General features: G+C 29.2%; 3 protein-coding genes and 1 pseudogene across 3 annotated transcripts; 2 read left to right on the top strand and 2 right to left on the bottom strand.

The window, feature by feature from the left end:
* The first annotated feature begins 36,415 nt into the window (after positions 1 to 36,415).
* LOC130969715 (transcription factor bHLH63-like) lies at positions 36,416 to 39,411 on the top strand. Its single transcript, XM_057895569.1, has 7 exons — positions 36,416 to 36,752; positions 36,957 to 37,184; positions 37,270 to 37,404; positions 37,497 to 37,568; positions 38,101 to 38,346; positions 38,437 to 38,548; positions 39,172 to 39,411. The coding sequence occupies exons 1-7, from the start codon at positions 36,540 to 36,542 to the stop codon at positions 39,213 to 39,215; spliced, it is 1,050 nt and encodes a 349-aa protein (XP_057751552.1). The 5' UTR covers positions 36,416 to 36,539; the 3' UTR covers positions 39,216 to 39,411.
* Positions 39,412 to 42,932: 3,521 nt separating this feature from the next.
* On the bottom strand, positions 42,933 to 45,631 carry LOC130970172 (probable pinoresinol-lariciresinol reductase 3). The gene is made up of 5 exons (XM_057896165.1): positions 45,395 to 45,631; positions 45,178 to 45,312; positions 44,250 to 44,493; positions 43,956 to 44,159; positions 42,933 to 43,381 (listed from the first exon to the last, which is right to left on the bottom strand). The coding sequence occupies exons 1-5, from the start codon at positions 45,572 to 45,574 to the stop codon at positions 43,215 to 43,217; spliced, it is 930 nt and encodes a 309-aa protein (XP_057752148.1). The 5' UTR covers positions 45,575 to 45,631; the 3' UTR covers positions 42,933 to 43,214.
* A 2,635-nt stretch (positions 45,632 to 48,266) lies between these two features.
* On the top strand, positions 48,267 to 52,218 carry LOC130966821 (uncharacterized). Its single transcript, XM_057891646.1, has 6 exons — positions 48,267 to 48,627; positions 49,115 to 49,209; positions 49,461 to 49,722; positions 49,823 to 50,019; positions 50,780 to 50,967; positions 51,368 to 52,218. Exons 2-6 carry the CDS (start codon positions 49,115 to 49,117, stop codon positions 51,652 to 51,654), a joined length of 1,029 nt encoding a protein of 342 aa, XP_057747629.1. The 5' UTR covers positions 48,267 to 48,627; the 3' UTR covers positions 51,655 to 52,218.
* Positions 52,219 to 52,835: 617 nt separating this feature from the next.
* LOC130966822 (glycine-rich RNA-binding protein GRP1A-like) lies at positions 52,836 to 53,863 on the bottom strand (annotated as a pseudogene).
* Between the last annotated feature and the right edge of the window lie 18,226 nt (positions 53,864 to 72,089).

Genomic DNA, 72,089 nt, shown 5'->3' with positions numbered 1-72,089 from the left:
ATTTTTATGTACTCTGAAAATAACGATAATAGTTCTCATTATCTATTATAAAGTTTAAGAATTTAAGTCAGCTAATTATTTATAAAAAATTTAAAGTAAAATTTGTCGGTGTTATGGCCAACTCTATTAATATTATAGTATTTAAAGTTAAAATATTTTTTTCGAAATTTTTTTTAATTTATTATAAAAAAAATCCCAAATTTTCTTTAGAGTTCGAAAAGGATAAATTTATTATTTATTAAATAAATTTGTCTTTTTATCATTTTTTATTGGATAAGCTTAGTTTTTCACCATTTTAAAAAGTGGATATATTAAACTTTTATGTACATGTATAATAAAGAATGTGTGAAATTATTAATGAAAATTTTCTTCAAATAACCAAAAAAACAAATAAAAAATACTATGTATGTGTATATAAAAAATTAGTCAATAAATAATTATAATCATCAATTTTTTATGTATATATATTATTTTTAATTTATTTTTAATATATATTTTATATTTCTGATCAATTTTTGATGTACACATATCATAGTTAAAAACAAATTTATCAATTTAAATAATGACGGATAAATTTATTGAATATGTTCTAGTTAAGAACTAAATTGAAGCATATTCTACCTCGTTTTCACTTGAACATTTAATTTTAGCCTAATTTCAATATAAAAATATTTAGTAATTAAAAGATATTAATAAAAAATTATCAAATTTTGTTGTTTTTTTATTTAATATATTTTATAATAAATAAATATTAAAATAAAATAATTTAAATTGTTGATTTTTTTTCTTGCCTCTTTATCATTCTCAATTCCAAAAAGACTCAGTTTCTTTCAACAAGGACACCTTTGTTATCTTATCTGGCACGTAATTTCTTCACAGGTGAAATAAAACTTATTTTGACCACATGATTTTCAAGTTGTGCATTAATTATTCAAATTTGTTACTCGTCTTATTATCTTCATCCATTTTTAATGCTTCTAGATTGATACAAAGGACTGATATGATATATTCAAAGTTTCTGGATTTTCGATCCTTTATACTAGAAAACCAATAATAATAATAATAATAATAATAATAATAATAATAATAATAATAAATACAAACTTAGAATAGTTTAGTGTGTGACTTCATATCATGATATCATGACCTTATATATAAAAAAAATTTGCTTAGAGTAGGTAAAGTTTATATGTAATATATGAAATGAAGTACTATATAAATAGAATGTTATATATATTTCCAACACGTCTTTGATACAAATTCACAAATTTCCTTAGCTTAGGGCGTGTAAATCAAATGAACGAAATTACTTGGGCAAAAGTAGCATCACTATCAATAAATTGATGGGTGTTAGTTGGTGAGAGAGATTGACAATGTTGGTAAGCGTTAAGACAAAATATAAAAGAGATATATAAAAATTAGTGTGATTGTATTTTGTTTAGTAATAAATTAAAATAAATTATAAAAATTTAATTTATTTTTATTTTTATTTAAAAATTAAAAAAATATATATAATAAAAAATATAATTATAAAAATTAATAAAAAAAATAAAAAATAAATTATATCTCTTATTAATATTTCAATATCTTTTATGTTAGAATGAATATAAAATATATTAATTTAATATTTTTAAATATAATATTTCTTATTTCGTTTTTTAAACATAATTTTATAGAGTAAAGTATTATTTTTGTCTCAGTGTTTAAGGTAAGTTCCAAAGTTATTTGTAATGTTTCTAAATTGACTCAATGTTATCATGTAGTTAATAATCCGTTAACAGAAATGACGACAGGACAAAATTGAGACGATTTTGAAACGTTAAGGACTTAAATAGAACAAAAATGTTATGGACAAAAATGATACATAAAAATAAATTTTACTTTAATTTTATCCTTCAATAATATCAATTTTTTATTATACATAGTATTCAATTATTATTTTTTTTATTACATCTAAGTAAATTACACTTAATCACATGACTTTTATTTTAAATAATTTTTTTATAATTTTAAAGAATTTTAATACATTAGAGACAAAAGGTATAATTTATATTTTATTGTATATATATATATATTATTTCTTTCTTTTTCACAAGTTTATATACTAGTCATTCTACAAATTCATGACAACTAAAAATTTTTAAGAGTAAAATTATAAAAGAAATTAATTTATTTAGAATGAAAGTAATGTCATTAAATGTAATTTACTCAGATGTGATTAAAAATTAATTGAATACTATGTATAGTAAAAAATTGATATTATTAAAGGATAAAATTAAAATTTATTTCTACGTATCGTTTTTGTCCCCAACGTTTTCGTCCTATTTAAATTCCTAACGTTTCAAAATCGTCTCAATTTTATTCCGCCGTCAATTCTGTTAACAGATCCCTAAAGACAGGACAATATTGAATCAATTTTAAAACGTTAAAGATTTAAATAGAAAAATTCAAACGAAATATAACTTTAAAATTTACCCTCAAACTCAAACGGTAAATATAAAAACGATAATTTACTCTAATTTTATATTTCTATGTCTTTATTTCATGCCATATTCTTATAAACAAACACAATTATAGTGACGTGTGTTATACTGTTTAATTATTAATTCAGCCAGCACCTATGTAGCTAGGTAGTTATACATGTACCATATTGTATTGACTGCTTCTTGCACGAAATTTAGAAGCAACCATTTCCACGAAATTTCCTCAACCTACTTGAGGGAGGGTTGATCTTCAATTCATGAGTTGAACGAGTGTGGTACCTACAAGGGATTTTATAATAAAATTAGTAATTGTTTAAAAGTATAAGAATTGGAAAAAAATAATATATCTTAGAGTGAATATTCTACCTTATATCAGTTTAGATATGAGAAAAATTTATACTAAATTCCTATTAAATTTGACCGGATATAATTTGTATTAAGTAATTTATGATCTAATATTATGCTCTTAGAGTGGTATGTTTGGGTCGAGAGAATATTTCTGGTGCAGTTAAGATACTGTATCGTAACATAAACAAATAAAAATTAATTAATTAATAAATAATTTATGTTGGAATTACATAATTATTTACTTTGAAAGATATAGTTTTAAAAATTAACACTTCTAAGTTCTAATTTGAATAGTGATACATTAAAATATCAAATAGAAACAAAATACTTGTTTTGTGGTGGAATAATCCATGTTTATCATCATCTATATATTGTTGAGTAGGGTAGTGGCGGATTTTGAAAAATAATTTTAGGGGGTCTAAATATATAATTAAATATATAAATTATGTAAAAATATATATATATTTCAATTAAATGTGTTAATTTTTTATTTTTCAATCATTATAAATTTATAATTATAGGATTGTAATAGCATCTAAAATTATAATAAATAGATACTTTTGTTTGTTCAAATCGATTTTTTTTAATATTGAAGATCAATAAAGAAAATATAAAATAATAAACTTAAAGTTTAACAAGATTCTTTTTAAAAGATTAGATTTATTTCAATACATACTTATTTATATATATATAATTTCTTATTTAATAAATCATGTGAAATTAGTTTATTTATTTTATAGTTTAGTTGAATAATTTTGTATTATAAAATCTTAAAATTACTAAAACAGTATGAACTAATTTGTTTATATTATTTATTATTTCATAGTTGGATTTTATTTAATAAAATCATTATAATTTAATATAATTAGCTTATCCTTCTAATTATAAATTTAAGAAATATTGCTTATAATTAAAATATGAAATCAAGATATAAATAAATAAAAATAGAAAAATGATGATTTGATGATATTGAAAGAAAAAGAAAGAGATATATATCCAATGGACAATAAAAGAAGAAAATATGGTTAGTTGGTTATAGACTTATAGCAAGAGTTGAACTTAGGATTATAGCATTGTGAAAGACATAGAAGAATAATGGAAGCCAATTCAACAACTTATTACACATATGATCGAAATAGTAATTTTTTTTTAAATATTTTTTTGTGTGGAGTGGGGTGGGGATGAGGGACCAGAACTATATTATTAGCTTTGAGGGTTAACACAACTATGAAAAGTACTATTATTATTGTATTAAAGACAAAACTTATACAACTCATTGTTCTACCTTACATCATTACATGACTTGTTATTGTCATTGATTTGTTCTTGTTGGTTTTTTATTTTTATTTTTTTACACCTATCCTAAAGAATAATCTTCCTACCAATATATGCGCATGCCAAATTCAAAAGTTATTGCTCTTCATTTTGCAGTTTACATTTTTTTAGGATTTTTTAATTAAATTAAATAAATATAATATTTACTGATTTAAATAAATGTAGAAGAATTTATCAAAATACGTCAGTTAGTTACATCTAAGATACAGTGGAATGTTTTTAAAAATGGCCACATCTCGGGTACACTGATCTCATTACGTGAAACGGGGTGTTTGAGTCATACCTCGAGTGCACTCGTGATATGAACAGAGGTGTATCTCGGATACACTGCATCCGAAATACGGTTATTTTCTGTTTAGGCCCACTGCATCTGAGATGCATACGAAGATTGAGGACGGTGGCACAGTATTCGAAATACGTCCGGGGGCGTATATATACCACAGTATCCGAAAAGAACGTGGACTAGAGAAAAATTTCCAAACTTTTGAATTTCTGCACGTGTGAAAGCGAGCTTCTTCGTAAGATATGGCTCCCCAAGAATATGTCCGCGAAAGAGATGTTAATAGATTGAATAACACTTGACACGTAGTTGGAGCGTTGGAATTTGAGGTTAGTAATTTAACCTTTTTTGTTGCTAGTTAATAATAGGTTTAGTTTTGTAGATTTTTTTAGTGATCGTCTAATAAGTTTAGGTGTTAGTGTTTAGTGACTTAGAATATATATATATATATATATATATATATATATATATATATATATATATATATATATATATATATTACATTTAATGTAAATGCATATGTAGGTGTTTTACAAGTTTTAGTACTGTTTAGGGACAATTAATGGTTTAGATGTAACTAATATATACTAGTTATCTATTTTGGGAATCGCAATGACCACGGTTACTTTTGTCACGTTGTGTGACACTTGGTCTCCCGCCACCACCCATCCTACTTCCCTATATAAGGGAGGTTAGATTTGGGCATGTAGTAGAGTTGAGGGATTTTATGTTTAATGGTTGCTTGATCTCTGCATTTGTCCAGCGGTGGAGGCTGGAGACTCATACGTTCCACCTTCCATGGGGTAAGGTTAGCATTACGCTCCAGGATATTTCCTACCACACTGGACTGCGCACTACTGGTGAGCCCGTTAGGGTTATACCAGAGACTTTCAGCGGTGGCACCAGCACCCGACATGGGAGTGGGTTGAGGATTTATTGGGCGTCAGACCGCCACCACAGTAGGAGGGAGGGAAGTAGGTATTTGTGGTCAGGATGACATGGCTTAGAGACCGAGTGGCACATATATTTCCGTCAATATGTCTGATGCTACCTGATGATGCTAATTGGGGGCTTTCTGTTCACGGACAAGTCGGTTACACTTGTTCCATTGAAATGGCTGTCACTGTTGGAAGATTTCAGTCGATGCAGCTAGAGGTATGCACTGCTATGCACCTACCACTCGTTGTGCACGTTGGCATCGCACATTGTGACGGACATTGTGGGTGTATGTTGCTTCTTCTATTGTGGATCTACTATAGGTTCCCGTGTTTTGTCCGGCAGGTTACGACGTCGTCAGATTCCCACTTGGATCCAGGTATATGTATGTTGTAATTAACTTGTTTTTACCATATAGTAGACACGTAATACATGTTGGAATATAATTGATGGAAATCTGTAAAACTATATATGTGCAGGTTGGCAGGGCTAGGACAGCAGAGCAGAGATCATTATGATGGTAAGATACTGAGTTTGCATCGTCGTATTGATGCACTGAAATTTGAGCAGGTATGATAGAGTCTGATTTATGTATCTTTTTCAATCTACCAATGGTATATCGTTTAATTAATAAAGGTCCCTACATGTTATGTCCACAGTTTCAATATACACCATACGACGATGCAGAGCTACGTCAGATTGAGCTGAACTGGCTCATGAGAGATGTGGAGCTTATACATGGAGGGTGTCGTCCTTATCGTTTGCTTTCACTTTGTCGAGTTCCATCACATTGACAGGGTGAAGAGGCAGCTAGGGGGGCAGCAGCATAGGCGAACAGACCCAGTGAATGTCGATGAATACCTTTTCAAGACGTCCAGGGGAGATAACACCTGGTGGCCAGACCAGCACCGTTACTGGTATAACCTATTCAGGGGCCGTTACCAGGCGCAACACTTGGTTACCATCGACGGTCATCCGGATCTTTGTCCAACACAAGAGTACTTCACCTGGTGGCAGCAGGCCTGCAGAGTGAGACATCTCTCCGGTGATGACATCCTGGCTGATCCCAGAGCAGCAGCCCCACCGGCTGATATCTTCCCTGCTGCCCCTGGTCACAGATATGCGATATAGTTACCACGGGATACCCCAGATCGGAGGCAACGGGAGAGGAGGCAACCTCGCGATGATGTTAGGAGAGCAGCACGACAGGCACATGGTCAGCGCACCCGTAGGGACGGCGCGAATCCTCAGGACGGTGACGGAGACCAGCAGTTATCAGACGAGGAGGCTGAGTACGCACGACAGGAGGACATACTTGAGGTTGACATTGTTGATGCTCATGCAGGGCAGCCGTCTAATGCATTTTTCGCTGACCATGAGTCTGACGTGGCTACGAGACTTATGCCGGATACCTCTATCCCCAGTTGCCACCCGACTAACGACACCGCTTGGGAGCAACCCCAGTTTGACATTGGATCCGATATTGAGATAAACATCGATGATATGTTAGATCATCGGGGCGACTGGTGATGCGATGGATGACTTGGCCATCCGTTATCGCTACCGGAGGACGATACCGACATACCTGGGACATCGAGCGGTGTATCCACCCAGCATGGGACAACTCTTCCAGGGTGCTACTAGACTCCTCCACCACCACCATACCAGTCTGGTTATGGTCCGTCACCCTACTATCAGACTTCATCCTAGCCACCACCGCCACCTTTGTCCGGTTCTATCTGGCCACCACTTCATATGCCTCCTCCTATGTTTGTAGCAGCTCCTCTTCCGCCACCATACTAGCGGCCACCACCCACTTCCAGCCAGCCAGTTATTCATCTTCGTTCGTACCATCCTCCCAGGGTGTCTTGTCTTCGAGGATGTGGGTTGGACACCACTTGGATCCTACCACCGGACGGCGTTAGTTACCATTATTATTATCTATTTTGCTTATTACTTATGTTTTTAGACTTCCATCACATGTATGACTCTTTTTAGTGCATTACTCCTGTATGACTCTACTTATTTATCCATTTCGTTATATGTTTTTTTTTTTTACAAAAATATGTAATGTTATATTTAAAAAATTGGCCAAAATCTTTGTGCGTATCTCGGATGCAGTGGGTCTAAACAGAAAATAGCCGTATCTTGGATGCAGTATATCCGAGATACGCCCCTGTTCATATCACTGGTGCACCCGAAATATGACTCGAACACCTCGTTTCACAGAACGTAGTCAGTGCATCCGAGATGTGCCCCTTTTAGGGACACCCCACTGTATCCGATATGTGATTAACGACATATTTTAATAAATTCTTCCACGTTTATTTACATCAGTAAATATTATATTTATTTAATTTAAATAAAAAAATCCTACTTTTCATCGATGAATACTATAATGGAACAAGAAGTCAAATTTAAAAATAAGAAAAGAAAACGGTCTGCCGGATAGGTGGAAGAAACTAGGTTTTTTTTTTAATGTGGTAAAATTTCTTATAATATTTGAGAACATGACGGGCATATTTCCTGTTTTTTAACAAAGAAGAAAAAAAAAAGCCTATAGTTGTTTGGAGAAAACATTATTAAAAAAAATATCATCTAAATCCTGTTAACCATTTTTGGGCTCTCAAATCTCCACAATCACCATCTCTTTGAAATAGGATATGTTTGGGCTCATAGAAAATGGATGTTTGAGCTCAAACTAACCCAAGAGGTTACGTATGAGGCCCAATTTTTCTTGTTTCCAAAGTTGATAAGAATTTCGATACTATATGGGCCTTCGTACCTCAGATCCATTATGAACCAAACGTTTGATATAATATAAATCTATAACAAAAAAATAGTATAGCAAATTCATGCGTGTATGAACCAGTCAAAATACGTATTTTGTTAGATAGTTTTGTAAAATATTTGAGTACTGTTATTAAAATAATTCAATATTTCATAAATATTAAATTAGTTTATGTCTTTTATAGTTAAAATTATTAGTAATAAAATATTATATAATGAAATTATAGTTTATCAAACACATATTATACATTATTCTTGTGATTTCCAACAAAACTATCACTGGTTTTGGACATTTATTTCACTTTCAGATGCCTTTTTAGTGGATTTTTTTATTTTTTTTATTTGTGATTTCAGATATTATTTGAATGTTAGTGTAAGTTAAAAATATAATTAAAAAAAATTCATGATAGTGACGAATAAATAGTGATTAGCTTGCTTTGTAGTTTCTAGTTAGTTACTATTCCAAACTATCAACACTTAAAAATTAATAATAAAAATTAAGGGAAGTTTTAGAGAATATCATAATTCATTAAACTAATCTACGTTACAATAAGCTAAGGGAAGAGAAGATGAAGAGACACAAATTAAATAGGAAGAAAATTCTGAAGCTTCATGCCACACCACACCGGCCACATAACATAACCTTCTTCTGCGAGTAGCTAATGATGATTATAGAGACATAATTGTTTCAAATCAACTCAGTTTAAGATACTTCAAAAGCCTGCAAACTCCAAATCATAAATGAAACTAATTAAAATCATCACTATATACAAAGAGTAAGTCGATTTAATATACAAAAAAAAAAAAACACTCAAATTGACCACTTGGATGTGATTCCTTCAACTGAGTGAGACTCATGCCTTTGATTAGGATGTATATAAAAATGTAGAAACTCGAGTGTATTTAACTTCATATAAAGTTAATAATTAAGAATTGTTAAATAATTTGATATATTTAATTAAATTAATAAATTCTTATCTAATAATTTTTAATTATTAATTTTAAATAAAGTTAACTACATATAAATTTTTATCTTTCACTATATAAAAAATATAATACAAACTATTTATATTTGGTTTTTTATTATGCTCCATGCTACAACAAAAAATAACTTCTTTCTTCTTTTTATATTATTAAATTTTTCTTCTTCACAATCATAGACAGGATAAGTAGTACTAGTTTAGGTCCGAGTCACGCACGATCCAATGGTTTGTCATATTCCTCTTTATTTGGAGATGCTATTTCAATGTGGCATAGTAATGTTCATTGGTTATAGAATCTAATTTTCAATAAATAAATAAATAACAAACAATATTAGGGGATGAATATTTTTTTTGTTTTTGTTTTATATTTGAATTAATATACTATTCATTTTTTACTTTTTTTAATTAAAAATATTAATTTTTTAAATTCTAAAGAGTCAACTACAATATCAGTCAACTAAGCTAATTTATTTTTATTTCTAATGTTGAAATTCAAAAAATTAGAATAGTGAGTTTTTTTTTGTAACAGAGCCATTTAATAAATAAAAAATATCATATATAATATTTATATATATCTTTCACTTTTCGTATTGAAAGTGATTGACAAAAAATAAAAAATATATTTTTTATATAAATATATAAAAAAATGTTCAAAAAAATAATACAAATATCACTTTTGTTAACAGATAATAATAGTACCAGGATGCTAAAGCCCACAAGAACTTTATCTTAATATCAGTATCTCTATATACATGTGGCTTGTAGTCTTGTGATTGTGCAAGAATGTTGAACATGAACTATTTATTTGTTGCACCATCGCATCCTATCACTTTTTGCTACAAATTTCACCAAAAATTTGACATTTTCCAAAGAAAAAAAAATGGAAGCAGTTTACTTAACTATTGTATCCACTATCCACTAAACTATCAAATTGAATGTACCAAATATCTTGAGGGTACATTTTTGTATTTTCTTGATAATTCAAAATCGCTTTTATCTGTCATTATCATTTCTTTTAACACATTCTTACATCATAATATATCTAAATATACATCATCAATGCATCAATGACTGAGTATATATTATTATCTTATATATTCTCTCTGTAGTAGTGAACAATGATGTTAATCTCCTAACCTTTATATTCTAAACTACATTAAGTCAACCCCTTTTGACCAACATCAATCTATAGTCTATACAATAATACAGAGTAGGCTTTAGCCTTTAGGTCTACAAAAGAATTGAAGGACATAAAGAATAGAATAATCAATAATGCATGCATGACAAATAAAAACTAGTAAGACTACTTGAAGGGACATGACAAAAACTAGTATAAAAAACGTTTTAATCTTAGTTCTAAAATATTTTTTAATACTTGAAATTTTTTCTATAATATACTCAGCATTATGCATGGTTTTAAATTGCTATTAACACAAATGTGTGACGAGTAATATTGCATGTAATCGTTAGATAATTTAAAATATTCGACTAAATTGTGATCTAACAGTTTCGTACGAAAACAAAATGTTTACCTAATAATAATACCTCTGTTCTTCATCAAGATTGGTGGTGGTTGAAGGTGTGGACTTGTAGTTAGGAATTGGAACATGGCCAGACTCAATGTGTCTGAGATCTTCTAAGAGAATTTCATAATGTCTCTTAACTTCATCAACAGATTTTCCACCAACTGCTTTTGCCACATTCTGCCACCTATCTGCAGTGTCTTTATCATATTCTGCAAGTGCCTTCTCAAAGAGCTTATTTTCTTTTGCTGTCCATCTTGATGAGGATTCAGAAGAAGGCTTCTTTTGTTTGCTAAGAGTGGTTGAAGCCATAGCTTTGTGTTTTGTTTATTATTATTCTTTAAAAAGGTGAAGACTTTAGAGCCTAACAAGGACAATGATCTTGTGGGGTGGTAGAGAAAAATAAAGGGTTATAAGGATAAGGTGAAAAAGAAAGAACAAATGGAAGAAGAAGGGTGTAGTTGTTTGTGTAAGAAAAATGCAAAGGGTTCAATGCTTTATATATATGGATATAGGATAGTGGGGTGTAGCTAATAATAATGGAATCTGTATAGAGAAAAAAAAAAGAAAAAAAAGTTGGAAAGTCTTGTGACTCTATCTTTTGCTTTGGAACCACGAAACATTGTGAAGCAAGGACAAGAAGATTTGATTAGCTGCTAAGCATGCAGACAGAGAGGGGAATCTGGTTCCAACTTGAAGAAGATCATTCCACCCTTGTTATATATTTTATTTTTCTCTTATTATTTCAAATAATGTAATAATCTTACTTGATTTTGATTAGTAAGTAGTTTTTGTTAGCTTGTTAGATTATTATATTTGAAAGTATAATATATTTTTATTTTATTGGTGGTTCTTCATGTTGTCTAAGAAAGTCGTTGATTACTAGTATAACCTATGCTAAAATTCACTCTTTATAGAAATGTTATCAAATATATAGGTAATAACAATAATTAAGTATTTTAAGAACGATAGCTTTTTCAAAAAATAAGTTTTTTTGTCGTTAATTAAGACATATTTTCATAATAGGAAGCTATAATTATAGAGATCATAACTCTTTTATTATGTAAAAAGTATGAAAAAGCATACCGTGCCAACTTAATGCATAATAGATAAGTGGAATAATGGTGTTAGAATAAGAGTCTGAATTATATGAAAATAGGAATGTTGACTATAATTAATATTAACACAGTAATTAAAAGTGAGATATAAATTGATGTATCACTGTTGGGATAAAGTATAGGAATACTGTAAATTTTAAGACAAAAAAGAATGGAAGAGTATGACAATGACAAATAATAATTATTGGTAAAGTATATCACATAAATATAACTGCATGACAATAAAAGTGAAATGAATAAAGTGAGTAGGTAAAATTAAAATGTTATAAGTGGTTAACATGGTGAAATTATTTAGGAAAAAATTAAAATAAGGCAAACACAATATTTAAATTTTGGAATCTTTAACAATAGATATGAAGATATTTATTCATGTTTTGTCATATAATATTACTCACTATTTATTTGTTTAAAGGTCTATTATGTTTTAATTGTTAGTATCTAAACCTTTTTAATGTTATGTGTATTTTATTTAATCTGGATTTATCCTTGATTATATTACCAAGGAGATAATTCATAAATTAAATTTTTTCTCCAATTTGGGTCGAATTCTGTAGCAACGATCTAAAAAAATTGATGTATCATTGTATCACTATAATGTAATATGTATATGTAAAATTAATGTCCTACTTAAATTGTTTTTTTATAATCTTTTTCACTTGATGAGTCAAGAAATGAAATCAAACTTTAAGTATTCTATATTCTTTTGTAGTACTACGTACTATTCGATGTTTAATTAGTTGTTTACCATCAAAACCAAACGTTGTCACATTTATGTGAGATTCCTCAATAAAGATATGCTATTGTGGTTGGATTAGATGTGTTCATTGTATTTGACCAATGCATTCTTAGTCAAAAAATTCAACCGTTGTATGATATATATGTGTTGACCAATGTTAGGAAGGTAGTAAACTTTTAATTTATTATACTAAATGCCGATTTTAAAAAATGAAAATTATATTTTTATATTTATAGTTTTTGTTATAATAACAAACACTTTAATTCTTTGAGTGGTTTTTTTTATTTAAATAAACAAAGAAATTAAATATTTTCAAACATATATAATTTTAGAAGGTGTTACGAAAACAAAGAATAAATTGCGTTTCATGTGTTGTACTTATATTTATGACTTTGATTTGTTTTTAGCGACAATATCAAAGGAGTAGGTTGTTAAACGCTATTGACAAACATGACTCTCCCATATACTAGATTAGATTGAATTGTAACAAACGATAAAAATTAAAAAAAAAAAAAGGTTGCATTTCATGTGAGGCATACGGCCAGGAACGGATTTAGAGCCTTAGAGGAGACGTGTAATAGTTTTGGCCTCCCAAAATTTTAACTAACTATAATTATATATATGAGATATATGTTAAAAAAATAAAAAATATTATATAATTTAATAATTTTATATATATTATTTTTATTATATGATAAATTTATATTTTAATTATTTAATTTATTAATAATTTTTACTTAATTAATTTGATATTATACTTTTAAATTTTTATATTTTTAAATTAGTTTTTATATAATTATTTATATATTTATTTTTTATTAATATTAACATATTTAAAATTTATATTATTATATATAATATTAAAAAATATTTATCTTTTTTAAAATTTACGTTGTTAAAAAATTTATAAAAAATTTTGTGTCTTGTATTCTAAAAGGATATTGTGTTTTCACATAATTAGTAATTTATAATTTGCTTTTAAAATTTTTCAAAATTTTTAAAAGAATTAATTTTAATTAATAAGATGTGATAATTATTTAACTATACATATTATAAATTATTAATATTTTATAATTTTATAATGTACTATTATTAATATTGTTATGTTTTTTTTATGTAGCTGTTATGCTAAAAAGTTGTGAAAAAGAATTTATAAATTTTTTAAATACATATTGATAAACTTTTTAAAAAAATTAACTCAATAATTATATGTTATGTTTAAATTATTTTTATAGAGTGAAAAAATATAATAAAAATAATTAAAAATTGTCTAAAATTTGGCTTCTGTATATTAAAATTTATGGATCTACGTCCATATCTATTCTAAATTAATTTCCCATTAGAATAATGTGAAATGAAAATACAGTTGTTATTCTCTTCTTTTTTTCAAACAGTGTGTCGCAAAGTGAAACTCCATCAAATGAAAAAAATCATACAAGGATAGTATACTTATAATGAGCACAAACAACTAAGTACTTTTTCATTTGGCTAGCTGACTAGGATTCATAAATAATTTGAATTTAGCTCGCTTATTTGTTTAAATAAAAATTATAATTTGATTTTGCTTCATTTTTGTGTAAAATTATTTTTATGAATATAGTTGATATTCATTTTGTAATATTCTTGTACGAAATAAATTAAAGAAAACACAAATATCGTAATAATACGCTAATATAAAATACAATTTGTTGCATACATACATAATATCTCCCAAAAGTTTAGAAATATTGAATTTTTTATTTATTTAAATAAAAAATCTCTTTAAATAGGTTAAAAAATAAAAAATATTATTTATACATTAAAATTAACTATTAAAATTAGTCATGACGTATTTTTATATATATTTGATATATATTTTATATTTTAATAAATATTCTATAACGATGATTGATTTTAGTATAATATAATTGATAAAAAATAAAATTATTTATTAAGAGAAATTATTGATATTATATGACCAAATTTGTCTGTGCTATAATAGTTTTTAGCATGCAATAATAATAATGAAATTTTATCTCACTAAATGAAATTAATTTCATAGATTAAATGATGTAATTAAATTCTATTAACATAATAATAAGTATTTTTATTATATATATTTCAAGATGAAGCAATATCACTTGTTCAGCACCACATTCTTCTAATGACTCAAATTCTAGGTAATTAAGGAATATATTTAAGGCTAATTTTCAAATGTCGATAATTTTAGTGTTGTTGTGCCTAATTTTTTTTAAGATAAATTTTTTAATATATTAAAAATTAGTTATTTTCATATTATTTAAATTAAATATTGACTTTTATTTTTTTTGATAAATTAAGTAACAAAATTTAAGCATCATAACCATCACTTATATTCAAAGTGATGAGAGATAATATAATTAATTATATGAATAAATTGTCAAATTCGTTCTTGAAATATTATTTATTTTTTAAATTAGTTTTTAAAATTTTTTTTAATTAAATTCTTTTTTAAAAGATTTTAAGTTAATTATGTTAGTTTTTTTGTAGTTTCCGTTATTGATAGTGTCAACATTTCTTGACGTGATATGTTAACTTGTTAAGTGACACCATCCTGATCATATGACATAGTTAACAGTTTAAATTAGTTGTTAGTATGATAAGTTTATGCAATTACATTAAATTAATCTCAAATTAAAAAAAATATGAGACATTAAAATTTTTTAATTTAAAATTAATTTGATCTAATTTTATAAACATATTATATTAGTACCGAATTAAAATTGTCATGTGTGTTATAATATTATTTAACGTGTTATATCATTAAATTCTAACATTATGAACTATAAAAATAATGAAAAAACTAATAAAATTAATTTAAAATTTTTAAAAGTAATTTAATTAATTAAAAAAATTAAAGATCAATTTAAAAAATAATAATTTTTTAAGAATAAATTTGACGGTAATTACTTAATGACCCACAACCACAAGAAAGGCTAGACAGTAGACACTTTATGGTATAAAGCAAAGAGGTCCCTTACATCATCCTTTTATTCCCGTAGGCAATAGCACCTATGAGTTACTTGAAATCAATAATTCAATATGGACAAAATGTGAGTTATATTTTTCTAAATATTTAGTGTATGTTATAAAATTAAATAAATATAAATAATAAGACATTTTTAGGTTTAGAAAGGAGAAAGCGATATAGTATATTCTGATTGGTCAATTCACCTAGCTGGGGGAAACTCATGCAAAATTTTAATCTTCAGTTATACTTTAATGGGGTGCATCTGAAGGTGATGTTGACACAGAACATTTCTATATTTATGAAAAAACAAAAAGGACTCAAGTAAGCCTTGCTGGGTGAACACTTGGGGAATCGTTGCTGTCATTTTGTGTTTGTTTTCATTGCATCACATTTTATTCTTCTACTCACAAGTGGTTTTGTATTTTTAGTGACATAAATTAATGTAAGAATGGATAAATAAATAGTGATATGTTGAAAAATGGATGCACGGCGTGTTATGCACAAATATAAAGTTGTCATTATCAGACATCTTTAAAACGTAACTTGCGTTTTGGATGGGGCGAAAATAAAAAAACTAAAACCTGCTGCAAAACAGCCTGTAATTGATAGAGGAAGACAACCACGTCTCGAAACGAATCTTTTGTTCCCTGCATGCAAACATGTCCAAACGTTGACCAGCTTGGGATTCGCCAAAATGCAGGTTGCGTTTAATTTGTCAAGCGAGACAGACAAGTCGCAGGTTGCGATTGGCAGTCTTCCTTCTTGCATATGTGACATGTGTTGTCGAGGGTGATAAATCCGATTTATAAAAGCCAAAACGCAGGTAGGGTTGTGTTGAAAGAAGAAACAAGAGTGAAAAACAACATTGTGAGAGTTGTGTTGAGTTCTGAATGGGAGGGTAAGTGTGTGGGAGGAAGAAGACAGTGAAGGGTTAGGGTTTAAGGAAGGAAGAAAAAATGGTTCGTGATTTTACTAAACCTGAAGAATACATTATTGAATATCTGGATCATTATTAATGGATAAATAATTATTTTTTTAATTTTATGATCAATAAATAAATATTTTTTATATTTTATGTATTTATATTTTAACTAGTAATTTTATTGTTATTTTTATTATTATTGTTATTATTATTATTATTATTATTATTATTATTGTTACTACTACTACTACTACTGCTACTATTATTATTATTATTATTATTATTATTATTATTGACATTGTTATTGTTATTATTATTAAGATTAAGTATCGGAAAAAAAATTATTATGATGATTAGTATATTATTAATTTTTAAAATACTATAGAGGATAATAATAATAAATTATTATTATTTTTTAATAATAAATAATACTGTTTAATAATTTTTTTAATAATTTATTATTAATTTTTATGATAATAACAATACTGTGTAATAAATTAGAATAAATAATACTATTTAATATTTTTTTATTAATTTTTATGATAATAACAATACGGTGTAATAAATTAAAATAAATAATACTGTTTAATAATTTATTATTAATTTTTATAATAATAATAATACTGTGATATAAATTAAAATAAAAAATATTGTTTAATAATTTTTTATTATTTTTTAATAATTTATTATTAATTTTTATGATAATAATAATACTGTGTATTAAATTAAAATAAAAAATACTGTTTAATAATTTATTATTATTATCATCAGAAGTAACGTTGTTATTATTATTATTATTATTATTATTATTATTATTATTATTATTATTATTATTATTATTATTATTATTATTATTATTATTATTGAACAAGTTATTAACTATTATTATTTAAAATTTATTGTTATGATTATTATGGTGATAGTTATTGTTGTTGTTAGTTATTAAGAAAAGTATTAATACTTTTATTAATGTTATTGTTAACACTGATTATAATTATAAAGCAATATTAATAATTATCATTTTTTTAAGTGTAATTAGAAATTTGTTGTCCAAAAAATTAGATTTGTCAAAGACCTTTAATAAGGTAGCTGTAGTGTCATTAGCATTTATTGGCTTCAATACATTTTGTGAGTAGGTAAAATGAGAGGTCATTCTGCACTCCTGAGTATTTTGGTAGAATGATAGAGGTCGAAAACTCACACGTTTCATCTTTCAGTTGACAAAGTAACGGCGAAGTTAGAAGACGTGACACATATTCTTGACTTTCCGGTTAATGACAGCAGTCACCAGTTTTTGGTAGAGAACTGCATCGCTTGTTTTGGTCGGGAGCCCAATCCGTAGGATCACGTCTTGAATAAGGTGAATCTTGCATGGATCCAGTGGTGCAAAGACACTGAGTCATGTGATACGCAAGAGTCCATTGAGTGGTACGTCTGGACTCACATTTTTTGCGTGCTCGAAACAGTTGTGTTATCGGGTAAGTCTACTACTTCATTGAACTCGAAGTTTTTGCCTCTACTTCAGAATTTCCACCGAATTTCATTATGCAATTGGGAGGCAGCCAGTCTAACACATTTATATAGATCGTTGTGTTGTGCATCACGATATAACTGTAGAGAGATGGATGAGCCACTCATACTACTTTTTGTTTTTAATATGTTAGTCTGTTTATGTTTTTATTTTATTTTTTAAAAAATATTTTGACTAAAAATTATTATTTTTAAGTCAAAAACTTTAAACAATTAGTGTTTTTTTAGTGAATGAATTAAATTTTTGAATTAAATAAAAAATATTGGCCAATTATTTTTAAAATATTAAAAAAATAAATGAACCGTCCATATTTTAATCTATCATTTTTCTAAGTTAATTAAACTCAATCTGTTTAAACGAGTTAATGGGCTTATTGGATAGATTCAGCCCATTTTGTTCCTTTTGCCTAAACTCTCAGTTTATTATGACTCACCCAAAGGCATGATATGATGTGAAGTTAGGCCAATATGAAAACAACAGAAACCTAGGTAATTTAACTTAGCAATTCATTCATGGCAGTGGGCATCAGATATTTGGGTATTGACTCCAAGTTAGACTCAAATATTTGGCTTCAAAGAAAAATATAATGTATGTTCAACAAGTATCTAGAAAAGTAGTGGTCACAATAAGTCCTCATTGATGTTGAATATGTTGGACTACTGGCAACAACATGCCAAAGTAATTTAAGAGGGTAAGTTTTCAATTTTATATTATTAATTGTTTTATTTATTATTATATTATAATATAATATTCCATTCTCGTGTTATTTTTGGGAATTTGATTTTTCCAATCTAGGTAATGAGCAACAATCCAAAAAGTTATAGCTGGCTATCTGAAACCCAGTACCATGGTATCACCACCACAGCACATTGTTTGTTTCTGCTGTGCATGTTTCTGTAGGATTCCAAAGTGTCCTACTACTACATCAAAATAGAAAAAAAAAAAAAAAAAAAACATATTTGTGTAATTTATTAATTTATTAGCAAAGGATAGAGCGTAAATTAAAAGACTAAAAAGTGATGCTCATATCTTCTTCTATAGTAATAAAATAATGAGTATATAAAAAATAGTTATTTTTATACTATATTTATGTATATTTTTTTATATCTTCCACATTTAATAAAAATAATTAATAAGACGTAAAATAAAAAGATCAAAAAATATTTAAAGCTTAAGATTCAGAAAATAAAAAAATATTATTTATATATAAATATATATGTTATTTAGTTTATTTTAAATATATATTTTATATAAATAACTTTTTTAGTAAACATGATTAAAAAAGTATACACAAAAAGTTATAAAAAAAAAAACCTTGATTTCTCTTCAATTATTTACCTAGTTGTGTACCTGAGAGATTTTGTGTCAGGCCATTGGCTAAAGTGTCCTGAAGTACCATTTTCATTAGTCAATGACAAAGAGATAAGCTGATAGAGTGATAGGCTTTCCCCAGCACCTTGTTTTACTCTTCACCAAAATAAATATCTCACACACTACTATCAATGGATTATATATATTTAATTTAATAGACTAATGATATATATAGGGGTGTCAAAAATCCCCAGCAGGTGGGGATCCCCGCGGAGACCGCCCCAAATGGGGCCCCGATGGTGGGGAATTTTTTCCGTGGGGATGGGGATGGGGAGCAAAATTCCCCCGAGACAGGCGCGAGGACCCGAGCGGGGATCCCCGCCCCATCCCCGATAATTCCCCGAATTGTTAAACTTACTTAAATAGTCTTACTTTATTTCTAACATAGGGAGTATTTTAGTAATTTCACCCATTAAAAAACCTTAACCCTATATTCCCTTCTCACCTTTGTTGCTGCGCCCTCTCTAACTCTCTATTCCCATCCAAACCCCAACTCTCTAGACTCCAGTCACTCACTCACTCTCCACTTTGTTCAAACTTCAAAACCCTCACAGCTAGTCACCGGCCACTCTTGCGCCGTCACCCTAGCAGCTTCACCGCGTCGTTCTCTCTCCTCAGGCACGGCGTCCTTCTCCTCTCCACTTCTGCGTCTGCGTGTTTGCTTCCATTCTCGTCACTGTATGTTAACATATTTGTCTCTATTGTTTTAACAGAGAACATGGAGATGTTTGTTGGAAGTTTTATGCCGACAATGAAAGAATATTTGATGTTAAAGACTTTGTTTTATTGCTTTCTTTATAATGGAAGTTGCATTTTAAGATTTTATTTTATGGACTATGATTTGCTATGTTGTATTTTTGGACTTATAATCTTAGATAAGATATGTTTGTGTGTTTGTAATAATATTTTTTAGTTTGTTTTTTTGTTTTTTTGATATTTTTTATTATAATTTTCATATGAATGTTAAACATAGGAAGATGGGGAATGGGGCCCCGCGGGGAACGCGGGAAATGCGGGGAACGGGGATGGGGACAATTATCCCCCCATGACGGGGAATGGGGCGGGGACGGGAATTAATTCTGGAGGCGGGGACGGGGAGTAGGGAAGCATCCCCCGCCCCCGCCCCACCCCATTGACATCCCTAGATATATAGTCGGTAAATATTATTGTTTTTCACTAATATTATTGTTTTTTACTATATATATTTATATTTATATTTACTAAAATTTACATATATAAATTAATATAGTTTATAATTTATACCTATATTTTAGAATTTATACACATAAATTAATAAATTTTATTTTTTAAAAATAATTTAATATTTATGTTGATTAAATAATAGTTAAAATACTAAAAATTGCTGACTCTATTATTTCTCATATTTGATATATTTAAAAGTAAGTACTCTTTATTCTAAAATCTAAACACTTATTCGAATTTTAATGTTGTCTCAAATTTAATTTTAGTTAAAAAAATTTCAAATGTACTTAATATTAGATGTTTATTTACCCTTTATTTAACAAGTCTGAGGCAAGTGCATTAGTGTAACATTTAGTTAAATTACTCATCATAAGATTAAAAAAAGTGAAATACTTAATTCCTGTGTGTGTGTGAGTGCTAATGTGATATATCTCTAGACCCACCAAAACATCCTTTTCTTGAAAAGTTTTATCGATGAATTATTACGTTGGTTGTTATTCCCTTTAATGGGATTATCAAGTATCAACTATGATAAGGTGGTCCTAATAAAAGGCCAAAAGATATATGATTAAATTGCGATGTGAATATGTGTAAGTAATACATTATTTCTCTCCAAGAGCCAAGGTCCCAAATCCTTGGGAGCATTAAAGACGAACTTTGATTCTTCAATACCATTAATTAATTTGTAGTTCATCACTCAAAACATGGTCCATTGCAATCTCTTCTCTTGCCATACAGAATCTTAAGAATTGACATAGAACAAGGGTGTTCTTTATGCTACCGCGTAAATCGCACTAATTTGTTTACTCATTTTCAAATAAATTTTATCTTTAAAATTAAGTTCGTTAAATTTTGGATTAAACAGACTAAACTCAATTAACTAAAAAAAGTATTAGATGGGTCAATTCACAAATTAAATAGGGGATTTTTTTTGTATTTTTAAATAAAATTAATATTTTTAGCTAACATTTTTTATGATTTGATTCGAAAATTTAATTTATCAACTAAAAAGTACAATAAACAAATTTTATTTAATCCGTTGAAGTGACCATAAATGATTTGAGCTAAAAATTTATCATTCATAAATAAAATAAATTTTAATGAACTAAAATTTTTTTTTTTATGGCATCTCCCGATCTGGCAGGTTAAGAATTAATCCGTTGCAGTACTGAGTTCTATTTAAGGGTTTGTCATTGACCAATGGATTGCTGCATGCAGCAAGCCGGATTCGAACTCCCAACACTTACTTAAACCAACTAGTAAGCTAACCACTAGACCAACCCAACTTAATTATAGGATAACTCATTTAACCTATAAACTTAAGCAGGCTAAATCTAAACAGACCAGGCCCATTTGACCGTTCTACTTTATGTCATAAGGAGATTTGGTGATAAGTAGATAAAAGGTTCCAATTTGGGAACCAATCAAATTAGAATCATATAATATGATAACTCTTTTATTTCTTACATAAAAAAAGGGTAAAAGGTAGAATGCTAAAAGGTAGTAGGAAAAAAGAACTAAAGGAGTGTCAAATATATAATTAAAATGAAAAGAAAAAACAAAGAAAGGAATGTTGGCATTGATAATGTATTTGAGGTTTACATTGATTCCTAAAGATGAGATATGCTGCTTTTGCACAAGATGGGAATATGGCTTAGGAGTCATGCCACTTGATTTGGGTCCAGCCACTTGCTATTGATAAGAGCCCAATTTAGATTCTAATTTTTTAAAAAACATTAATCCCCAAAAAAAAGGAGAATAAGAGTCAAAATTTCAACCAAACTTGAATTGGCCAGTCATTAACGCATTCGTCTACTTAAATAAGTGTGAGTGTTTAAATTCTTTCTTGTATATGTAAGGAATAAGTACAACTGTACAAGATTTATTATGTTGTCAATTTTTTTTTTCAAGAGTATTCATTGCTTTGATAAGTAACAAGGTACTAGACTATACATATGTGATTGTAATTTATTTATTTATTTGGTAAATTTATTTATTTATTTTTATTTATTTGCTTTGATGTATATTTTTGGACCTCTGCGTTGATTCTTTGATCTGTTTATAACAATAAAAATTGGGCTTTACTTTAAGGTGTGAAGTCCATTAACATTTGCAGCAATAATAAAATAGGATTGGTTTGGTGAAAAAAAAAAAAGGATTGAGTTCCTTGGATTAGTCTAATAATTAATCATTTTAAATGAACAAATTTTTACTCCAAAAACAGACTCAATCTAACGTATTTGGGCTGATCCATTTAACCCGTTTGATTTATTTATTCTTTTTCCATTCTTTTTAAAATTTTTAAGAATATTTTTAACAATCAAATATAAATATTTCAAATTCTAACTTAAAAACTTATTAAAAATTTAAAAAAGTCCAAAATTTATAATTTAATCCAGAATTTGATTTTTTTATTTTTTATTTTTAATAAAAATTAATTATTTAGACAAAAATAAAAAATAAACCGGTTCATTTAGAATGACGAACTTTTATTTTCAAAATTTGTATATACTTATTACATAATTAATTCATCTTTTATATTTGTAGACTTAAACAGATAGAGTTTTTTTCTATGGCACTAATCATTTCATGGTCTTAAAGTTTCAAAAAGCTTTGTGGCCAATCTTTTCTAACTATTATTTCAAACTGAAAATGAGCATCTACAAGAATAATATCAAATGTACTCCCACTAATAGGAGTGGTGTACATAACCTATCTCTTCCCCATACTTATACATACATATATTAATTAATTAATTAATTAATTAATATTAATTATAAAAAAAAAACACAAAAAGTACAGCTGGCCCTCTGAAAAATCATATTGACTTTGCTTATACCTAACCAGGCATAATCATATTATTGAAAGACTTATGCATTCCCTACCATCTTTCTTTCAAGTACACATACTTCAATACTTTTTCTCTTCCCCCATCCACAATAATTTGCCTTAGAGGGACATGCTCATCACAATTCTACATAATCTTTAGAATAATTTTGGAATATATTATGTACCAATATACAATAATAATATTATGATTTACTTTTTAATTTACATGTTTATACAATAATTATAATATTCAACTATTGATCATTTTAAAATTAAAGATGTAAAAATAATTAAAATAACAAAAAAATGCTAAAAGTCATCAGAATTTATTATTTTTTACCATCATTTAGTCTAGTAATAACCCAATAAATATACTTTATCCCATATTTTTAAATATTGATGATTAATTAATGACAAAAAATAATAAATTCTGACCGTTCTCTAACATTTAGGGCTGTCAAACAGGCTAGCCTGGCCCATTTAGACTCGGCCCGTTAAATCGCGGGTTAAATGGGTTGGCCCGTTTAAACTCGCTTTATTCACGAGCCATAATTTTCTAACCCGAACCGTTTATGATCAGTCCGATGGATTAAACGGGCCAGCTGTTTATCATTTAATTTTATTTTTTGAAAAATATTTTGACAAAAAATACCAATTTTAAGGTCAAAAACCTTTAAAAATAATACATTTTTTTTAGTTGATGGATCTAATTTTCGGGTTGGATCGGAAGAAATATCGGCTAGCAGTATTGCTTCTTTTGAAAAAAATTAAAAAAAAAAATAAATAGGCCACCCATTTAGTCTGTAGACTAACCCATTTAACCCGTCATTTTTTTTCAGGTTAATCGGATTCAGTCTGTTTAACCTGAAATTTAAACTAACTTAATTTTAAAGGCAAAATCCATCTATTTAAATAAGTAAACGAAGTGACCGATGAATTTAGCCCATTTTAACGACCTACTAACATTTCTCTAAAATATCTAATAAGATATATACAAATACGTATTGTTATTCTTAATATTAACCTAAGGAGGGGGTGGGGTAATAATGTCATTTGACTGAGATGGTAACAGGTAGAATATGGACCACATATGTGACATTATGGATTAGGTTTTATCCTTGGTTGGTTCTGAGGACTATATCAACTTCTTACTGTCCAATTACTTAAGAAGGTACACTTAGTTGAGACAATGTTTGTTGCAAGGCAAATGAATAAAACATTACATGTGTGTTTGTTGGGAATGGGGTCCAAGTTAAAGAAGAAAAAACTAACTACTATTTGAGAGAAGAGAGAAGAAGAGAAGGTGATTTATTATTTTTGATTGTTCTTAGAATGATGACGACTTGTAATAGTGACACCCATTCTTAAGAATCCTTAGTCAATTGACAATTTGGAATTTGATTATGATGGCTGGGCAGTGAACATGTGCAGTGCATCTATATTTCAAGTTTAATTTCGAGTTGGAGATCGAGTGAAGAATAATGATTTTGCCTCAAACTAACATACATAATTTCTTATTGCAATATAGAATAACATATGGTACAAATCTCATGCTGCTCTCTATTACCTTCTTGTTTTATTTATTCAATAATCCAACTGAAAATATATTTATTTGTGTTAATATTATAAGTATGAGAAGTTTATAAAGTAGTTCCACATCAAAAAAAATAAAGAAGAGTGAAGAATTTATAAGATAAGAGACTCATTAATTTATTATCTTAAAGTTTTAAATTGAATGTGTTATTTTTTCATCTTATGTTATTTCAGAGAAACTCAAACATGGTGTAGAAAATAAAATAGGAAAAAAAATTAATTATTTTTCACCTAATATTATCAACTAACTTTTTTATAATTATCTCTTTATTTTTATATGGAAAAGTATATAGAACCAAGAGTTTACCAGCCAAAAACTAAACAACACCACATTAATTTATATTTCATTCTTAATTAATTTAATTTTTTTAATTTACAATATTTATTATTAATTGTTGTTTAATTAAAATCAACTTTTGAGTAATATCTTTTCAAAACTGCTCATAGGATCACGGTGCAGAATCAAGCCCGTTTCTTCACACCTCACACTCGAAGTTCTTTGGGTGTTACGCTAATACAAAAAAATTTAAAAAATATATAAAAGAACATCCATTTAGTATGAAAAAGAAACATTCTGATTTTTAGTAGAAGAAACATCCTAATGCCTAACATAAACACCATCCACGTAAAGGTTTTAGATTCACCCAAAGACATTTGGCTGATTTTTTGCTGATACCCTTTTAGTTCCTAGCATTGTTCCTTTTATATTCATCATCTTTAATCTTTTCTCACCCATTTCTCATTCTTCGTTCTTTTCAACATCACAATTTCATTCTTCATCGTTAATGATTACAATAAAAAATTATAATATGATTAATTAAAAGTTGATTCTCTACTCATTCATAAAATAATAGTAGGAACACAATGACATGAATTAGTTTTATTTGTTACCTCATATGAATTTTTTAAGTGTATCAAAGATAGTGTAAAATGGACCTTGAGATCACATGGCCCCTCTAGCTAGTTCCATAACCTTTCTCAAGGAGTCCCTTACTTTGTTGATCCAATATCTTCAAACATATAAATATATCCTAGTCCTTTCATGTCCTTGTTCCTAGTAGTTGGTTCCAAAACCTTCATGTGTTATTGTCTCTATTTAATTTGATTTCTCTCATCAATTCATTTATTACATCTTTAATTACTTCTCTCATGTTATTACCATGTCAAGCTATATGAGCTTTTTCCTTATTTGTGTATCTTGTTTTGGGAGCATTCATTAAAGTTGTACTTGTATGATAACAGTGTATATGTATAATTATATATCCCTCCCATTATTACATTGTTAATTAGGGAAACAGTTCTCAACCTATATCAATTATTCTAAAGACAATTTTAGGTTAAGGTGATTTATGTTAGGAGGATTATGATTATGCTGGAATAATCGGAGTATAAAGTATATATGAATCTGTTCTATGGTATAAAGTCCTAAAATAAATATCTTCTTATTTCTTGGGACCATAGTACAATAGATATGTTATGCATCTCATTCCTATTCTTAAGTGTATTGCTTGTTAAGATTGATCGGTTCAGACTTGGAATCATAGACATACACAAAGGCATCCAATTTATTATTATGTGCATGATTAATTAATTAATTTTAGCTAGTATTACACATTTTAAAAGGATCATTTTGGTTTTTTAACATAATACAATAATTATAATAATCATTTAAAAAATTATACGTTGGAGATAGACAATCTTTTACGTATCTCTTAATATCAACTTAAATTTTTTAAAAAATAATTTTATAACATATTATCCAAACTTTTACTATAGAATAGTCTAAAATCCAATTTTTATGAATCTTAAAATAAAAATTCAGTATTAAATAAATAAAAAAAGTGACTGTCGCCGTAAAAATGAGAACTGAAAATTGGTTACTAAATCTATCTAATTTAAGTAAAAAATCGATTGGCAATGCATTAGTTAAATAATTGAAAAAACTAGTAAAAAAATGATTAACCGATTGAATTAATAATTTTTTAGTTGTTCATTAGTTTAAAATAATAAAATATAAAAATTATTTTAAAAAATATATATTATACATTAATATATTAGTTTATTATATTAATTTAATTTCATTTAAATTTTAGTTGAATTTTAAAACAAATATTGATAATAATAATAATAAGCAAAACAAATATTGTGAGCATTGATTGCGAAACAAAGGTGAGTACTATACTCTGCCATATCCAATGACCCTTTTCAGTTCAATTCAACCTCTCTCCAGACATTGTGCCAGGTTTTTCACGTTGCATAGCTGCCACACCAATTCAATTCAATTACTCTTCTTATTGGACTTAGGAATATATGCACCTTATACTATAAAATATTATGCCATTGCTATCAACGACAACAAAGGTATCATGTCAGAATTTCGATTCACCATCACCATTATATATATTCACCACAAATTAAACCATGCTATGCTTTCAAATTTATAAATTTTTTATTTTTTATATTTTTAAAATAAATTAATTTTTAAAAAGCACTGCACAATGAAAAGGGAAAGCAAAAGGAATTGAATGAAATGAAATATTGCAATGCATATAAATGGAAGCTATGTATAGTTACCTAAGTTGGTGATTTTAGTAGCTAGAGAGGTGGCATATATAGAGAGACATATATATAGAGGGAATTGTCTCTATTCACTGAAACCTTTGAAGTTTGAATTAACAATAATTGTTATTGGTGAAGAGCTGCCACATAATATTTGTCAATTTCTCATTGACCATTTCTCTGCCTTTTTGACTATAATATAAATGCATGCATGCAGATTCCCTTCAACAAAACCTTATTAGCTAGAGCCGCATTAATGTCTCTTCTTATCCTTATACTGTTCACTATCATTATTCTTTCTTTCTTGTCCTTTTATTACCTCGCTCTTTTTACACAACTAATTAAATCACAATAATTTCTAATTTATTTGTGAATTTAAATAAACTTTTACATATTAGATATATAAGTATTTAGTATTATGTTACTAAAATTAATTATCTTTCACATTCTTTAATTAAATAATTCTTAAAAATGAATCTTATTATTAAATATATCATATATTCACACATAAAAGTTATATTTTTTATTAGAGTAGTTATCCATATTTGTTCTGATGATAAATTTAAAATTATCTTTTATAGTTATAAATAAGACTAGAAATGAGTCAAGTTGAGTCGAGTTAAACCAAGTTCAAGTTTGACTTATGAAAATTGAGCTTGACTCACGGCTCAACTCATTAACAATTGAGTCTATTTCTTAAGCTCAACTTTGACTCATCGAAAGCTCATGAGCCGACTCGAGCTCACGAGCTGACTTAAATAACAAAAACATAATTTCTAATTTTATATCAATAAATTATAACGTATATGTATATTAAAAAATATATTAATTTTATATATTATATATGTATTAATTATGAATTTTTTATTTATGTCCTACATCAAACTCATATAAAAAATAATTATAAAATTTTAAATATAAACATTAATATATATAAAATTATAAATATTACTATTTTATATGTATATATATAATATTAAAAGTATAAACTAAATGTATATAGGATATGTGTATTACTAATTTAATATATATATATATATATAATCGAGTCAGTTCACGAGTTAATAAGCCGAGCTTATATCCAAACTTAAACTCGTCTCATTTAATTTATGAGTTCAATTCCAAACTCAACTCATCAGCTTATGAGTTCAGCTCATGAATTGAGTTGACTCAGCTCACTTCCAATCCTAGGAATAGAATCTTATGAATTTGTATAATTGAAATATAATTGTAATAGATTTTGAGTTTCTTAATTTAAGTTGGTATTTTTACAAGAGTGAAAGTATATATATAAAAAAGAGGAGTACTAGAGGACCAGCACTTTTGTTAAATTCTGGCCAACACTTAATCATAAACTAATTGAATGATTCTACACCATTAGATGCAATATCACACCATTAAAAATATCATTAATAGCTAATTGATGGCTAAAAACCACAAAATTTACTGACTCCTTAGACTTTCTCTATAAAAAAATTCGATGCTCAGGTCATTAATACTTTAAGAAGTATTTAAAAATGAAGAGTAGAAATAAATAAGGGTGGAACTAGCATAAAATTAAAAAAGAAATAAAATTTAAGTTTTGAATATAAAGAGATTAAATAAAAATTTTAAAGAAGGCTAAACCAGAATTTACACATAACTTATAAAAAAAATTAAAATTTAAGAGGATTATTACTCCCCTTGACACATATATAAACCTTTTATTTATAGTATGAAAAGGTAAAACTAAGAATGATCCAAATAAATTCGTACAGAATATATATATTCTATTTAAATATGATCTAAATTATGTTCTTTATAAACTAACATATCTCTAAAAAAAAATAATTTTGGGTCGAATACAACCTTAGGTCAATCTGAAGAGTTGATCTGTAACAATAATAATCTATTTTTCAATATAAACTTTGGAAATAAAATTGTTTGTTACGTTCCTCATAAAATGATCTTTATGGTGTATGCGGGAATTTTTCTTTATTTCTTTTGGAGAAGGGAAGAGGAGACGAGGTGTGGGGAGTGGTCAAATCTCAAATCTGGCAGTGCAGCTGGAACAGGACAAATAAATATGAAAAATGATATATTATTAATAAAAATCATTATTTTTTTCGATATTTAATCAGTAATAATTTATATTTATAATTATAAATATTTTATACACAAAAATTATATAATTTATACTTATATTTACTTAAATTTTACATACATAAATCGATATAATTTGTACCTACATTTTTTAGAATTTATACATATAAATTAATAAAATTTATTTGTTAAAAATAATTTAACATTTATTCTGACTAAATAATAATAAAAAATATTAAAAATTACTATTTCAGAATTTTTTAATAAATAAATTTTGTTTTTATTCCTGATGGTTATGGCCAGAAGATCATAATAATTAGTTATGGAGATGGCTAAAGGAAGCATATAATGGAGCAACTGAAAACTTACAAGGTTCCAACATAGAAATCTTCAAAAATATTTGATCCAATTGATGAGTGATGAGGCTACAACTTTTCTTTTTCCTTTTTGATAAATTAGGGTTTTTCATCAATTAATATTGGTGGATGTTCTTTATCCAAGAAATATATATATTATTCCATGTGTAATGGGTCCAAATAAAGTATAAAATGAAATAAAAAGTATATATATAAATAGAATCGGTTCCAGCCAGGTCTGTGATGATACATTGCTTTCACTTTCTAATGCTTTAAATTTGCAATGTCTGTTATCACAAAATTGAAAGATACCTCTCTATATCTTTTTCGTTGCTCGTACAAGTTTGGGACACTGTTTGTTCATACTTCATCTTTAAACATCACAAATAAATTTTACGATTGAGACTCACTTTACCATTATCTATGTCTTTTAATTGTCTTCACTACCACCAATCTAATTGAACATACTTTCCTTTTTAATTATAATAAAGTTTAATTATAACCTCTTATTTATTTATTAGTTTTTTTAATAATATAAAATACTTCGATGAAATAAAAGGAAGAAAAAAGAAGTCAATTAGTGGTGCTACTTGTTACATAGAGAAAAAATTGTTAATTCAATTTTTACATTTGTTAATTATGTCAAAAAGAAACTTTATTTTTTGAGAAAATGATAAATCGATCCTTGACTTTTTGGTCCGTAGACATTTAAATTCTGAGGATTTAAAAATACATTTAAGTAATAATTGATCTCTTTAAAATCTGGACATATCGTTCTTTGAGTCTAATTTGTTCAATTTTAAAAATTTTTTCACGTGTGCATCCGTATCAACCAGGTCAGTACACCGGGAATCACGTTTGATTTTTCCATTAAGTCAGACAGACCCAAGTGAATATGAAAGATCATTATGTCTAAGTTTTGAAAAGTTCAAGAATTTACATGTATTTTCAAATTCTCGAAAACTTAAATGTCTGCGGATCAAAAGTCAAGAATCTATTTGTTCTTATCTCTTGTTTTTTTTATACATATATAAAGTATCACTTAATTAGGTATCATCTTAGAAATTAAATTCTAAAAAGAATAATGTTTCTATTTATTTATATATTAATTATCTATCACACATAGATAAGAACATGTGAAAAATGAAACTGCATTTCATTGATTGATATTGTGAGAAATTAAAGCAGATAAATATTAAAGAGTCATTAAAATTTATTATTTTTTATTATTTTTTTATTATTAATTTAATTTTGTTAGTTTAATAATTTAATAATATATTTTAATTTATACTTTTAAATATTAATTAATAATTAACTAATAGCTAAAAATAATAAATTTTGACAACTTTCTAACATTTCTCCTTAAAAAATAGAAAACCACAGGCTTTGATCATGTTTGTGCATTAACAATAGTGTTTCTTTGCAAGTTCCAAGTGAAGTACTAATATATATAAGAGGGGACCCTTAATTTCAAGAACTAGGATACCCTCCACATTGGATCTGCTGTTTTATTATCTCCTCCATCTCATCTTCCATAATAATCCTATATATATAAATTATTATTATTTTGGTTTAATTATTCAAATAGATAAGATAAGAAGGCAGTCCAATAATCTTTTTTTTTTATTTCTTCCAATATATATATTAGCGGATGGGACAGTTTTGGTTTCGGAGTCCTGAATGCATGGGACATGAAATATATATAAAGGAGAAGAAAAGAATAGCATATTCTATATCTACTTATCTACAATAATAATAATGGTTTATTAGAACGTAGCAAGTGCATGCATGCATATTTAATGACTAATAAATTACTTCTTGTAGTTTTTTTTTTAAATATTTTTTTAACGAATAGTAGGTAGTTTTTCTTTCTTTTTTTTTTTCAATTAGCTTAATCAATGCAACTTTACCTATAAAATTATGAAAAATATATGGAAGACATTTTGAGGAAAAATAGACATGTTATTAGGATGTGGTATTTGCCTAATAATTACCTAATAAACATATAAAAAAAACATATAAAATATTTATTTATGTGTTTATACAGGGTGTAATTGTTGAGTATATATATATATATATATATATATATATATATATATATAAATGAGTGAGTAAATGGAGGGTTAGTCAAAGAGAATATATAAGGTGGAAAGCACTTGTGAGATACTAAAAGAAAGAAAAAATTGATATATAAATTAAAGAGGTTGACATGATAGTAGTTTTCTGTTGATGCATACCACAAAGAAAGTGATGGGAGAAAGGAGGACCCATTTGCCTTTAGCTGTGGTATGGGGTCATTTTTAAGTGTATGCAACTAGTTTAGGGAATGAGGGGACCTATAGAGACAAGAGGGGACTAGATAGAGACTTTATTTTTATTTTTATTTTTGTAACAAACTTTTTTAGATGTTTTCAGAAATAAAAAATTAACAATTTTATATACATCTAGTGAAAAATATAAATTTTAACCGGAATATATATTTCTCAAAAATAATGGATAGTATGTGAAAAGTAAGTTCTATATTTTGATAATAAATTGTCAAAATTTAATTTTTGGTTGTCTATCTAAAATATTAATTATTGGTTCAATTTTTTAGTTTTAAAAGAAAATAAAAATTGGGGATTGATATGACGTATAATTAATAATTAATAAATTAAAACAAGAGCTACTTGCTATTGAAATTCTTAAAAGTTTTTTTTTCAGCAATAATAACAATTTTGAAAGAGGAATAATATATGTGAGAGGGCCCATTAGGTGATAATGGAAGTTGCCTTCATCCTCTCTGGACTCTTTGCTACAAATCTGAAATTAGATTTAATTTGGTAAGCTTTTACCTTCCGATATTGCTTTAAGCTTCAAATGGCAGGTCCAATTTGCAAGCAAAGCATGATTTAGACCATTGAGAATTTCAGATTTTAATGTCAAGTCACAAGCTAAGTGCCTGCATGGAAGTGACACAATACCAATAATCTTGCATCAAAACATCATGTTAATAAATTAATACTTAGGCTTTAATCACATCACAATAGAAGCATAAGTTAGGGTAATTTAGATGGATAAATTGAACAAGAAAAAAGAATATACAAATATTCTGAATTAAATTTGGTTACATGCATATTTTATTTGATTTGTTTATAAATTGAATTAAATAAATTTGATTTATATTTTTTTAATTATTAATTTGATATATATATATATATATATATATGTTATATATATATGTTGTACTAGTAATAAATCGAATTAAATTAATTTAATTTATATTTAAAAAAATATAAATCAAATTTATGTGATTCGATTTATATAGAAAATCAAACAAAACATGCATATAACCAAATTTATTTTATAACATCTATATAATTTTTTTCTCATTTAATTTATCTATATAAATTATCCTATAACTTATACAAGGTTAAAATGCAACAAATTAATAAATTAAATTAGTATAACTAACTAATAACTAACAAGAGTATATTAGATGTTGATTTAATACCCTTGACTATTACTGTCTGATTTGTCCCGTTATTAATTAAACTAAACTAATACAATAGTCAATGACAACTAAGTGAACTAACTAACAAGAAGAAGAAAAAAATAAACGAGGTTTAGCAACTAAGTAGAAGGTCAATTCTTAACCTAGGATATTTATCTAATTCTCTAATAGCCTATCTTTATTCTTATCAACTGCACTACTAATCCATCAATCCCTTTCTTGCTGATTAATCAAACACACACATATATATAATTCGTTGAAATAGACCTTCATCCATATAAAATTCAACAGTAGGAAATTGCTAGAACTTTCTCATCTGCTGTACAATTTTATTCAATTTTTCATTTTCCCCCTATAAGGAATATTCTCATCTAATTTATGTCTATATATTTGTATAACTTCACCCAACTTTAATAAAGAAAAAGTTCGAAACAACAAATTTTCAGTGATAATTAGTTAAAATTTTTTATAATTTATTTTATTTATATAATTTAATAATATTTTAATTTTCTATCTCAATCTCTTATTAATCTATTTATCATATTCTTATCAGTTCCATTTATTAATGATATTAATTATAATATCATATCTCTAACTATTAAACATTATTGTAATTCTTATTTAATATTTATTGTTATAATTTAAATGTTATAATGTCATATGATTCTCTCTCTCATGCTTAATAAATAGACACCAACAGAATGGCATATTTAGAAAGAAGTTTAAATCTTAAATTTAATAATACAATAATTACTAATAACAATTAAAAACGGTAATAATATTAATTAAATAATTTTAATTGTAATTAATTTTTATTTCATTTAAATCAATTATTATTATGGCAAACGTTGACAAATGTGAAAGCTTGATTTAATAGGTTTTTCATTGTTAATTTGGATCATGAAGGTTGTTTATTCCTTCTAGCAAAAAATCACAACTCTATTTCAATTACAAGCACAATTGAAATAGGACAAGGAAATTTACAAGAAGGAGTTGAAGAATAATTTGAACAACGCGGATGTTTTTAAATTAACATAGATATTTTTAAATTTTTTCATAATTGAATTTGAAAAAATGTCAAATTCTTAAATTAATTTATTCAATTGATAAATTTATATTACTCATAACATCCATAAATTCATACGCATAACATCGATAATTTCATATTAATAACATCCATAATTTTGTACTCATAATATTCATGATTTCATACATATGATGTCTATAATTAATAAATTTTTATAGACAATATTACCAAATTTTAAACTATACGTTTTATTGTATTTTTCAAATTATCTTATATGTGCACTAATAGGTCATAATTTTAATTATTTTAATATTTTTATTTAATATTCATATGTATGCTTATTTATTGATTTTAATATGACGAGTTAATAATTATTTTTAGAAATTTATTTTTTAATTTTTTATATCTTATCTTTTATTTTTTATTTTCTAATAGTTTATATGTAAAATATAAGTTGTGCAGTAGAAATTGTTAACATTTTTAAATTTAACCTCTATAATTTCTGCAGAAAAATTGTATTTTAATGAGTAATAATGTGAGTGAGGAATTTTGGGGATATAATTTAAAAGAAATTAAAATTAATTTTTGAAAAAACATTAATGACTCTAAAGATGCAAAAAAATGGTAGGTAATAAGAAGAGTAAGTGATAAGAAAGTTTATATCACTTGCTTATCAAGAGAATGAAAATTTTTATATAACATTTTTATATTATAATTAATTTTTGACTATCTAACACTCCTCTTAAAAATAAAATGTCAACCTCTAAGATTTATTTAATTAAATAAAAAAATAAACTGATTACTTAAATAACTAATTAAAATTAATTTACTTTGAATTTAATTAATAAATACAAGTATAACATGTCCATTAATTATTATTGACAAACAATCGGTTTCTTTACGCCACAACATGACAGTCATTATATTGTAATAAGAAATAAGAAGATATCATATCATATCAAATCCAGTGCTTCAAAAATATCACGTGGTAATAGTAATACTCTAATGAGAAGCAAGATCATCCTTTAATTTTAAGAACTCAGTTTTTCACAAAGTCATTAAGGTAGGTTGTTATCTGGTTTAAAGAGTAAAAAGAAATTATTTAAAAATTAAACTAAAAATATATTATTAAATTAAAAAAATTAAAACTAAAAATAATAAATTTATTAGTCATTGAATTTTTCTAAAAATATAATAATGATGTAGTACTATTTTAACATACAAAAAAATAATAATTAATTGATACGTATTATAAACATGTGTACAGAAATCGAAGAAGTTGAAAGGATCTTAAAATAGTAAAGCTGAAGAAAAATGAATGCTGATGATACTGTGTACAGAAGAGGAAATTTCTCTATTCGAAAAGGACTTCTCATATCTCTATTTTTTTAAATCTTCTCCTTTTCTACTCATTATTCACAACCAAACTATAAGAGTTAATTCTCCCCCCAATGCAATATCATTACAGTAAGAAAGAAAATATATATATACACACAAATAGTAAGCTGTTTTTCAACAGAATATTCAAGCCGCCCAATTTTTCTTTATTTAAAAATTTTGTCAGTTTTCATGTGGCGCAAGTAGATAGGTTCATTAAATAATTTCTTTCTCAAAATTTTTATTACATACAAGTCCATAAGAATATCTTTGTTAAAATAAAAATATTTATGATATTAATTATAAAAATTTAATAGTGTTGGTAATGTAAAGAATGGATAAGTATTAAGAAGTAAAGAGTAATGCGGAAACGACAGCGTTTGGGTTTAACCGTTTAAGAGTGTTGAAACAGTCCCACGTGGCGGTCATATCAGTGGGACCTCACACACTCACACACTCTCTCTCTTAATATTCCTCCGCCGGCACACTCTCCTCTCCCCCAATTCTAATTTTTTCATTTTAATTAAATTGATATTAATATTAATATTATTTTCTTTCTGATTATATATACACACATTGCCATGGTCATCCTCGATCTCTTTCTTCAACTTTCTAAGAAACTAAAACAGTTAACAACAATTACATACTCTACTCTGTTTAAAGAAGAAGAAGAAGATGTTGCATTGTGTAAACATGACAGTGTTAGAGAGGCAGCAAGCAAGAAGCAAGAAATGCATTCAACAAGATCTTCAAGAAAATGGATCCTCGTTATTTGACGTCTTCTCTGATGATTATTCCTCCCTAATTCACATGCCTCCTGCTCCTTCTTCTTCTTCCGCCATTTCCTCATTTGTCTCTCCCAAGAAGAGAAAATCTGAAAGCCACAAGGTTCATTACTTCAAGAAAACTCAACTATTCTTTACCTGAAGTTAATAACTAACAATTATTAAATAATTTAATAAATTTAACTAAATTATCATCTAATCATTTTCAATTATTAACTTTACATGAAAATAATTGCGCTCAGATTTTCACATTTTTTCTTATCTATCTTATCTTGTTTTATCTCTTTACTCAATTCTTTTCCTTTAGGTGGTTGTTGCTCAACAAAGTCATAACAAGAAGGACAAAAGAGTCAAAGTGAGTGCGGAAGAAGAGTCATCCAAAATGAGTGAGCAAATTACCAACAAGGACGAAGTAGCTTCTGCTGAGAATTCCATTAAAGGATCTACTTCGGAGCCTCACAATAACAAACCTGACTACATTCATGTCCGAGCTCGCCGCGGCCAAGCCACTGATAGTCACAGCCTTGCCGAAAGAGTGAGTTCGTTAAATAATTTGAAATGTTTGACTAAACTGTTTTGTATTCAACGAATTCTAGTAACTAACTAACTAATGTATGCAGGTTAGAAGGGAAAAGATTAGCGAGAGAATGAAGTATTTGCAAGATTTGGTTCCGGGATGCAACAAGATTACAGGAAAAGCTGGAATGCTTGATGAAATCATAAACTATGTTCAGTCTCTTCAACGACAAGTTGAGGTAATTAATTAATTAATTTAAATTGTTAACGGGAAGTATTTAGATGTACACGTGGCTTATTATTATTGTTATGATCACTTCTTGCTTTGCAGTTCTTGTCTATGAAATTAGCTGCTGTAAACCCAAGACTTGAACTCAACGTTGATGATCTCTTTGCCAAAGAGGTAAAACAAGAAAAGAAAATGCACATATTACAACTTTACCCCTCTTCATCTTTCATTTTAGCTTAATTACACACTAAACAACATGGATTAATCAACCATGCATTCCCATATTGTCCTTCAATTATGTCCATTAATAGTGATTTCTTAACAAAATAAAAAAGATAAAAAAAATTATCCTTTATATTATTAAAAAAATCAATTTTAATGCGCTTTCAGTCTAACCATTTTACACGTACATTCAATCACATAACGTCATATTAACAAAACAATTATTTTTGTACATTAACAGCGTGAATAATTATCTAAAAGAATAGTTGTTATTGCATGATTGTATAAAACGTTTTAACGTATAAAAATTAAACTCTTAAAAAAATACAAAAAAATATAAAAAAAATGTGTTCTTTCTTTTTAAAAATTATATTTTAGATTTTTTTTTTGGTTATTTCACTTATTAAGTAAATAAATGTACTTAGATCTAAGATAAGCATCCACATGTATGTAAGAAAGGCTTATTAAAATTTGATAATGACAGGTATTTCCTGCTTGTGCTCCAAATTTTGAAAGCATTGGAATGGGATCATCAGAGATGACTAATAACCCTGCTGCATATCTTGACTTCAATTCAGTTCAACAACTTGTATCATGTTCCAATGGATTAATCAACAACATTGGCATGAATATGACCCCTTCACCAGACATGGGTCTTAGGAAAACCATTGCTGCACCCCTCCCTGTGTCTTTACCAGAAACATTTCTTGACTCATCATCTTGTTTCAATGTATGGTTAATTAATTACCCTTTTCTATATTACTATGTTTCAATGATTTTTAGTTTTCTATAATTGATCCTTTTCTGTTGTTCATTGCAGCAAGTTTTACCTCCTTCAATTTGGGAAGGCGAATTCCAAATCCAAAACCTTTACAATGTGGCTTTTGATCAACCTAGAACATCATCTTTTCCACCTTCTCACCCATTTACAGGTACCTACAAATTATGATTTTTCTAGTGACCTTTTTATTTTTCCAAAATGCAGAAAGTGGAAGCATAGCAGAGTGGAATAATTTTTCATCATGAAAGATGATAGGGACATTTGAGAGAACTCTAGTTTAGTTATTATTTATAAGGGTAATATTAAGAATACAAAAAAAAGTATTTGTTTTATTTAGTATTTTATTAATTATTGTAATAATTAATGAATATTAAATAAAATAAATTTTGATTATTTTTTGTTATTAAATATTTTTGTATTTATAAATGTTAAGATAATAAATAATTAAGTCGAATATTTTTGTTGATTTAATAATATAATATAATTGAATATTTGTGTAAAAATTATAATATTAAAAGTTAAATTCCACAAAAAATAACTTATATGAGGTTACCGATTTATTTATATTGTGGTTAAAAAGAAATGGTGTAGCAAGGTAGGAAGCTTCCTTTTTGAAATTCTAGGTTTTTTAGGAAATTCGGATGATGAGGCTTTTGGATCAATCATTTTCTCTAAAGACTTGTTAAACACTCCACTATTACCCTTGTGATTTAGTTACCCTTTTGAAAAAGTAGTTAATTTGAATTTCTATCTTTTTTATATATATTTGTGCAGGTTTAGTGGAAGCTAGTAATCTAAAGATGGAGATGGATATGTAGATGATGATGATGATAATATCTCAAATTTGCAATTTATTTTGGATGAGCTCACTCCACATGGGAATGGCTATCATGAAGATTCTTAATTTTTCTTTTGAAGTAAATATAACATAATATTGGTTGTATACTTCTAAGTATATAGTATGACTATAAAAATAAGATTTATTATTATTAATATTAATACCCCGTTAACTTTTGGGTCGCCTTCATTTGCACGTTTCAAGTACTATTTAATTATTTATTATACCATCCAAAAAGAAAAAGTTTGATAGCGATGAGAATTGAATTGAATTGAGCATATATGTGACTGGGCACCTAATCCAATGTAAAATAAGAAGTTGATGGCAACCTATCACTGCTTTTTCCTTTTTAATTTCCCTTCTCTTTATGATGAGATTATTATTTAGTAAAATAAAGGTAACATAAGCAGCTGGATGCAAATTAAAGCTTAATACCAATTATATGATAAGGACAATAATTGATAGTATTTATAATCTTGATTTTCAATTAATTTATAGGATCTAATAGTTCTTAATGAGTTTGCAACATAATCAAACCTAACAACAAACATCAAGTGGTTTTCCAAAAGGATACGAGGGTGATGTTTAAGGTCCTTAAAAAACATAGTATATAGTAAAAATAATATTGACGCAATTAAATAACTATGTAAAATTATTTTGTAAGGGTGGTGCATTAAAATTATTCCTCATTAATTATCTTAATGGAAACTTTTAAATTTGAAGTCTCTATCAATCGCTTTTTTCATGATTAAATCACCTCAAATATTAAAGCTTCTTGTCATTTTCTCATCCACTTGAACATCTCATAAAAATATAAAATCACACTAGTCAAATTATCATTTGATTACTTTTGTAGTTTTGTTTTGGTTGATACTTAACACCCCAACATGCACTACCATCAAGCATTGTTGGTTTTGTAGTTTTCAGTTAATTTTTGTTTGAATTTGATCAATCTCGTGCGATCAAAAAGTGTTCTTCGAATAATTCTCTACTTCATCAACCTGATTTTCATTTTAGCCATTTTTTTTCTTTTCCCTTCATATAATCATAAATTAATATATACTAGTATTTCTTAATAAAAATTATATTTAAAGACTTTAGGTACTTTCACTTGTAAATGTATCATATATAAAAGTTAAAACAGTTGAAAATCTTAATCGAAAGTCTTAAATAAGATATTGAATAGAAATTCTAATCCACTCGTTCACTTAAGTAAGTGTCAGAGGTTCGAATTTTATTTTCTATATACATCAATAATCTATTAACCAACAACAAATTTTTAAATAGAGTTCTGATTCGCGACGAATTACTTGACCTATTGGACCGAAGAATAGCGTGGCAAACTGAAAAATATAGGTAGAGAATCATCTTTGTATGTATATCTCTTTTTTGGTTTTCCATGATATTTTCTAACTCGGCAGATCAAGGACTAATCCGTTGTGGATCGAAGTTCTATTTAAGGGTTTGTCGTTGGACAATGAGTTGCTGCATACACATGGTGACTTGCTTAAGCAAACTAGTGAACCGCATGTATGCGTATCTCTTTAATCTAAATGTATCATATATAAAAGTTAAAATGTTAAAAATCTTAATCGAAAGTCTTAAATAAGATATTGGATAGAACTCTGATCCACTAGTTTACTTAAGTAAGTGTTAAAGATTTGAATTTTGCTTTATACATGTGGTAATTTATTGACCAGCAACAAATTCTTAAATAGAATTCTGATTCACGATAAATTACTTGACTTGTTGGATCGAAGAATATTGTGACAAACCGAAAATTATAGGTAGAGAATCATCATTGCATGCACATCTCCTAACTCGGTAGACTAATGACTAACCCGTCGCCGATCGAAACTTTATTCAAGGGTTTGTCGCTGGTTTGCTGCATGTACAGCGCAGGATTCGAACCTGACACTGGATGGATGTGTATCTCTTTAATCTAATGCGATCATGAACTATTAGTAATTACCATTACGTGACAATAGAAGTTACATGATAATAAACTTGTATCAGAAAAGACGAATGAATATAAAACAAAAGGGGTAACTAATAATGCAGAAGTAGCATATGTGTGAAATTGTATTGGATTTAATAAACCTTTGCCATTTGGTTGTGGATGAAAACAGGAAGACAACATTGAACATGGTTGAGAGAGACAAAGGTAGTCATGCGCCTGATAGTGGACCTTCTCAAAGCCGCCATTGGGGACAAAATAATAGTCTTCTTGATTGAGACACTCATAAATTAGGCCACAAGCTAAGATTGATGAATGTTATTATGGGAGGGAAAGGAAGGTGGATGGTCACACATTTCAATTAATTAGAATGATTTTTCTGTCCCTAACAGTTATGATCCAGTTCAATCAAAATGGACATCTAAACTGTTTACTATACCCGAAAATAAAATAAAATAAAATAAAAATGCACATCTAACTCATATTTGTGGTTAAAACTTAAAAGGATAGATGGTCATTAATGTTTGGAATTATATGGACAAACCACAGTTACAACTCACATGAAAATGAACAAGATGTTACATTTGAGTTATCTGGTTGCCAAAACTTATGACATGACCTATTAAAAAAGATGGAGATGACCAATCAATATTTATTTCTCACATTGATAGCAAAAATTGAACTATGTGGGGTATAATCTTATTACATGCCATGTGCTAATCCTCATTAACAAAGATAATTATCTTCAAATAATTAAGCAACAATGCTACATTGCGCATATTGATATCAATGTCACTTGATGTACCTATGCTTTTCATTCTTATAAGAAAGACCCCTTGGATTTTCATACATAACATATGTTAACAAAAAAATTGAGGGACACATCTTGTATGTATATATGTATAAATAATAACTATATCTGGCATAAAATCATGTCTTAATATGCATGAAAGGTGCTGTTCAGTGTTAGGTTGCATCAATGGTTAAAAAAAGGGGACCACTTGAAAGGGTTTTTGCCAAGGGCTGCATGGGGTAGCTAGTTTAGTAGTATATTTTATCTTGGAGTTATGAGAGCCTCAGAATTTCTTCACTTTGAAGCCATATATAATGGTGAGATTTGTGGACCTGTCTCATCCATAGCCAAAGATCTTGTTGATTCTCTTTGTTTCTGTTGATGGTGAAACATGATCTTGGATTTTCCTTTCATTGCCCCACACCTTCATCTTATGTGGGGGAAAAATATATATTAGTATAAACACTAATTTACTATAGCATGTAGTCAGATATATTCTCATAAATGTTGATTAAATCCATGATAAGTGAGAATATTTTAAATAAAGTGAGGCAATTTACTTTGTTGTAAGTAAGTTTGATAATGAGGTTTTAGACTTGTGTCTATCTCACAAGTCACATTCTCTATCCCTTACACTACTCACATGGGGGGTTGGTTCCAAGATATTAACTATTAAGGCATCAACCCATTATAAGATTCCCTAACATTTAGCTATCTAGAATAAAACATTAGCAGATTTTAAACAGCAAGACTTTAAACTAACCTTCCATGTTTGTGTCTTGTTCCTTTTCAACAAAATTGTAAATCCTACCGGATCTAATTTGATCTCATTGTAACTTACTTTATTTTTGGGGGGAAAAAAGAACCCATTCTAAAATTCACTAATTACTAATTAGTATTAGTCATGAATATGAATTTTTGTAATAGAAAATTGGGAAGTGCAAAGTTATATAATTTATCTGTAGCTTTTACTTTTGAAATAGTTACTTGAATAGAACTATTCATTCCCTAATGTAGCATCACCAAATTCTAACAGGCTACTTATTTTACACCTTCAAAAAATGATACAACAACAACAAAACTTCGTCCTACTAGGTGGAGTCGGCTACACTGCATCCTATCATATATGATGTCTTCTGTAAGTCTATTTATATTTAGATCTGTCTTGACCACTTCATTCAGAATCTTCTTAGGTCACCTTTGCAGCCAATATTTAAAAAAGCCTCAAACTAAACTAGTGTGTCTAAGAATTCACTGACTGTGGTATATTTCAGTTGTGGATACAGTTCTGTTCCATTCACTCCATTGGAAGACTCAATGTCAAAGTAGGTGTGATCTTTCTTTATGAAAGCAGAATATATGAAAAGCTGTTCAAAGTTGGCAGGATAAGAAGTACCTGCGAAACAAAATAATTTGCACAATTTTTAATTGGATTTTACTTTTTTAGGATCAAAGAATATCATTAAGATGGAGAGAAGAAAAAATACAAGAAAAAGGGGTAATAAAAATATTTATCTATGAAGTGTAGATTTTCGATCTATTAACATGTATGAGAAAGGTTAGTTCTCAAAAAGGATCATGAGCTATACACCAAATAGATACCAAGCATCTAATCATCTCCCATAAAACTTGCCGGTCTAAGAATTTATAATTGAAGGTGTGCGAATTGTGTTCAAGCCAACCAATACTCCAAATAGATACCACAATGATTTCGCCATGTTGGTACTCATAAAACCAGCAAAACTAGTCAAAAGAAATTGACCTAAGGTTGCAAGACACATCAAACACTCACCTAATGCATTGAATTATAAATTTTCCTTACATTTCTCTCTATTTGAGTAGAAACTTCATATCCCTGTCAGTCTTAACATGAGATGATTTTTCATGCCGTCTAGAATCTTGATGCTTAATTGACAAAAGTGACAAGAAGCAGCAACATAGTCACAATCAATTTGAAGTCAAAGTATTACCTTTGATTTTCTTGACCAGCTCTTCTTCTGAGACATGTGATTTCTCGAGCTTCTTCCCAATTTTAGTTTCCCACATCTCGACTAGTTCATTCAGAGAACAAACGTTTCCTGGTGGTCTCAAGTACAACACTTTGTTCAAGGTGCGGGGGTCATCAACTGTGCTAATAGTGAAGGCAGCAACATCATTTTCCTTAACAAATATGCCTGCAAAGAAACCCTTCATGAATAAGCATCAAACAAAGAGAATAACAATTACATGATAAGAAATTAGCAATCGTCTTCGATCAAACAGACCTTTTGTGTTCCCATCACCAAATATGGTAACCTTGTCCCTAGGAGGAGCATTTAAGCCTGGCTGAACAAGAGAAGGGAGCAAAATCTTCATGAAGAAATTGCAGCAAATGCAGGTATATGGAATGCCTTCGGCCTCAATCATCTGGCGAATTTCGAGTTTGGGTGCGTAGAAATTGCGGCCATCCTCCAGGTCATATATTTGAACCTTGGTAGGGTCTGCTCCAAATTCAGCTGGGATAAATCTCTGAAGAGACCAAAATAAACAACACATCATTGAACATATCTTACAATTCAAATATTCAATAATACAAGGACCATTGGCAATAATACAAACGTGCAGATCAGAAATGGTGGGAGCATATATCTTAATAAATGAAAATAGTAAGACTGTTGTTAACAGCTTTAGAAACGGATGCTCCAAAACTAAATTAACCAATTCCACAAGAAATTGAAGCAGAACATTAGAAATGGCCTAAGAATCAGCATTTAAAGAGAATGTTAACAAATAACCATAAGGACTTGAAGGTTGAAAGGCTCATTATTTGACTGAAAAGCGCATGCATGTTTTCTTATGCCAAATTAATTTACCATTGATCTCCATGGATTTCAAGACCCTACAAGCCCATTCCACTTTCACACACAAAATCTATTCCTAATTTCTCCTGAAGAATGAGGCTAACCCCAAAGAGACAACAACAACAGAAAGTCAGAAATAGACAAAACAGCAAACAGGTAGAATGCATGCAACAAACTCTTTCAACAGAGTCTATTTCAAAATATACCCAATCTGATTCAATTCAATGCTCAACAAATCCACTCCTTCAAACTTGTGAAACCAACCATATTGTTCTACCCTAGACAACTTTATGAGGTACTCCATATTATATCCAAAAATCCAAATTCTTAGGACAGGAAGTTTAAAATGGACCTTAATGGAGCCAGATTGTTTGATAACTCGGATAAGAAGCTTCTGATCAAGAGTTTGCTTAGCTGAAACAGCAGAAATAACAACATCCACTAACTTGACAGCTTCAACAATGCTGGCTTCATCTTGGAGGGAACCCTAAGAATGAAAAAGAAAATGTGAGCCACAAAAACAGAGATTCGAGATTGCAATGTAAGAGAGGTGGAATTGAAGAGCATACTTTGAGAAGGGTGGCACCAGCATGAGAGAGAGAGTGAAGCTTCTGTGCTTTGATGGGGTCAGAGAAAGCAGAATCCCTAACAAGTGCAAATGTTGGATGATCAAACTTGAGGCTTGCTTCTGCTAAGTGAAAACCCAGGTTCCCACTTGCTCCAATTATCAAAATTTTGCTCTTTCCCATTTTTCAAAAAAAGAAAAATTCTGAACTCAACTGATTAGGGTTCAGTAACCAAAGTGCAGCACGTGCTAATTAATTTAATCTTACAACTAAGTTCGTGAGATCCATGAGAAAGTTATTCAATTACTAAATTTTAAGTTGCAGACCCTAAACCCAACCCAAATCATATTTTAATTGGTTTGAGTTTTTTTTTTTATTTGATATTATTTTTAGACTGAGTTTAGATTATATTTTGGATTCGGATAGATCTAATTCAGGTCTCATAACTAAAATATATAATGTTTAATAAAATTTGTGACAAAGTATCATGTTTTAATGTTTTAATTAATACTTTATATAGTACATAATATTGTTTTTATTTTTTAATAATTTATTTTGAATAAATATTATATAATATTTATTAAAGTAATTTTTTAGTTCTAGATATGTAATTTATATATCGAGTCGAGTTTGTTTATAGTCAAGTTTGAATTTGACTAAATTTGCCTTAATAAGTAAAAGGGCAATTTACGTAAATAAATAAAGTGGGAGAGTTATTTACGTAAATGTGCAAATCTGTTTGTTGTTACAATTTTGTGCAAAATGGATTTATATGTAAACCGTGCAACTCACCACGGTTTCTAAACATGCATAAACCGTCGTAGGTCACCACGGTTTATGAAGGAAATTTGGCAAGCATAAACCGTGGGGAGTCACCACGGTTTATGAAGAAACTTATTTGCACATAAAACCTTGTGGGTCACCATGGTTTATATGTGGTAAATAATGGCCAGAAAATCTTGTTAATTTTATGTCCAAGAGACACAAAGCTGTTTATTATAAAAATCATTATTTTTATAATAGAAAGAGTACAATAAAAAAAATCAGATAATACTAAGAAAATGATTTTTATAGTGCTTAAAAAATTGATGTCTATTTACTAAAAAATAAAAAATTAATATTTAATTTAAGATGATGAAATTTAATAAATTTAAAATATTTAAAATTTGTGATGTAAAATAAATTAGAAAAAATTAGACTCTAATAATAAACACCATGAAATTTTTGGATTTTTTTCTATTATAAAATAAAAAAATATTTTTAAAAATAAATTACACTAACATTAATGTTTGGAATCTGTGTTTTTATTTTTTATTTTGAGTTTTTATGAAGTTTTCAAAATCTTAGGCGAACTTATAAAAACTACTCAAAAGTTCGTTTAAGCTTAAGGTGACCTCTCTCATTATATACATCTTTATTTTTTCATTTATAAAATAAAGATTTATTACACTATAACATATTAATGAGTACAATAAAATAATTACTTGTTAATATTGGTATATTAATATTCATTAACATGCTTATTGATTAAATCTTTTATATAGATTTAATAAATTCACATATAAGTGTATATTGATACATTAGTATTTGTTAAATTTAAAATAAAAAAATATTTATTATTTTTAAGAATATTAATGAGTACTCTAAAAAATTAATAAGTAATTATTTTATTATGTTCATTAATATTTTTTATAGTATAATAAATATTTAAATATAGTGTAAAATGAAAAATAGGGATAAACATAATGAAAAACTAATTGATAATACATGTAAAAATTTTATAGTATATATTAGTCAATAATACATAAAGAGAACGAAAAAATTTTATTATAAATATTCAATAGAAATAGATGATTTTTTTCTTTATAAAATGTACTATATAGTGTGTATTTATTAGGCTGCCTTTGTTTTCAACAACAAAATAGGATAAGACACTGAAAATAGGACATGACAAGACACTGATGGATAGAGACACAAAATTTTGTGTTCTTGTAATTCTGCTTGGTGATAAACTAGAACAAATTATGAAAATCTAATTTATTCTCATTTTTTTCATTAAAAAAATTTGAGATGAAAATATAATAATAAAAATATAATTATAAAAAATTTAACAAGAATAATAAAAAAATAAAAAATAAGTTGTGTCTCTTGGACATAAAATTAACAAGATTTTCTGGCCATTATTTACCACACATAAACCGTGGTGACCCACAAGGTTTTATGTGCAAACAAGTTTCTTCATAAAGCGTGGTGACTCCCCACTGTTTATGCTTGCCAAATTTCCTTCATAAACCGTGGTGACCTACCACGGTTTCCTCCTACAAAAATTTGCTCCTAATCCGTGGTGACCTCCCACGGTTTATGCATGTTTAGAAACCGTGGTGGGTTGCCACGGTTTACATATAAATCCATTTTGCACAAAATCGTAACAACATACAGATTTGCACATTTACGTAAATAATTCTCCCACTTTATTTATTTACGTAAATTGTCCTAAGTAAAATCTTGCTTGTATTAAAATATATAAGTATCTTTATTCATGCTTTTTTTTTATTTGTAAAAGTTAATTTATAAAAATATTATATATAAAAATAATAAAAATTTATATGCAAAGACTGTTAAATAATTTAATATTTTTTAACTGTTAATTTTATATAAAAAATGATAAAATAACATATTTAACAATTGTATCTAAGTATTTATCATAAAATTAATATAATAGATAATTAGATGTTAGAATTGTAAATTGTTATACATTAACATATTAAAAAATTCACTCTTTTTACCAATTTTTAAAGAATGTTTTAGCTAAATCTGAGAGTTTATGCATAATAAAAATGGAAGCTTTTGCATAGAATCAAACTTAATCCTTTGCTTTTTGATCAGAAACTGGAAAAATAGAAAACATCCAAATGGCAAATACAGAACCCTAGGCTCCCTTATTTCTTTCTCTTCTGCTTTTCGTCTTCTTCTTCTTCTTCTTCTTCTTCTTCACTGGACTCAATCGAAGCTCACCGCTGTCGCACGTTGCATCTCCTCTCTGACTTCTGCGTGCTCTGATCCGTCGGTTGTGAGTTTGACCTGCCGTGACTCTTCTCCGCCGCGGCGTTCTCTCTGCTTTTGCTTCTTCTCCGCGGCGGTTTCCTCTTTTTTCTGCTTCTGCTTCTACTCCGCCGCCGCCGCCTCCTTAATTTTCTGCTCCGCTGCCTCCTCCACTGCACCTCTCTTCTCCTCCGGTCTGCTCCGCATCTGCCTCTGCTATTTTTTTTTCGCTATTTATGTTTTGATTTTTATCGATGATCAATGTGTTATTGTTGATTTAGTGCTAATGTTGCTGCTGCTATAAGTGAATTTTGCTATCAATGTATTGTAGTTGCTCATTGTTGATGAAATTGCTGATTAAATTCTTGATCAAATTAGGTTAGTTTTTTTTTTTTTCTTAATCTATGCTTATGTTATATGTTATTGATAATATTGATAATAAACTTAATCATAGCTTTGTTATTTGGTCGTTGCTTGAGATTAGTTACTTGAAATTTTGGTTTAGTTAGATGATTTTGTATTTTTCTTATTTTAGTACAATTCGGTTATTTTGGTGGAACTTTGGTTGAATCTGTTAGTCATCTGAATCTTTGACCTGGTAGTTTGAATGGTTCAATGGCTGGTCCGTTTGTTCAGAACCTTGTGTTATTTTGTTTAACCATCAGTTATTGCTGTAACCAGATGTTAGTTCGTTATGTGGTTGCTTTCCTTCTGGGGCTTCTGTGGTCTGTCTTGGTAGTAGATGCAAGTCTTGGTGATGCTGATCCACATTATAGGTGCATATTCTATCCTTGCATAACTTCTCTATTTTTCTTCTCCATAGGGAAATAAGTTCAGCATTTTTGTATTCATTGAGTATAACTGTAAGAAATGGTACTTTGTTTCTACTTTTATTTTTCTTATCGGTAGTACATAGGAAAATCTTCCATACATCCAGGGTTCTATGTCACTAAGTGCTTATGATTGAAGTTAAATATTTTATTGGATTATACCTGACCATTTCATCCATGTTTTGTTTGGATATTAGGAGTTGTGTAACCCAATGTCAAGAAAATGGATGTGTGGGTCAAAAATGCTTTCCAAATTGTAAATTTTCTTCGGATGGAGTTCTTATTGATCGTCCTTGGTACATGCAAGATTCACTTTACATACAATGGAAAAAATGGGACTGTCAAAGTGACTGTCGGTACTACTGCATGCTTGAGAGAGAGAAAGAAAAAGAATTACATAGCCTCGGCCCCGTCAAATATCATGGCAAATGGCCTTTCAAGCGAATTTATGGGATGCAGGTTTCTTTTCCAAAAGCCATGTGTCTTTCATTTCAATTGGAGTTGGTGTCTGATTACCCCAAACTCGTTTATATCTCTGATATGTCACTTTTTTATTTAGGAGCCTGGGTCTGTGGCTTTCTCTGCTCTCAATCTTGCAATGCATTTTCATGGTTGGATCTCCTTCTTCATTCTTCTGTACTATAAATTGCCTCTAAAATATGGAAAGAAGCCATATTATGAATATTCTGGTTTGTGGCATATCTATGCACTCTTATCACTAAACTCTTGGTTCTGGAGTGCTGTTTTCCACAGTCGGTAAGTTGCTTATTCTGATACTTTCACAGTACTTATTCTTAATCACCTGGACACTTAGTCAATGATGCAAGTCAAATTCAATCACAATATATGAATATTAATATTATTTTTTCTGTAAAGTATATGAAAATTCTATCATTAAGACACATAAATTTTATGAATGGCTGTTTTAACTGTGAAATTGCAAGCCTGACTTAAAATTATTTGGAGCATACCATAAGATATGTAATGAAGTTGAATTAATGCTGTTGACAGTAGCATTCTGAATTTGTTGATGATCCCATTGTCCTTCAAGAAAATATGTCGCTTATTTCTAAATCCCGCTCAATACATGCTAATATTGCTTCTATAGTCATTTGACTGTCCACACTCCACTCTCCACTCCATGTGTAGTATTTTAGGATGAAGATAGATCCACAACACCGAGATGGCATAATAGCTTGTCGTGATTCATAATGATTTACATATACTGATTCCTGTAAATGCCACCCTACATTGTTTAGTTCTGCATGTGGTATCACCACAGTGGTAATATGTTATATTCCATGTTGCTTTAAAATATGCTCATTATTTTCTTTGGAATCACTTGGTCAGCCAGCCCATCCCCCCAAGCTTGCATATGGTAGGGTTGGACTTACAATCGTAAAAAGTGTTGCTTACGGTTGAGTATAGCAAAATAGGTCTCTTTAAATATTCCACAGCTATTTTTCTTTCTCTCTTTTGCCTATATTTCATTGTTTCTGGCGTCAATGAACTGCAGAGATGTTGATCTGACAGAGAAACTGGACTACTCATCTGCAGTGGTTCTCCTTGGATACTCTCTCATTTTAGCCATATTACGTGGCTTCAATGTTAAGGATGAAGCTACCAGAGTTATGGTTTCTGCTCCGTTGATAGCTTTTGTAGTCACTCATGTAATGTACATCAACTTCTATACACTAGACTATGGTATGTCCTATATCATGCAATCTTTATATTGTTAACTCAGCGGTCAAATGTGGGACTCATGCGTTCTTTGATAAAATCGTTGCTTGAACAGGCTGATAATTATTTGTTTCTATTTTCTTCTTGTGGCTTCTGCTATTGTTACAAAATTATTGACAGTGATCTTATATTCTGAGTTTACTTCCGACTTGTTCTTTAGGCTTAAATTTGTATTTGTCAATTCATTGTGGTGGAAGTGACGCTTAGTTTTCGGAAGTGGATAGATTGGATCCACCTTGTGCACTTGAGACCTTAACTTGTTATTTATATTTCTCTTTGTTATGTTTGTAATGTTTTCTATCACTTCATATATACCCTCCCTTTGTCTGGTAATTTTGACAGCGTTTTCATTCTTATTGCACAGGCTGGAATATGATGGTTTGCGTAATAATGGGTGTAATACAGCTTGTCATTTGGGCAGTTTGGGCAGGTGTTAGTTGCCATCCTTCACGGTGGAAGGTGTGGCTGGTTGTTTTCTCGGGTGGTCTTGCGATGCTCCTAGAAATATACGATTTCCCTCCGTATCAAGGACTTCTGGATGCTCATGCTCTTTGGCATGCAACAACAATTCCTCTGACCTACATTTGGTGGAGCTTCGTAAGGGACGATGCTGAATTTCGAACCTCTAACCTTGTTAAGAAGGCCAAGTAGATTCTTTGTGACATGCCACGTCAAGTACTTGAATTTGCACATCTCTATTGTTATTGAAGATTTTGTATGCTGAGCTTTGTACTCAGTTTTGAAAGGTTCATGATTTGACTGAAGCGCATACATGTTATGTTATGAAAATTAATTTACCATTGATCTCCATGGATTTCGAGACACTACAAGCCCATTCCAATCTCACACACAAAACCTATTCATAATTTCTCCTAAAGAATGAGGCTACCCAAGGAGACAAGAGACAACAGCAGAAAATAGATACCCAAATATAGAACGCATGCAGGATGCAGCATGTTTTTCCTTTGCTGAACATTATGCAGAACACTATTTCAACACACACTACCAGAAACGGCTAGCATACTGGTCTTTTAATTTCGGCACGGCCCATTTTGCTCTCTTTTGTACCGAACTTCCTTCTTGTAGGTTGCTCATCACATCGCTATTGACGTTAGCCGTTCTGGTTGTAGCGGTCTCATTAGTAAAAGTGATGAAACGTTTTTAACTCTTAATCACCATTGATTTAAGGGTAGGTAAAATATTGTTGTACTTCTTTAAAACTTCCAAAATATTATTAAACACACAAATACAATCTCGATGAAAAATCGAAAAATCAAAAGTATTTTTCAAATACACGTGAATGGCGTAATATTGTTTGTAACGTAAGTGTAATTAAAAGGAGGTGATGCCAAGGTTAAATCAATATTTAATTTTGAAAGTATAAAAGTAAACAATTGTCAAATAATTCTTTGTCCGCAATGGTGCTATATCCATGTACAGGTAAATGAGCAGATCCTGCCATGCAATTTGTATAAATAAATTCTCGACAATTAGAGCCAGCTTAGGGCCAATTGAAAACACTTCGTTATTTATATACGTATGTTGTTGCAGATAGTTCTTAAGTGTTCAGTACCAAAGTTAGAATAATGGTGACTATACAACAAAATCAAAGGTTATCAAAAAGTGATAATATAATAAATCACGTTTAATCGTTCGTGTATTAAATTTAATCGCGTAATTATTCTGATTACACCACCAGATTAAAAAAAAAATTGTTAGCACAACAAACAATACATTGTTCGGTCGATATTACCATAGTATTTGGATTTGGTTCCTTGAGCGAAATTTAATTCGAGCAATCAGCAAAATAGAACAAAAAAACGGAGAAGATATGTAGAAACTTTAAATCTCTTGATTTCTGACTATCATACAATCGATCGTTCTATGAACAAACAACCAGATTCAGAGGTCAAAAACTAGATAGAACCATAGCAACACCACGAAATCATAACCAGATACCAGTACCACTCTAAAACTAAAGAGAACCACCTACATTTCAGGCACCTAAAAAGTAAACTTCTCAACACGATTACAATCATAAACCCCACACAACCCCCAAACCCATGCAGATCACAAATCAGTTCCTCCAGCTGCTGCCATCGGAGTCACCACCGCCTCTGGAATAACGGGAGCCACCATCACCATAGCCACGGTCCCTACCACCGCCATAACCGCCACCTCCGTAGCCACCGCCGCCACCACCATTTCTGTTGTATCCGCCTTCACGACGGCCCCCGCCTCCGTATCCACCACCGCCGCCGCCGCGGCTAAATCCGCCACCACCATATCCACCGCCGCCTCCGCTTCTGAAGCCACCTCCACCACCTCCGCCACCTCCACGGGACTGAGCCTCGTTGACAGTGATGTTACGGCCGTCAAGGTTGGAGCCGTTCATGCCATCAATCGCATCCCTCATGGATTGCTCATTAGCAAAGGTCACAAATCCAAAACCTCTGGAGATCGTTGATAACCTATTGGCGGATAATAAGAATCATAATAGTAACAAGAGTAACACAGAGATCAAGTAACGGAAAACAGATCACAGAACAGATCAGAGATCAGAGAGATCACAGATCACAGATCAGATGGATAGCGGTAACAAATCCAAATCCGAATCGGTGTTCAGATCCCGATCGATGATGCCTGCAATAAACGGACCTTCGATTCAACGATTTCTCCGTAGGCAGAGAAGGCCTTCTCTAGAGCATCGTTATCGGTGGCCCATGCAAGCCCACCAACGAAGCACCGGAACTCAACATCTGCGGCAGCCATTGAAATATCTAGATAAAGAAACCCTAAAAATATGGGATATTAGATAGAATAAGGAGAAAAGTGAGCACGAGGAATATCAGCGTACCCAAGGGGTCATTTTATAGGTGGTGAGGTTAACTAGAGTTAGGGTTTGTGGGTTGAATCTGGGTTAAAATTAGGGTTATGTGGACGGACGGGTATGGATTGATTGGTTACAGGTTGTAGCTAACAATAGTGCGTAGTTTCCATTTTACCCCTGCTCTTTAATTATTGTGTATGGCTAATCTTTTCCATAACTTTAGAAAATATCTGTGCCTGTTTCGTAGTTTTGACTGAGTACTATAGATTTTTTAGTCCTACTCCATACAAAGAAAATAGTCGTTAATAAGATTTTTATGAGGGGAATTGGGAGTAGGAGTGATGATTGATTGGATCGGAATAGGGATGGGATAGTAACCAAACAGGTGTAAGGATAAGAGAGTGAAGAAAGTGCACGTGTGGTGTTTTAAAAGGGTAATACGGTTAAAGAGGTGGGACCCGAGATCACGTGATAAAGCTGCAGCGGCTGGATTCACGGAACGAAGGATAATGCATCCAAAATATCTCGGGTGTCAGTTGCAACCTTGAAAATATCTCATATGTGCAATGACGGATTTGTCCTCCACAATATTACGGACCGCAATCTTTCAACACTATGTACCTAACAAAAAAACTCCCTCCTTTTCTTAGGGTTAGTGCTAATTTTTTTCTTATGGATTAAATTTGTTATTGAAAGCTTAGGTATATTTGTTTGATATCAAGTTCTTTTTTTAAATGATATTAATTAAATCAGATTGTTCAATTTGTTTGAAGAGGGAATAAATGGAAAAGTTCGATTTTAATTTTTAAAAATAAAAATTAAACAATATAAATCGATGGATATAATTTTTAGATATTATTGAACAGCAAAAAAATATCGATGCCTTCGATTTCTTAAATTTTATAACTTTGAAAATTATATCTTCTGTCTCATCCTTTTGTAATACACGAACATGCATAGAAAAAATATAAGCATTTTTTTAGAAGTATAAAATAATTTTGAAAAATGTTATGTAAATTACCTACCATATATGTGTTTTACATATTTTTCTTTTATATTTCGTATTTTAGCCTATATGATATACCTAGCTTAAAATTTAATGACAACAATTATCAAGGTTCGAGTTAGAGGCTACTGTGAGATAATCTCTCCTTGTGAAAGCATTGATTTTTTGTGTCACCATTCACCAAGTCTTAAACTCTGGTATATCATTAGCCTGTAAACAGTGACTAATTTCTAGTCCCGTTGAAGTTAAACTTTTAGGGTAGTATGATTGGAAAGAAAGAAATAAAAAGAAAGAAAAGAAAGAAAAAAAATGGATTTTTATTTTTTTAGATGTATTTGAATAAAAAAAAATGTTATAAAAAAGTAATTTTATTTTTGTATTATAAAATATATTAAAAAAAGTAAATGAATAATATTGGAAGTAGAGAGAAAAAATAAGTTTTTTTTTTCTTTTTAATATTGGAAAGAGAAAAAATTATTAGGTTTCACTAATTTTTTCTATTTTTTTTAATTTTTTTCCTTAATTAAACAATAAAAAATAATTATTTTTTTCTCTTTTTTTTTATTTTTTCTTTAAACAAACATAGCTTTAGTAGATAGAAAACTAGTTATGAAATATTATTAGATACATGCTACCCTAATAATTTTTTTTGTCTACAGTATTTTCTACCCCAACAGATATACACAAAGTGAGATTCGAATTCTGATATTTATTTAAGTAAACGGGTGAGCTAAACATTTGACCAATCCAAGTTTGTTTGCTGTCCTAAACACTTGTGCATGCAGCAACCCATTGGACAGCCCTTAAATAGAGATTAGTACCGCAACGGATTAGTCATTGGCCTGTCGGCTGAGAGATACCGTAGGAAACAAAAAAAAAAGAGTTGGACCTCATGGTTTAAGATTTTTATTCATATTAGACGTTGGGCCTATCTTTGTGGAACGGAAACCCATGGGCCATAGCCAATACATGATATATTAATGTTTTTCATATTAGACGTTGGGCCTATTTTTGTGGAACGGAAACCCATGGGCCTGTAACGGAAACCCATGGGCCATAGCCAATACATGATATATTAATGTTTTTCATATTAGACGTTGGGCCTATTTTTGTGGAACGGAAACACATGGGCCATAGCCAATACATGATATATTAATATTTTTCAAAAACCATTTAGGTCAAGCCCCTTGTTCTTCCAACTTGGAAATATGGGCACAGTGTTCACTGAGCCCAGCCCAGACCATCTTATGTAATAGCAAACATGCAATGTAAAGATAGATATCCTTTCATGACCAAAAACATGATAGATATCCTTTGACCTCCGACCAAAAAGAAAGATATCCTTTGACCCAAACCAAAAATTTAAAACCAAAATCACTGGTAAAGAAAAATTGATCTCCTTTTGTTAAAAAATTCCATCCAATATTTGGCCATTTGAGTTGCTAGTGTTCTAGTGGTTGCTTCATAATGACTTGTGGTTCGTGTCCAAAAAAATATAATAAACCAAGTTGGGTTGGTCTAGTGGTTATCTCATAAATTTGCTTAAGCAAGTGTCGGAAATTTGAATTCCGCCTTGTGCATGCAGCAACTTATTAGCCAGTGACAAACTCTTAAATAGAACTCAGTACTGCGGCGGATTAGTCATTGACCTGTCGGGTTAAAGGATACCGTAGAAAAAAAATAATGACTTGTGATTGAAATTAAGATGAATAGATTGACCAGACCCAAAACAACAAGAAAAGGTGAATATACGAGCTAAACTTTAAAGTGGTCCCTGAAGTTACACTCGTACCTCATAGTAGTTCCTGAATTTAATAGTTACCCATATTTGTCCCTGAAGTTGCACTCCGGGACTCATACTCATCCTTCCGGCACATTCCGTCCATCTGGCGTCACTGGAAAGCTAATTTGGACTAGAGACTGACACACTGACGAAGTTAAAGGCTAACTGACGTAAATGAGTAAACTTTGTTAATTTAATTTGGTCCCTAAATTGAAGTTAAAAATCCTAATCCCCAATTTTGAAGATCACTCTCTGCATTGCCCACTGTCTTCTCGTCTCTTCGCTCTTCTCCATCTTCAAAGCCAGACTGTAATGGCTAGCGCGAGTAACACAGCTGGGAGTTCGAACAACCCACGATCTTTTGGAAGCATTATTAGGAGAATGAATAGAAATAGAGATTCCCGTTTGCCATAATAGTGTGGGTGTGGGTCAAGACTAGTGTTGCAATGGTCAGCGACGATTCTAATCTAGGGAGACCGTTTGTCGGTTGTCCAAACTACAATGTAAATGATTGTTGTTGTTTGTTGTAATTCTGAATATAACTTGGTTGATTCACTTTCTTGGGTGCAGACTGTAGGTAAGAGGTGGTGTGGGTTGTTTCTGTGGGTAGATAAAATAATGGAAGAATATGTGATAACATGTGATGGTAAAACAAGCCCTTTAATTGACAATAAAGAATGAAAGATGAAGATTGCTTGAAAATTTGGAAGATTAGAGTTCTAAAAATAGATAGAATTTTGATGTTTGTATCTATGCTGCTGATTACAGTAGTTGTTCTTCTTTTAAAGTTGGATAGACAATTTGGCCAATTATACCTGGCAAAAAATAAATGACATGCATATGTTATTCCTGTACTTGTATCTATCTGTTTATTTGAAAGAAATACAAATTAAAGTGTTTGACACTAATGTGATTGCATATTTTAGAAATTAAAAAAATAATATGAACTACTAATATTTCCATCCATAATATAATTCTTGTCAAAATTTTCATGATTAAGGCCTTACATAATCATAGGATCCTAATTTCTGTCTTGCAATAAAATGAAAATGGACAGTGTTTGAAATGCATCTTAAGTACATATAGGAGGACAAAATAAAATCAAACATCAGACACAAATCAATTCAAAAAAATCATAATTCATATTTATAATGTATAAAATACATCCAAAGAAGGCATTATAGAGCTAAAACAATAATCACGAAGTATATCAGAATTGTCAAAATATAGGTCTCATAAGTTTCCAACACTAAAATTTCCAACACTTGGATCCCAATTAAGAAAGCATACAAAGTAAATTACTTCACCAAAACAGATAAACAAAGACACAATCTGTCTCTAAACATAATAATCTAAGTCATTAATTATTGGTTCTGAGTGGCTTGAATTCAGGATTAGGCACAAATCTCATTATGCTTGCAAGCCTTGATACAATTTCTTGTGTTGCACCTTGTATTGGATTAGGTGGATTAGTGCTTGCTGGTAGAATGCTTGCAGATGGAGTGCTTGCAGGTGGGGTGCTAGCTAATTGGGTGGTGGTAGCTGGTATGCTTGTTGATGGAGTGCTATTCTTGGGTGTGGACAACTCTTTCTTAGGAAGCAATTTGGTTGGCCGAACAAAAGTGAGTTGCACCTATGTATGAAATATTTGAACTAACTAAAAAAAGCTAAAAATGTATTTACATAATTATATATACATATATATGGGTAATAATATAAACCTGTTGAGAGTCATCAGTTTCTGATAAAACAGGCTGACTAAGATCAAGTTGAATTTCGACCTGAGCATGTGAGAGTGCCATCACCACCATTTACAGCAGTAGTTGGAACAGAATTGTTGACCTCACCTCCATTAGCATCAGTATCAACAGTAGCTACAGTAACTACAGCAGCTGATTTTTCGTCAACCGCCCTCTTACCACAATTCCTTTTGGTGTGACATGTTTCACCACAATAGTGACAATGTCCTTTTTTATAATTTCTTTTCAGGAAGGTCTTCTGCTTATTGCCTCTACTTGCCTTCTCAATAACATCCTTTCTTCTTTTTTTTTCTTAATTGGCCCTGGCTTCTTCTTGAACTTTGGTGCTTGAAGTCTGTTACTGGTGATTTTTTCACAGTGTCTAACCAGGAAGTGGATTTATATGGAAGGCATAAGTGTTGTTGTATGCTTCCATGGTCAACTAGTGATGACAGAATTCATCTGGCTTTTTACCAGCCCTTACTAATGTGGCACATGCATGCACACATGGCATCCCTACACATAAATTTACAGCCATAAATAAATAAAATTCCAACTGCAAATAATGAATAAAACAACCAAAAAGTATGTATAAAAGACCATACCACTTAGTTACCAAAAATCACATGTGCATAATCTCTTGCCTAAGTCCACATCCACATTGGTCAGCCAGTCATGAACTTCAAATTTCTCATAATCTGTATCACCAGACCACATGAAAACCCAATTTTTTTATTCTTTTCTTATCTTTTTCTACCTGCTTTGCTGTATTGGAGGTAAGATCCCAATGTTGTTCCTCAAATCCACCTTGTTTCTGGCTATAGATCTCAAGGCATACATCCTGACCTCCTCCAATAGTGTGATAATAGGCTTGGCTCTAGGTTCTTTGATCCATGATTTGAAAATTTCACAGGCATTATTGCATATGTTGTCCATTTTAGGTGCATTACTAAAGAATGCCCTGCTCTACGAGTCCTTTGGTCATTTGCAGAGATAAGTTTATGCATCCTTATCTAGCCTCTCTAATTTTTCATCCTTTTAATGAACCCTTCTTGAGTGGTACATTTTGCACACTCCTAAAACAAACCTCTAAGCTGATTATCCTTCCACTGTTTGTTGAAGTTCCTCTATAAATGTCAAACACAGAATGTGTGATGGACGTTTGGGAAAAATATCCTGAACTGCATGGACAAGTCCCTGCATAACCAAAAAGCCAATACTGAAGTTTCTAATCGAGCCTCAAAAAGGTCTCTCATGTTGTGTTAATGAACTCAGAATGGTCCCTAAAATTGTGTAAGTGACATCACATTGGCCCCTCAATATAATAAACAGATACTACCAGTATATAGCAACCATCAACTATGCAACATCCAATTTATACATCAATCACTCAATTGTTCTAAATAGCAATAAACAGATTTACAGCACACATATATAGCAATAAACAATAATTAATATATCTAACAATAAACAACAATAAAGGGATTTACTTCTGAGCAGTTATATATAGCAATCTTCAATTACTACCATTAATTAAGATATCTAGCAATAAACAACAACAATACATTTTGCATGTCTACAATAAAACACCAACCATGTTTATAATCACCCAAGTCTTAATGCAGGAATTCCAGAAACCATCGCCAATTCTCTGTGTTTTTAATGGACACAATTGCATAAGCAATCACATAAATATGATTGTTTGCATCTTGATCAATAGCAGAGAGGATTTGACCACCGTGTTGTATTTTTAGAAATGCTCCATCCAAGCCTATAAGTGATATGCAGTCAGCCTTATACCCTATTTTATACCCATAAAGACAAATGTACATCTTCTCAAAAGTTGGATCTTCGTTAGGATTGGGATGAGGTCTAACACCAATACTAACAGTGGAGCCAGGATTACTTTTCAGCAATGTCAATCCATAATTCCTAACCATACCATATTGGGCAGCAGCATCTCCGTACACTACGACCCTTGCATCTCCTATAGCCCTTGTTAATGAGGACTTATTCAGGTCCAAGTCACACTTACTCTTAAAGTACTGTACAACCTTAAAATGTTTAAGATTAGGGTATTTTCTAGGGGTGTAATCGGCTCGGTTCGGTTCGGTTTTGGACCGAAAACCAACCGAACCGACCTGATCGGTTCTTCAAAGAGACCAACCGTTCGGTTGGCTGCAGTTTGAGCAACCGAATCGAACCGAACCGAACCAACAGCGGTTTGGTTCGGTCAGTTTTTTCGGTTTTTTTACACCTACTTATCTGAATTTAAAATGCCATAAAATAAAATTTAAAACCTTCAATAAACTAGAAAAACAAGAATTTATCACATCCAAATCCAATACAAATTCAACTTAATTAAATATAAAACAAAGACAATTAAAAATGTTTAGCAAAACAACAAGGTTAAAGGGTAAATGTGTAAAAACAAGGTTTCTTAACCAATATTTCAGTTCGGTTCGGTTTTTACTGAACCAACCGAAAACCGAACCGAACCAATCGGTTTAATTCGAAAAAAACAAAAAAAATCGGTTTTTTCGGTTGTTGTAAATTTCGGTTCGGTTTTGCGGTAAAATTCGGTCCGGTTCGGTAACTTACACCCCTAGTATTTTCTTAATTTCTTAACCAGTTTGCAACCTAACCATTTTCTGTTAGCTAGCCTATTCTTAGTCTCTCTAGGACAAGTGTGATCGTTCATAAAGATTTTGATCTGCCAACAATTATCCTCATTGTCCCGGGAAGCATATACAAGCCAGCCATCACCCTTACACACAGCCCTCACCCTTATACTGTCATTCTTCTTAAATCAGATCCACCTTTCCTCTTGGATACAGTACTCATGAATAGCCTCCTTGAATTCCATCTTTGAATTAAATTTCATTCCAACCTCTAGTTTAAGCTCGCCAAACCTTCCTCCTTCCCTGAACAAATGAAACACCTCATCTGAATCAACCTCATCTAACTCATCCTCAGAGTTCGGAGGAGTCTTCATTTCTTCAAAGTGCCAAGACTTTCAACCATCAGATTCATCATAAGCTCCATCTTGAGCATCATAATACGGTGCCATTTCACCAATGTTAGGAATCGGTCCAAAAAATAATTCATAATCTTCAGACCCTGAGTTTGCACATACAAGCCCATCATCCTCAACCATAATAGCTCTCTTTTTTAACTTGTTTTTCATCTGTTGTAGTCCTGAGTTTAACATCATTCTTCTTTCCAACTGATCTCTTCACAATCACTTCTTCTTCCTCACTAGAAACCTCATCACCACTAGGCCTATATGGTTCGTCCTCTACACTATCATAACTTTCATGGCTATCTGAGGATTATTCCTCACTAGACAATGTCAAAAATACAGTTTAGGGCTCCTTTTCCTTAACAGATGCTCTTTCAAAAGTTCCAATTGCAGCTGCTCTTGTTAAAGGTCTCCTTACATGTGATGCTGCATTTTTTGACTTTTTAATAGCCTGTCTTTGGTAGATAAGAGTTTTTTATTTCTTTAAATTTAGATTTGGACCTAGTTAGAGATTTTGCAGTGGGCTGGGCCATTAATTTTGGTGGTGGGTTGGGTTTAGTACTAGGAGCAGCAGTGAATTGGGCCATTGTTTTTTGTGGTAGGTTGGGCTTAGTACTAGGATCAGCAGTGGGTGCTGCCATTCTTTTTTGTAGTAATTTGGGATTACTAATAGAAAGTGCAGTAGGTTGAGTCTTATGTTTTGGTCTTGAAATGAATTTACTAGGAAATTATTTTTGGAGTAGGGATGGCGGTGTGTATTAATTCTGAAATTGGAGTTGGTGGTAATGTGGTGGGAATGGAAATTGTTTTGGGGCTAGTGGTGTGAGTTGGTTCTGAAATTGGAGTTGATGGTGATGTGGTAAAAAATTGTTTTGGTTGTGACATTGATGGTGTGGTATGGGTGGGGAATAAGGTCTTGTAGCGTTATTAACTCCTTGCCTTTGGATGATACTGGTTCTGCTTCTTCATTAAACACAAGTTCAGAGACTCCATATTCATAGTATACATGGATAACTCCCTTGTTCTTCTCAGCAAGGTAACATATCTCCATGAACTCCTTGTCATGTGTCACTGCTCTAAAACCAGTTTGCAAAGGCTTATTAGGCACCATCCACCAACATTGAGTCACCTTGTCATACCCAATATTTTTGTGGTAGTCTCGGAAGAAAAAGACATCCAGTGTGTCTATGTCAATTTTTGACAACTCAGAAATCTATCAACCATTGTACTTCACATTTCCATCATACTCTGTGATAAATGAGCTTCCATGGTGAAATATGATGGTAATCAAGGGATCATCCATCTGTAATTCAAAAATAAAATTTCATGATCAAACTCATAATCTTCAACCATATTAACAAATTGGCAACTTCAAAACTAAAACATAAAATCATGTTTTCAACCGTAAATGCAGTAAACCCTAACAGATAAGAAACAAATTTTCACCATAACAAAACAACCTTTATCCAGTCAACAATTTCATTAGCCTAACCACTCAGAACGCTAATTGTGATCAAACTCTAACAAATATTGTAAAACACAAACATGCATACATTACAACACTTCAACAAATTATTTCTAACCACTGAAGATATCAAACTAACAACAATAACAAAAAACAGAGCACTCCTATTATCACATAATTTTTTATTTTTTGCTTACCTCTTTCAGAGAAACCAGCATTCAATACACTCTTTGTTTGATGCAGATGACAAAACCGATCCTCCAGAGCAGTTGTGTTCTAACGAAATCGCTGCAGTTACAACAATAGCACCACCACTATTGATGAGTATAGGGGAGAAGGAAAAACTCTGTTTGTGTTGTGTTTTGAGAGGGGGAGACAATATGTTATATTAACGTTTAAGGAAGGATTTTTCAAAAGCAATTTTAGAGTGAAACAACATCATTTTAGGGCATTTACGTGCCACCACCAATACTACGTCGTTTTAACTTCACCAGCATGTCAGTCTCTAGTCCAGATCAGTTTTTCGGTAGCGCCAGATGGACGGAATGTGCTGGAAGGATGAGTCTGAATCTCATAGTGCAATTTCAGAAATAAATATGGGTAACTATTAAGTTTAGGGACTATTATAAAGTACGAGTGTAATTTCAGAGACTACTTTAAAGCTTAGCTTGTGAATATACTGATACATCCCTAACTAAATTTCAATTTTAAATACAATATTTTAAGAGACAATATTAGAATAAGTAAAATCAAATTCAGAGTGCACATCATAAAAAAATGGATAAATATAATTTTAACGAAGAAAACTTGACAAAAAATAAGAGGTCAGAAAAAGATTATTGTAATTTCCCTTTTTCTTTAGTAGAATAAGTTAATCACTTTAATTTTTTGAGTAATAAGTAGATATATTCCTAAAGTTTGCGATATAACTGAATTAAAAATATCAATTAAATTTTTAAGATGAATTTCTAAGAGAAAAAAGCACTCCGTCAATTAAGTTTTTAAAGAATTCAACGGTAAAATTATGAGTATGTAATGAAAAGATGAATTGTGTTTGAATTTTTGAGAGACTTATAAATCAATACTTCAATTCATTTAAGAATTTATTAGATACTTTTTTTCTTAGAGGCTTATAAGTTAGGAAGCTGTTTAAGTATACCGTTGTATTTTAATAGAACATTGCTGTTCCTATCATTTTAACCAATAAGATTTATAATAAAATATAACGAAGAATGAGATGAAAGCGAGAATTTTGTACGTGAAATTATTTGTTTGAAGAGTATAGTAGAGAAGCAACTTGCACTTCCCTTCATCCACATAATGAGAAATAAAGTTACCGTCTTGACCTCCAGTTTGTATTGAAAAGAGCTGAACCTTGTGATGGATTAACATGAGTAGATGAATGGGTCTCTTTTCAACTAGCATTTTTGTTACAAAATAATTATTATTTTATTTAATAAAATGTTACACACACATATATTATTTAAGCTTTTGTAATATATACAATTTTTTTTACAGTAAATAAATATTTAATTTAGATATTTATTATATCTTTATATTTTAAAATATTATCTTTATTATAAATTTATTTTATAACATTCATTTTAATATGAACTTTTATATTTATCATAATCTAATAATCTCAATAAATAATATTCACCGAAAGATCAATATTTAAATTTTATTTTTACCAAAACATTTTAGATGCAACTATAAAAATATATTTTTTTTGTTTGAAAAAGATAATGAATTATAACAAAATATTTTCGTAAAAATAATCTTCATATCACTTTTTATGTACATGTATAAGGAAATAATTTTTTGTGATAAAATTTCTGTGTTAGTTGCAAAAGAAATTTTACAAAATTTTAATATTATTAAAAGGTTTAACACTTTTATGTTTGCAGGCGTGCATTATTTAATTTAATTATTTTTAAAAAAATATTAATTATATATATATATATATTAAAAATTAACTACTATATATTTGTATAAAAATACATAATATTTTTTATATATTTTTAATTTATATTTTATATTTTAATATGTATTTTATATGAATAATTTACTTTTCTTGTGTTTTAAAAACACATTTAATAGTATAATAATTAAAAATTCTAATTTTTTAATATATTTAATACATTAAAAAATATAAAAGCTATTTTTTATAATTTTTTAATAAAATATTTTTTTATGATACTGTTAAAATATCTCCTTTAGGTATATGTTAATAAAATTAAAATTATATTATCATTAAAAAATTTGAATAGGAAATTAATATTGTGTAAATATTATAAATGATATAAATATATATATGAATGAAAATAGATAAAATAATTGAGTAATAATTTCATACATACTTGAATTTAGTTTGTGATGTATATTTATTAGATTATTTTTTTGAAACAAATATTTAGAGTATTCTAATTAAAATAATGCTATTGTGCCCTGGAAAAAAAAGTAAACAGTGCAATGCTCTTTAAATGTTATAAACTATAAATCTTAATTTTTGAATTCTAAATCCTAAACTTTCAATCTTAAGTTTTAAACCCGACTCTAAATCTTAGTAAATTTTAAACTCTCAATTTAAAGCATTAATATAAAATATAATAATAAAAAATTAAAATTTATTTAATTGACAAAAAATATAACATTTCTTACTTAATAAAAAAATATTTAAGAATTATCTTTAAAATTATAATGTTAGTCTAATTTGATGAAAATTCAATAACAATGTATTTTACATTAAAAGTAATATACTTATATATATAAATTTGAGAGAGATATTATCAATTTTTTTTAAAAGAGGGACATTATCAATTTAAAATTATCAAAATTAACTCATTATTTATTTATGTACTATTTGTACAAAAATAAAAAGATTAATTATAATATAGGAACTAAAATCTGATCATCACTGTATATAAATCTTGAATGGTAGGTAAAACTATTTTTATATAAATTGAAATTGTGAAAATATATAAAATGACAAAAATACTTTGTTTGAATTATTCTTATTAAGTAGGTTATATTAAAAATTAGTTACTAAAGTGTATTTTTTGTGTGTCTTAATTAGATTCTTATTTATAGAATTTAACGGATAATTATATAATAAAATAAATTATAAAATGTAACATAATTCACACAAGAGCATAATATATAAATTCAGTAAATGTGTCCCATTACAATTTTAATTTAATAACACTTGAATAATATTTATGTATCATCGTATAAATTAATATTTGTAAATAAATATTTTTACTATATAGCAACAATATATACCTCCTTATGAATTATTATTTTTAGGTAATGTTCAAACTATATTAATAACAATCAAGAATAAAATGTCTACTTATACTATATGTATATTAATAATTATTTACTAATTAACTATTTATATAAAATATGGGTTAATACTTAAATTAGTCTCTGAAAGATTACGCGATCTTCATTTTCGTCCCCGAATATTTTTTTTAATCAAATTAGTCCCCAAAAAATTTATTTTAAACCACGTTCGTCCTTCCATTAACTCAGTGACATCGCTGTTAGAAATCTGTTAACGTGGACTGTGACTTAGCTGTCCACCCTAACACTTGGCATGATGTGTATATTGCTAATCAGATATGTTTAGTGTGTTACATCAATTTGATCCCCAAATGTCAAATTAAAAAACTCTAATTCCCAACCTTCGAAAAACATGGTTGCATTGTTTGAGTGTTGTCGCAGACCCAAATGTTGTTCTTGCAGGAGGAAAAGAGAATTGAGGTTTTTTAATATATTCTGCACCTATACTAAATATTAGTAACATTAATAATTATAAGTTAATAAATATATTATGTACAAGAGAAATACATAAAAAAAATAAGAAGTTTTCTTGCCGATGTTACTATCACATTGTTAAAAATGTGAAATTTTTTATATTAATTGATATATATATATAAATATATATATTTATTTATTTATCAAAGTATAAATCAATAGTTGACTTAAAACATTAAAAATTAACATTCAAACCGTCATATATGCTTTTACTTTTTGTGCACATACCAAAAAATAAAAAATAATATTCCAACGAATAAGAGTTTTTTTTTTTTGAAAAATTCTCAAATATATAATAAAAAAATGTTTTACACCTAGTCTACCCACTAAAAAAATTTCGATCTATGAATACCTTATAAAAGAGAAAAATATTAGATAATATTAATTTAAAAATTAGATTAAAATTAAAAAAATATATATTAACTCCTAAAATTTTTCATACAGTATTTTTTTCAATCACTTTTAAAAAAATTATATTTCAAATGATCCCTTAAATTTATTGTGACCTTTCATTTTAACACTTATTTATAGAATCATTTTTAAAATTATTGTTTTTGTCTTTTTTCTTCTTTATTAAAGGGATATATTTGTCATTTTATAAAAAATTACAAAACAAATAAATTTACCTACAACTTGATCGTACAAAAAATATTAAAGTTCCGTAAAAGTACTATGGTATACGGGATAATTTTCCTATAAGTTAATTACAGATATTTCTCAAAGATTTACTTTATATTTTACTTTTTTAGGGATTCATACAATAATCTTAAAATTTTTCAAGATTTGCTTATATTATTTTTTGTATTTAGGTACGCAAGTTAATATTTTACGTGTTAAGCATGAATTTCTATCTATGGATTATTTGACATAGAAAGTCAAACGTAGGCCTATTCAATAGGTAAAAAGTCAACGAAGCAATGCATTTGACTCCAACTTAGATGATTGATTTGATTAGATTAGATTAGACAACCACATCCACAGCCGCATTATTTTGGTAAACTACCAACGATCTTGGTTCAACATTCAATGAATATTATTATTATTATTATTATTATTATTAAATTAATTATTAACTTGAGTCACCCTCAAACTTTACTTTTTCTCATTTCAAGTTTGCAACTTCCCCTTTGCTGGCTTTCAAGATTCAACTATATACTGCCAACCAAAAATTTAATAACTCATTTACAACTTAAATTGATGTGTGCACGAGTATTATATATAGTCCTTTAAATAAAAAAAAATTAAATAACTAACTACAATCTAAGTCAACTCAAATTAATTCTTTATATTTTTAATTTTAAAATTAAAAATAATAAGATACTGAATGGTTATTTTTTTTAATAAACTTATTATTTTTTAACTAGTTTATTCTAATTGGCTACCCTTAGCAAAACCACGAAAAAACCATTAGTAGTATTATTATCTTTTATTCAAACCTTAATCCGTTGAGGTCACCTGAAGAATGCACTTTTGGTCGGTTGAAGATCCACATTGCATTCATTGGTGTATGCTGTATGTGGTTGCTTGCTTCTAAAAGCTAAATTTGAACTATTATTTATTTATTTATTTATTAATTTTAAGAAAATTCAGATGAACCCCTTCAAAAAAATTATCCAAAAGCTTGGTTGGAAATAAAATGAAAGAATCAAATTCTTAAAAAGTGAAAAAAATTAATAAAATAAAAAAAATTAATTATTTTTAAATCTAAATTATAGATTTTTTAAAACGATGAAATCTAGAACTGCAAGAGAATTACTCAAAAATACTTCTTCAAAAAGAGTTTTTTTGGTATAAAAAATATAAAGAAAATTAGTTCATTTTAGCGATAAAAACATCAAATTCTTCTATATACAGACGGTTATTTAAAAAGAGGAACAAGGTTAACAGACTAATTTTAGAAGACGAGTCCTAGTGCACCGACCAACAAAAACTTGAAGCAAAGACTCCAAGATTTTACAATAAACTTTTTTGCAATAAACTTCATGTGGACTTGGAAGTTATAGATACTCATTACTCAACATCTTTCGTAGCTTTCGCCAGAGGCTTGCTATGAGCTAACGAAAGAAGTTTCAAAAGAGGAAGTTCATAATGCAATAATAAGAATAAACTCGTTCAAGGTTCCAAGGACGCTTTTTAATTTCTATATGGAAGGAAGGTTGGAGCTAAACCCCGTTATGGGAAGGAGGAGTGCTTTACAAAGGGGTGGTGTCAGTTAAGAAGGAAATCGGACCGTGCGAGTAGCTATGTACAACTCGGACCGTGCGATATGAAGGTGATACCAAATCGGACCCTGCAATATGTTGGCAACATGCAGCTGCTCCCAACTCGGACCCTGCGTAATGGTGCCCACAACACGGATGGTCCGTTTTGTGTGTTTGGAGACACGCGTCGTGCAATCCTCACTCTCCAAACGGTGCCCTCATTACCAACATAGTGCATGTTGTAGGGACTCTCACCATCCGATATCTCACTCTCAGCATTCACTCTCAACCTTCCAAACTCCATTCTTCTTCTTCTTCATTCCTCTGTCGGCAGTAGTGGGTGTTGTTGCATGAAAAAATAAAGAAAATGTCCAAAAAATATAAAATCAAAGATGTTGATCGTCCTGAACTTCATATTAGACATTATCTCAGTCATTCTGATTATGTAAGTTTATTTAATATTTTTTTAAATTTTTATAATTATAAATATTGTTCTTAAAATTTAGTTGTTCCTATTGTTGTGTTAGGATCTGAACTTAGAAATATACATAGAATGACTAGAACTATTTTTTAAATTGTTTCTAATTTTTTTCACGAAAATTTTTTTTATTTTTGAAAATTATTATTGTTATGGTCTGAATATTTATTATTGTTGTAACATAGAATATGAAAATGTAGTTAACATGAGATGATGTTATATTCATTAAAACAAACACAGTTTTTTTTTTAAATTTGTTTAGTTTTTTTTGATATATTTATTAGTGTTTAGTGAATATTAGTATTTAGAAAATAAATTATAAAATGTAAACCGGATTATTTAAAAATGTTTTTTGAAGAACGTTTCTTTTTTTATTTTTGAAATTATTTTAATTTTTTCTAGTTATAATTGTTAGGAAATTAAATATTATTGTGGTGAATGTAAGAATAAAAAATGAATGGTTAGTACTAATTTTTTATAGATATTTAGTTTGATTTCGTTAATTATAATCATAATTGTTGGGTAGTTAATTATTCATTATTGTTATTAGAAGTTGAATTTAGGAAGATAATGTGAATGATTATTAGTATTTTTTAAAATTTACATATATGTGTTTAACTTTACTTATTAATAGTTAATAGCTAATTAAAAATAATACAAATTTTAATGTTATATGTTAAAAAAGTTGGAATCTACCCAAAATAAATAAATAACCAGCATGTATTATAATCTAATCTAATGTTGTGATATTCCTGAATATTGATTAGTAATGTATTTATTAGGTGATGTCATTAATAGTTAGTTTTGAGAAATTTTAAGGAATAATAATTTAATTTAGAAGTTGTAAATATTTGTTTTACTTTGACTTAGTTAAATAATTTATAAATGTCGTGTCGCTTTAACTAATATGTGTTGTTGAGTTATTTGTGCAAATTTTGTTAATTATTTGTTCTACTTAAAAATTTCTTACCTCCTAGTAGTAAGTTAGTAATTGTTAATTAGTTGACTAATATTTTCTTATGCTTTTTTGTAGAAATTAAGAATGTTGACCTGTGATCATCCAGTTCCTCCTGATCGGTACGACAATAGGGTGGAGGAGTATTTACGAGTAACTGGGTTTTATCATGTATCTCAGATTGGTGTAGTACAGTGCCAGAAAGCACTTGTGAATGCTCTAATCGAACGGTGGCACCCAGATACACATACATTTCACCTACCCATTGGTGAATGTGCCGTAACTCTTGAAGACGTGGCTTTAATTCTTGGTCTTCCGATGGATGGTCTTCCAGTCACGGGGATGACAATGAGTAGTTTTGAAGCGTTGCAGGCTGAGTGTTTGGATCAACTTGGAGTTGCACCGTGTAAGGAAGAGTGTAGAGGATGCTGCATAAAACTGACGTGGCTGCGCAATCTAAAAGAGAATTTACAGTTGACAGATGAGATTAGTATGTTGGGAATAAGTAGTATGACCATAATCTAATCAATCATGTGTTAAATAATTTGTTATTATTATTATATTAAAATGTTAATATAATAAGGTTCTTGATTAAATTTAGAGATTTATCATTGTGATAGTGATCATAATATTGAGAGATAAATCTTTTATAATTTAATCTAAATTGTTCTTGGTCATAGAATTATTAAAAAGGACATTAATAATCCAGAAAGATCAATATATATATAATGGTCTTCATTGGATGAAGATTAATAGATCTCATTTATTAAATTATATATATAAATGGTGCATATAGAGATATAACCATTGAACTGACTCACTTTGAGAATTCCTAATGGTTATAATTACCGTATATTTGTCAATAGGATATTCTCAAGATGAACATAGTAATAGAGTTTCCTTTGACCTGCGACTGTCATAGTAATTAACAATGTATTTATTATACTTTGATTCCGGACACCTAATACCCTAGGGTGCTAGTTGAATGGATATTGGGTATGATTTAGATACTTGTAGAATTAATGATTAGTCAATAAGGAATCCATCAACTCTCGGTAAAGAGTTTGAGCTCTATGATTATAGTGACTGAGATGAATAAAACCTTGGCCAAGGAGATTGAATGAATGAAGAAATGAGTTTCTTAGGTCATTCACAATTTATTATAATAATGGTAACAAGTTAGAGTTTGACAATTAAACCATACTCTAAGGGTTAGCCAAGAGCTGGAAAGATGGAAGGAATTATACTTTGTTCTTCTAAGGTTCTTAGTAAAAATATATTACTTCATACTATCGGGCGGCGTGTTCCGCGGTGTTTTGCGGCGGTGTGATGGACGAATACTCGTGGTGGTGGAGGAGCTAGAGGGGAGTTGATGCTTGATGTGGAAGCTCACACTTGAGGGGGAGATTGTTAGTGTTGCAAGTGTGAGGAGTGTTGAAGTTAGTCCCACATCAAAGAAAGCAAGGAAGAGTGAGGAGTTTATAAGATGAGAGACCCATTAACTTGACACAATAATATTCCATCTGAATTAATATAATTATTTATTTGATCAAACCAAAATAATAATTAAATAATTATATAGCAAAGATTAGAACACTCGTTAGTGTGTGACCCCATAGGTTCAATACTAAGTGGGTAGTAAATTAGTCATACTAAATTTACTAATCAAGGTTGGCGTCTAGCAACACTCCTCAACGACCCGATAGTATGAAGTAATATATTTTTACTAAGAACCTTAGAAGAACAAAGTATAATTCCTTCCATCTTTCCAGCTCTTGGCTAACCCTT

The sequence above is a fragment of the Arachis stenosperma genome, chromosome 3 (genome assembly GCF_014773155.1).
Source record: "Arachis stenosperma cultivar V10309 chromosome 3, arast.V10309.gnm1.PFL2, whole genome shotgun sequence".
In the NCBI taxonomy this organism is placed as follows: Eukaryota; Viridiplantae; Streptophyta; class Magnoliopsida; order Fabales; family Fabaceae; genus Arachis; species Arachis stenosperma.
Note: the sequence above shows the minus strand (reverse complement) of the source record. Positions and strands in the feature narration are given on the sequence as shown.

Excerpts from the sequence above, each read along its gene's own strand:
- LOC130969715 (XM_057895569.1), top strand. The coding sequence starts at position 36,540 with ATGTTGCATTGTGTAAACATGACAGTGTTAGAGAGGCAGCAAGCAAGA. Across the intron at positions 36,753-36,956 it reads GAAAATCTGAAAGCCACAAG|GTGGTTGTTGCTCAACAAAG; the intron begins GTTCATTACTTC and ends CTTTTCCTTTAG. Across the intron at positions 38,549-39,171 it reads ACCTTCTCACCCATTTACAG|GTTTAGTGGAAGCTAGTAAT; the intron begins GTACCTACAAAT and ends ATATTTGTGCAG.
- LOC130966821 (XM_057891646.1), top strand. The coding sequence starts at position 49,115 with ATGTTAGTTCGTTATGTGGTTGCTTTCCTTCTGGGGCTTCTGTGGTCT. Across the intron at positions 49,210-49,460 it reads GATGCTGATCCACATTATAG|GAGTTGTGTAACCCAATGTC; the intron begins GTGCATATTCTA and ends TTTGGATATTAG. Across the intron at positions 49,723-49,822 it reads AGCGAATTTATGGGATGCAG|GAGCCTGGGTCTGTGGCTTT; the intron begins GTTTCTTTTCCA and ends TTTTTTATTTAG.
- LOC130970172 (XM_057896165.1), bottom strand. The coding sequence starts at position 45,574 with ATGGGAAAGAGCAAAATTTTGATAATTGGAGCAAGTGGGAACCTGGGT. Across the intron at positions 44,494-45,177 it reads AACAATCTGGCTCCATTAAG|AGATTTATCCCAGCTGAATT; the intron begins GTCCATTTTAAA and ends TGGTCTCTTCAG. Across the intron at positions 43,382-43,955 it reads GCTGGTCAAGAAAATCAAAG|GTACTTCTTATCCTGCCAAC; the intron begins GTAATACTTTGA and ends TTTGTTTCGCAG.